This window comes from Cucurbita pepo, chromosome LG07 (assembly GCF_002806865.2).
Source record: "Cucurbita pepo subsp. pepo cultivar mu-cu-16 chromosome LG07, ASM280686v2, whole genome shotgun sequence".
In the NCBI taxonomy this organism is placed as follows: domain Eukaryota; kingdom Viridiplantae; phylum Streptophyta; class Magnoliopsida; order Cucurbitales; family Cucurbitaceae; genus Cucurbita; species Cucurbita pepo.
In genome coordinates this window covers 4,162,382-4,215,763 of record NC_036644.1, presented here as the reverse complement: position 1 = coordinate 4,215,763, position 53,382 = coordinate 4,162,382, and the positions used below count along the sequence as shown (strand labels likewise).

The window sequence follows — 53,382 nt, the reverse complement described above, 5'->3', positions numbered from 1 at the left end:
AATCATACAATATATTTCAATGAAGATGTGAACAAAATGCTGTTGAAATTATCCAAAGATATTTCAATTCATGCTACATTGAAGAATAATGAAGTTTCATTGTTATAAATTTTGAGTGGATTACAATTTAGAGTAATTTAGAGGGATCGTATTTCATTAATGTATTTTAAGACTTTTTATTTATTTTAGATTACCTTTACATCATGCCTAATTATGACATAAAGTATGAATGTTACCACTCTTAGAATGCAGTAAAATAAGCTAATTCGATATAGTTTATGTTGTATGTAGAATCATTCAAGCTTGATATGATCAATCTTGCTTAAGGAGTGGTTAGAATCTCATGTTCTTATCTTGAGATATTTGATCAACACGAACCATTTAAGCTAGACATGATCAATCTTGCTTATGGACTGATTCAAATCTCAAACAAGTGTTCTTGGTTTGAGATATTTGATCAACAAGGTAATCCGAATCTTACTCCCCTTGTAGTGATTTCCTTATCAACAATACATTCTATATTAATAATTAAAATCTCATCAAACTTAAATATTAAATATTCACAAGTCAAAATATATCATGAACATCGGTTACAAATTTAAATATTCTTAATCTTCATAATAATTTCAAAAGTATGGTAGGGTTGGGTCAGATTGTAACCTAATTTTTCGGTTGGTTTGGTTGACCTAACAAAAAAAAAAAAAAGGCAACCTGCTAACCAACACAAATTTTCGGGTTTTCAAAAATTCAATTCAACCAAAAACAATCTAACCCAACCCAACCTTTATGGTTTGAATTGGATAACTCGGGTTAGTCAGGTTCTCGAGTCATATGAGCACCCCTAACAAATAATGCTTTATATTCTTTTTATATATGCGTTAATAATTGCGGTGTTATTTTCTATTCAACCAATTAATAATGTAACAAATGTGGTTGTAACCCTTAATAAAATACTTTGGGCTAATTAATTAATTAATTAATTAAAAGTTTTAAAATGTGATTTTAATAATTAGCAAAAATTAATTAAATGTGGAAAATTGCGATGGTGACAAACCAAACACTTCAGCCTGGCTTGTGGAATGTTTACTATTATAAAATTACAGAAATATAAAATAAATTAAAATTAAAATTCATTGCCAACAAAGCAAATTCCCTTCTTTGCCCCTCTCCTCTAAACATTTAAAATGCTTACAGCTCGCCTTCTTTACCGACACACGCCGCCCTTGCTCTGCCGCTGGAGTGTTTCTCTCGCCGGAACTCGAATGCTTCCCGGCCGCCGTCGCTGTTTCTTATGTTCCTGAATTAACTGAGTTCTTTTCTTCTTGCTCTTAATGGCAATGGCGTCTCTTTCTAAACGTTCGTCTCTTAGTCCGCCTCAGCCAGCGGCCGCCGCGAATCACGATCTCAAGCAACGAGTTATTGCCTGTCTCAACAAGCTTGAGGACCGGGATACACTTGCTATGGCGGCGAATGAGTTGGAATCAATTGCTAAGGCTCTTACATGTGACTCATTCGCGCCATTTCTCTCTTGTATTCATAATACTGATTCGTCGTCGAAATCGCCGGTGAGGAAGCAGTGTGTATACCTTCTTGGTTTTCTTTCTCAGTTTCATGGAGATTCCTTGTCTCCTTTTGTGTCGAAGATGATTTCTACTGTTGTTCGTCGTCTTCGTGATTCAGACTCTACAATCCGATCTGCTTGCGTTGACGCTATGGCTTTAATGTCGTCGCAAATCACGAAGCCGCCATTCTCGGTTTTCTTGAAGCCGTTGATGGAGACGCTTACGCTTGAGCAGGATCTCAATTCGCAGACTGGTTCTGCTCTGTGTCTCGCGGCAGCGGTTGAGGCGGCACCTGATCCAGATGTGTTGCAGCTGCGGAAGAATTTGCCGAGGTTGGGGAAATTGGCGAAGAACGATGGATTTAAGGCGAAGGCTGCGTTGCTGGCGCTGATTGGGAGTATCATTTCTGTTGGTGGTGCGACGAGTCGAAGCGTATTGGACTGGCTGGTGCCGTGCATTGTTGAATTCTTGAGCAATGACGATTGGGCTGTAAGGAAGGCGGCCGCAGAAACTCTCGCGAGAGTGGCCGTCGCTGAAAGGGATTTGGCTGTCGACTACAGATCATCGTGTATTAATTCTTTGGATAGCCGGAGATTTGATAAGGTAATATGTTAAACCTTTGGGATTCATAGAAATTGAGGGAAAATCATGAGCAATTTTGTATTGACTGCGTACAATATTACAGATCAAGGTCGTTCGGGAGACGATGAACCAAACTTTGGAGTTATGGAAACAGATACCTGACGCTTCTGGAGACATCTCAACTGGTAATTTCTTTTACAATTACGTTAGTTTGATTATCAATCTAGTACATGGCGATCGAACTTCAATTTTGAATTGGTCATTGTTCATACTTATTCATCCTTCTAGGAATGTTGAGAATTGGATACTTAGGTCTGAGCTAGTCCCTCTGATTTGAAAATCCTTGGATCTTGTTTTGTAAGTTCAAAGTGAATTAGTTGTCAGTATGGTGGTTGTCTATTTCAATGTTCATGGTCCCAATTCATGTTTCAAGTTGTTGAGCTAATTTTGCTTATATAAAATATCACATTTAGTATCTTTTCGGTTCTTCCATGGGTCAGATAATGACAATGGCGGATGCTTTCCTCCCATTTCCACATGCCCCCATGAAGACAGTTTACGAACACCATTGAGGAAAACAGTCCCCACTAGCAGGTCCTCTCCAATGGGTGTATCGCGTGTGACTAATAATAAGAAGGTCAGTCCAAAGAACACAGATAAGACTTCAAGCACGCCCATATCTAAGCTGGAACGCCAGAAATCTTGGAAAGTTGAAATTGCAGTATCAAACTCCCCTTCATCAAAAGTTAATTCTGAGAACAATGCTGTTGGGTATGGTTCAGAAAACATAGATTTCCAAGGGAATGGTAGAAGTGGAAATTCCACTTTCAATGCGAAACGAGTTCTTTATAATGATGTGCGTGATGAGAAAGTTAACAAGGCCAGCAATTTGAGATCTGGGTCTCGCGTAGTTCCATTTGATGAGCATGGGGACATTCAGGAGCATGAGAATCGAGACTCGGATGTTACTGCTGACAGCTCAAGTGAAGAAGCTTACGGGAGCTACAAAGATTTTGAAGATATCTCACTCATTCGTGACCAACTTCGTCAGATTGAGAACCAACAATCTAGCCTTCTAAACCTTCTCCAGGTAGGCATGTCTTTTATGATTATACCATATATTTTGTTGCACGTTATTCCTTTATGGCCTGCTTGCTCTTCAGTGTATAGGTCCCAGTAGTTGAGGATTGTTGGGTGGGAGTCCCACGTCGGCTAATTTAGAGAATGATCATGGGTTCATACAAGGTCTCTACTGGGATTGTTGGGTGGGAGTCCCACGTCGGCTAATTTAGAGAATGATCATGGGTTCATACAAGGTGTTTTGAGAAAGCCTAAAGCAAAGTCATGAGAGCTTATGCTCAAAGTACATAATATCATACCATATTGTGGAGAGTCGTGATTCCGGTTGCTTACTTTTCATACTTAAATTTCCACATGCCCTGTTCTCTAGAGTTTAGAATAATCATCATTATCACAACACCACATGCCTCAACTTTAGTCAACTACTTCTGTATCGAATTTCATTGTGATTATAAATTTTCTTTTCCTAAGGAGACTTAAATGGCTGCCATTTAATCATTTTAATTTGGTCAACTAAATGTCTCATCTGAAGGTCAGAGTGTCTGTCACATTTGGTGAGTACAGGTCATGTTTGGCGGTGCTGGTGGTGGTGGTTGGGGGGAATTATTTTGTTCTTTGTCAGCATTTAAGCTTTATGAATCTATTTTGACTTTGAATTACCGTGAATGTAAGAAGCATGCATCAATGATGATTTCTGATTAGAAATTTCCCTTTCTGAAATGAATTCAGAGCTTTATTGGGAGTTCTCAGAGCGGTTTGAATTCATTGGAGAAACGAGTACATGGACTGGAGATGGCATTAGATGAAATATCTTACGACTTGGGTTTGTCAAGTGGAAGGGTGACTAATAGCAGCTATGCCGAAAACTCATGTTGCAAGCTGCCCGGTGCAGAATTTTTAAGTTCCAAGTTCTGGAGGCGAGCAGAAGAGCGGCATTCTGGTTCAAAGTTCTGTTCTACAGCACACGTCGCCTCGCCTAACGATCTGCATCATACACTCGAAAGAGACGCCATTGCCGAATCAATTAAGCAAAGTAGGGGAGGATTTGTTATGAATCCGTTGGCCACCATTGATGGTGAACTTAGAGAAAACTTGGGGCAGTATCCAAAAAGATTACTGAAACCTGTAATCCAAGAGAGTGATAGTGTGCCTATTTACAATGCACGTGGAAGTGATTAGGTTCAAAAACAGCCCAAATTTCATCTGCAGGTAATTATTCATTATCTGAATTCTTTTCAATTGTCAGAATATTAAATTCTTATGCTATTTTGATGAACCGTTGATGTGTGATCTTCATCACTGCCTAGTCTGAACTGAAATTACCCGTTTTTGAAGGGTTTTCCTAATCAGAGCAAGCAAAGGGGTCCTGAAAAGAGGCCAAAAGCGATGAACAACGGAGTAATTATGGCATTAAGCTCAAGATTGAAGGAAAGTGTTTGCGGGCTATTGATGCTTCACGAGGGTCCTTTTGGATTATAATGGTGAATGATGGGAGAGGAGCTGGTCTTCTTTGCCACGTGAAAACTGTCAGAAGATTTAAATCCTTCTTATCACTTCTTTCTCTCTCACTCATCTCCTTTGACAAGAAGGTGAAGAAAGAGCTCATGGTTTTGTATGTATTGCCAGTGAATAGCATAAAATGGAAGCACAGTTCTCTTTTAGATTGCTGGATTGAGTCACTAGTTCCAAGAATTAGAATGAATCTAAAATGCCAAAAGGGGAAAAAAACTAAAGCCACTTTTGGACAACCTTGGCCAGGACTGTTGTTTTCTAGTTCAACCATTTGTCGTGGAAGGGGTAAATTGTTAGGAACTACGAATTTCTACGGATATAGTATACTATAGAGTCTCCCCTGAGGCCTATGGAGCCCTCGAAAAGTCTCGGTTGTTTTCTAGTTTGACAATTTGTGGTGGAAGAGGGAATTGTTAGGAACCACGAATCTCCACGGACAAAGTACACTATAGAGCCTCCCCTAAGGTCTATGGAGCCCTCGAAAAGTCTCTTCTTAATTGAGGCTCAATTTCTTTCTTTGAAGCACTCGAACAATGTACACCCTTTGTTTGACACTTGAGGATTCTATTAACATGACTGAATTAACCGCATGGCTCTAATATCGTGTTAGGAACTACGAATCTCCATAATGATATAATATTGTCCACTTTGAGCATTAGCTATCGTGATTTTGGTTTTAATTTTTTTCCAAAGGACTTTATACCCGCAGATATAGTATTTCTTGCTTATAAATTCATGATTATTCCTTTAACTATGTAGGACTCTCTCCAAACCATCCTTAACAGAAATTAGAATCTCTAATTGGATGATGCCTTAAACCGGTGTCATGTAAAGAGTATTTTATTATTTAATGAAATTTATTAGAAAGGCAAATGGATAAACTAATTAGTATCACAATTAAATTAAATAATTTAATTGAACATTCACGTCACACATCCTTAATCGGCCACATGCCTGGCTTGGCGGTATAGAAACTAAAGTGAAAACGAAAGCTCTACAGACGCTGTGCAAGTTACTATCGGCCTAGGAGACTACCTTTATCTTCTAGGGTTGTCATCGTGGTCTTTTAGGTCCATAGGGGGGCTTGGTAGCTTTAACATGGATTCATGTCTCTAGGTTTTCTGATCTAACTCCATGAGTCTAGTTTGGTCGAAAACATTAGGGAGTGGACTAGCTGATCGTCGCTCACGATTCTAAGGTGCTTGGACTACTGGAGGCGTTCCATCCTAGTTCATAATCTAGTCAAACTCACTCTATCGCACTATTCTTGTTTCGTTACTACTACTTACACCCTACACGAAGATCACGCTTTCAATCACTTAGAGCTAATGTACATCAAATCATGCATACATGCACAATGGAGATCACACTTTCAATCACTTAGAGTTAATCTATAATCATAGATAAAAAAAAAAAAAAAATTCAACAAAAAATGGTAACATCTTAACATAGTTATAAAACTAAAGACAACTAAATACTTGAGAATTGATTATTAATAAAAAAAAATATAAGGATAAATCATGAAATTAAAAAATAATAAAAATGATTAATTTAAAAAAATTATACCTTAGCAAACACAAAAAAAAAATACTATAAAAATATTTTACTCACATTGAAATAGATTTACTCATATTTGGATGACACTAAATTATCGTTAGAAAAATAAAAATATATATAAATTGTGATATAAAATGTTACACATTATAATTTATAATTAGTTCTATAATTTTATAACAAAACTTTTAAATTTATTGAAACCAATATTTTATCCCATCAATTTTGTGTGCAACATGACTCTAGTAGTTGACTCTATGAGCCACGGTTCTCAATTCCTATATCTAGTTGACTCTATGAGCCACGGTTCTCAATTCCTATATCTGATACCATTCGTGTATTTGTGTTTGTGTGATGCAAGAATCTCAATAAAATTGCTCAAATAATCAATAGATCTATATTCGATTGAATTTAGAAGCGAAACATTTGTATCTCTATGTTTGTGTTTCAAAATGTTTTTTTAAGTCTATTGATTTTGTCTGTCTATTGGTTTTATATAGAATGCAAAAAAGTAGAAATAAAAAAGTACAAATTTTTTTGATTGCATCAGTAATCCCATTTTGTTTGAATTCGGTATGAATAAAAGATCTTTCTATGTTATACTATTCAATTCTCGACAATGAATCGATTTGATAGCTCCGATATTGTTATTCATCATATTTTAATACGATTCGATATCATCTAGATGCAATGCAGCCCATTGAATTTAGAAGCGAAACATTTATATCTCTATGGGATTAAATCCCAAGTTATTGGGAATAAAAAATGAAACGATGAGATTATGGAAGTAAATATTCTCGCATTTATTGCTACTGCACTGTTCATTCTAGTTCCTACCGCCTTTTTACTTATAATATACGTAAAAACAATTCGTTAAAGTGGACAAAAGTATGGAGATCATAGTTTTAAGATAAAGTGTTTTTGTTGTTAAAAAACTTTATGTTATATGGAGAATGTAAATTCTTACAAATGCTCAAAACTTTATGTTACAGGTGGGACGTATTATAAATTATATCAAAATTCTTACAAATGCCCAAAAGTCGATGTCTTCCCCTTCCTCGACTTTCCTTAGATTTTTTAATTGACATTTGGAGCGAAAACAAATTATTCAGGGTGGTATTAAGAACCCAACACCTTGTACAGTTAATATGCTTAGTTATCTATTAGAACTTCGGTAGTTCAAGATGACTCTACCGGTTGAGCCAGGGTTCTCAATTCCTATATTTGATACGGTGAGTATATCCGTGCTAGTGGGATGTAAGGATTCCAATAAAGTTACTCAAATAGTCAATAAATATATTTTCGATTATGTCGACAAACGTCAAAGCATTTTATTGTGACTACCAATAGAAAGAAAGAGAAAGACTGTAATAGCCAAAAATAAATAAACAAATAAACAAATAAAAATAATTATAAAAAAATAGTTAAAATAATATAATAATAAATAAATACATAAATAACTTTTTCTCTCTTCTCTCCACTAACATCTCATCCCTTCCCACAATTATCTCTCATCAACCCCTATAAAGTGACGGCAAAAAGAAATAGAAAAACAATAATCCTCAGATTTACTTGAGGAAAAAAATGAGAATGACCCTAAGTTGAGATTTACAGGGAGATATGCGTGAAGATAATCTAATAAATAAGGTATATATTAAATCTTTGTTTTCTTTTATCCTATTTTTTTTAGAAATCACACCCAATTATAGTTAGATCTTCATTAATTATTACCAGTTTAGTTTTGAGTTAGAAACTAAATGTCAATCATTTATATAAATTCTACCAAATCAGGTCAGATGAGTAATATTAGATTAAATTTATATCAATAGCCAAATGAATTGATTAAAAACAGAATGTCCAGAAAAATTTGTGAACAGTAAACACTCAGATAAGAAAAGATTTGGAAACAAATATATTAGAAATTTGGAATACATGAGAATATAATGAAATATATGAGAATAGAATTAAAAGGCAACACATAAAAAAAAAAGATTAAGGAATTAAAAACCACAAACTAAATATAGAGAGAAAGGTAAATACAGAGAGTAGTAAAACTCAGAATAACTTAAATAGCTGTATCTATTCTTTTTATACAACAGTAACCATAGAAAATAAGATTTTTAATAAAAATATAATTGTTTCAAGACTTTTAATAATTGACATATGTAAATTAGAGAAATAATTTTGTANCACCTGAGTATTTCTTTAAATACTCAAACATGTGCTACTACATTTTTTTTTCAAGTTAAGGCAAGACATTCTTGTACGGCTGACGACGGCATTGCAACTCGAGACCATGACACATGCATAGGATAGTGGTATTTATTTTCTTAGACTTAGACTAGAATAGAATGTTTTTAACTTAAACACTTCTCTATTTTATTTTGGATCTTTTGTTGTGTCGTTTTAAAGATGTTTTCAAAACACGTACGTCCATGGCTATGTTTTAAGATAAATGATATGTTTTATGGAATTTAAATGAAGTTTTCTGCATCCAATGTTTAATGTTTAGGATATGTATACAGTAGCGACCTTAGATTAAGTAGAAAATTTCACGCCGTTACAAAGACTCACAACTTAGCTGGAAATGAGAGACAAAAGTCATTTACATTTTGATCTGAACTTCAAATTCATTTTATTTTTTTAATTCAACTTCGAAGCGTATATTTTTTTTTGTGGTTAAAAGTCAAAATTTCTATTCCGGCCCAAAAATATTTGAGATAAAATAAACAAAAAAAAAATAAAAAATAAAAAATAAAAAATCTTTTGAATAATTTATAAAAATGTTTATTCCTCAAAATCTTCCAAATATAAAAATGTATATTCCTCAATTTTAGGGAAAACAGTAATGATATTATATATATATATTAAAAAAAAAATCGGATGGTCAGAATTAAATATTATTGATTTTAATTAAAAAAAAAAGAATTAAATATTAATTAAAAAAAAACAAAGAATTAAATATTATTGATTTTAACGAAGATAACTTTTTTTTCGTTAAGATGATATAATCTTTTATTTTTTAGTTTTANCTACTAATTCTAGAGGGTATCCGGCCTAAGGGGCTCCCAGAGTATGCCCACTAGATAAGGAAAGTGGCACAGTGGTGTGTGAACTAGCTGGTGAGCCCATACTCGCACGTATNTAGAAAATTAATTGAAGGTTACAAATTTAAAATTTAAAAATAAGAACTTTAAAATTAAATTTTAATTTAATTTTAAGAATAGCTGTAAAAACAAATTTTTATTTTTAGAATTTTCGTAAAAATAAAATAATTATTCAACTATATCTTAATTTTTTTAATTATTTATAATTATATAAATAAAATAACTAGTGTTCCTTTCCATAAATTTGTGACCGTCCAATTGATGGGTGGTGTTATTCATTCAAAAAAAAATCTAAAAGTTAAATAGACCAAAAAATAAATAAATAAAAGTCCGTATAATACATGAATATAATATGAAATATTAATAATTTAAAAAATATCTATAAATATTATTAATATTCCCAAAAACTTAAAATAAAAATAAATTAATAAATTATTGGTTGTAATTATTTAATTAAAAAATAAAATAAAATAAATGTTAATGTATACCATTTAAATTTTCTTACGCATTGTGTCGAGACAAAATTTTTTTAACCGGAAACCTTTTAGTTGGACTGATAACTAAACCCAACTCTCTATTTTGTTAATTTTTTTAAAAAAATTATTTATCCATAATTAATAATTATTAGATACAATTTTAAATAGAAGATATCAAGAGTTCACAAACAAACACAAATAAATCTTTAATCTATAATCATTAAAACGATGAAAAAATTGTAACATCTTAACATAGATAAAACATAAATAAACTAACGTAAAACATAAATAAATACATATACTTCTAGGTTCCTAGGCAAATTTTTTTTAATAATAATTTTAAATTAAATAAAATATAAAAAAATACATTTAAATTTTTAAAAAGTTAAAAAAATGAGTTTCAAAAATATTTTTAAATTTATAAGAGTTTTTTTTTTTAAAAATATTCTTTTAACATTTAAAATGGTTTAAAAAATTACTCTTCAATTTTTAAAAAAAAAAATCATTTATATCTTTTAATTTTTTTTAATAAATCTAAAAACACCGTTTAAATATTTTATATCGTTATTATAGGAATAGAATAGCAAATAATAATAATAATTATTATGAACTTGCCCTTTAATTTTTAGAAAAAATATTTAACAAATTTATATGTGGGAGATATACATTTACATTATAATTTTTTTTTTATTAAACATGTTGTCATATTTTTAAATTTTAATATATATTTTTATAATATAATATAAATTATTTAAATATTTTTTTAATTTTTCAAAAAAATTGGAGAGTATCTAAATTTAAATAGTATTAGATGCAAAAATCTGATTGTACTTATATGATCTTGTAGATTCATTTGATCACATAATTTTTTTTTCGTAAAATCACTTAATTTTCGACCTTATAAATTGTAGTCCGTTCACTCCACCTTCTTCGATTTAGAGATGAAACATTTTTTCTTCTTCTTCTCGAGCACACTCCACCTTCCTAAATTCGGAGATAAAAACATTTTTTTTCCTCACTACGGTATGTTCTTCTCTCTCGAAACTTATGAATGGTGCTATTTAGAGTGATTTTTATTCCCTTATTTTCATTTTATTTGTGCAATTCACGGCGTTTTCTCTTAGTCTATTCATTTTTTTCGGTCTATATTCAAATTTAATATATATATAATATATATGCACCTCGAGATCATGGTTTTAAGATTAAGGTGTTAGTTTTTGAATCATAATTTATATGATGTTATATGTATAAATTGTTGTTGTAAATTTACACACATGAATGTTTTCAATTTAGTTGGATTGCAATATCATCTTTACTCGAGGGTTTGATTTAAATGATGTAGTTTATTGGTGCAGATAAAATATCGTTGATCGTGTGTTATTCTATTTACAAAATGTCATGGGAAATTTTGAATCTAGTTTTTCCGTTGTTGGAAGACGTGGACCTTGGTTCATGCATGGCAGTATCCAGAGAGTGGAGAGACGCAGCTCGAGATGATTACTTTTGGAAATGCTTGTGCATTAAGAGGTGGCCTTCAACTTACAAAATGTCTAATTTTCCGACGGGGACATACTATAAACTATATCGAAATTCTTACCAATGTTCCAATAGTCGACGTCTTCTCTCTCCTCGACTTTCGTTTGATGATTTAGAGTTTTTTATTGACATTTGGAGCGAAGGCAAATTAGTCTTCTCAAAGGTGGTTCCGGGTAAAGTCCTCCAAGATGGTGTTAAGAACCCAACGCCTCGTACGGTTAATGTGCTTAGTTATCTATTAGAAGGCCCGGGGTTCAAGATGACTCTAGCAGTTGAGCCAGGGTTCTCAATTCCTATGTGTGATACGATCGGTGTATCCGTGATGGTGGGATACAAGGATTCTAGTAAAGTTGCTCAAATAGTCAATAAATCTATATTCGATTACGTCAATCAAACATCTTGCAGTGCATTTTATTTTGACTACCTTAATTCTCCACATCTCTACCCTCTTGCGTCCGGGATTCGAGTATGCATCTCATTTCTTTTCTTGGACAATGGAAATGGTGGTGTAGCTGAACTTTCTAGAATAGTAATGGATTTCAGTGACGTTGCAAACACAAAGGAGGAGGTATTATGTTTTTTGGACTGGCTCGATTGAAAATGAAGTATTCATCATTTTCTCTAGATAGGAAGTTAGAGTAAGACTCACGTAAATGTTGCTATGATGTAACTCAAATTTTGATCGTTTTTTTTAATTCAAGTTCAAGCCATATATTTTAACAACTGAGTTGAAAGTTAAAATTTCTATTTCTTCACAAAAATCAATTTCTACCGTTTTGAATTATAAAACTATTCTTGAAGAAATATTTGTAGTAGATAAACCGTAAATCTTTAATTAATTATTAAAAAAAAATTTATAACCTAATTTTGATTTTAATTTAAAAAAAAAATTAAGATAAGAAATATGATATAATTTTTAGTATAATATTTTTTAAATTGAAGGTTACCCATTTAAATTTTAAAAATAAGAATAACTTCAAATTTAAAATTTCAAAAACAAAATAATTATTCAATCATTTCTTAATTTTTAAAATATTTTATAAAAATTATATATATAAATTATAAATAAGAAAAAATTAATGATCAATAAAATTATGAAAAAAAGAGTTTTATCATATATATTGAGACGAAAACTTTCAAAATAATAAAAAAAATGTCTTTAAAAAGATATTTTTTTATAATAAAAATTTTGTTTCTCTCTTTATGGATCGAACAAAAAAAATCCCAAACCTCCTATTTTTTTATAATAAAAAATTTGTTTTAGAATCTGATTCAAATCCAATATAACGATGTTACATAATAAATATATTGAATCGATTCTTCGAATAAATCTGACTACAACTTCGAATATGAAATTCAAAAAATTCTTTTCAATGGATAAATCTGACCACAATTTCGAAAATGAATAAATCTGACCACACTTTAAAAAATCCAACCAAAATCTGAAATAAATCCGACCACAACTTCGAATATGAAATTCAACAAATTCTTTTCAATGAATAAATCTGACCACACCTTCAAATATGAAATTCAAAATCTGACCACACAAAAATCCAACCAAAATCTGATTCAAATTCAATATAACGATCCAATCTGACCACACCTTCAAATATGAAATTCAAAATCGACCACACAAAAATCCAACCTCGAATTCAATATAACGATCCAACCAAAATCTGATTCAAATTCAATATAACGATGGTTCCAACTTTGATTCAAATCCAATATAACGATGGTTCCAATCCAATATAACGATGGTTCCAACCCAATATAACGATAGTTCCAACCCAATATAACGATAGTTCCAACCCAATATAACGATGGTTCCAACCAAAATCTGATTCAACCAAAATCTCTAATATAACTCCAACCCAATATAACGATGGTTCCAATACGATGGTTCTAACCAAAATCTGATTCAAATTCCAACCAAAATCTGATTCAAATCCAATATAACTGGTTCTAACCAAAATCTGATTCAAATCAATCCAATCCAATATAACTTGTTCTAACCAAAATCTGATTCCAACCAAAATCTGATTCAAATCAATCCAATATAACTGGTTCTAACCAAAATCTGATTCAAATCCAATATAACTGGTTCTAACCAAAATCTGATTCAAATCAATCCAATCCAATATAACTTGTTCTAACCAAAATCTGATTCCAACCAAAATCTGATTCAAATCAATCCAATATAACTGGTTCTAACCAAAATCTGATTCAAATCCATGATTCAAATCCAATATAACTGGTTCTAACCAAAATCTGATTCAAATCCAATATAACGATGGTACATATATTGAATCGAGGGATCGAAAATGATACTCTGAATCGAAAATAATACTCTGAATCATCGAGAAATATAGGATCAACCAACATTTATCAATCAAATTTGAAAAAATGGTCAGAAGTGGTTCGATTCTCTTAAAAAATGGTCAGAAGAAATGGTTCGATTCTCTTATTTTAATTTCTCGAGAGATCCATAAATCAACACTAGAACGGTTAAAATATTCAATACCAATAATAAAACAAAAGGTTAATGAATCGTTGGAAAGAAACAATAAACATAGGAGATGTGTACCATACAGTTGAAATGGTACAGTTGAAATGGAAGATAGGCGAGGCAAGAAACCATATACAACTTTGATAAAAATAAATAACCAAAGTTTCATTAGCATTGGGATCTCAAACATAAATACTTCTACAAAGCGTTTCAAAAATCAGCTCCCTACTTGAAAACGTAAAATTACAGAGCACAGGGAAAGGTTATTACCGCTCGCTCGTGTTCGTTCTTGAAAAAATATACAACACAATACACGACCCACGCCTTTCTGTCATTCTTCTTCTTCTTCATCAATCTAATCTTCAGCGCACCATTAACAGAGCAGCATATCACAGCACAAACTCCAAACAAAAGAATGGTGAAAACTTAAACAAAGACTGCTCCTTTTTCAAAGTCAAATTCACAGTAACACCGCAGATTAAGGGAGGATTACAAGCAGCCGAGCGTTTACAAAAAATAATCGGGGGTCTTCCGTGTGGTATCGGGTTCGATTTGGCGTGGTGCAGGGTCGAACTGAAGAAAATTTTGATCCATATTCTCCCCAATCTCAAGGATTGCAGCCATATTCCCACACCGATAACAATAATTTGGAGCACTAAAAACAGTCACCACATTCTTGTCCTATAAAGAGAAATGCAAGAAAGGAACCAGCAAAGTAATGTACCAACGTCCTTAGCAGAAACAGCAAAAATAATAGGCAAAACAATCCACCGGAATTCACGCACCTGACACCAATTGTATCCCTCCATTACGAGTTGGTGGGCTCTTGAAATCAGTGTTAGCCCATTTGTGTGGTTGAATTGGGTGGCAATGTCCTGCCCAAAAGTATATCCAGCACCGCGAGGAGATATCCCCCAACCACAACGGTCATCAGGATCAGACCATAAGAGATCACACATCGGTCCCTCATGTGGAACCTAGTAACATATTCCAAGAGAACAACCACGCCAAGGTTAGTAAGAAAGAAATTTCTTGTCTTGACTAAGAACAGATATAAACTTGATCTGGTAAATTTTCTGGCAACAGAATGCATGTTGATGAAGAACCAAAATGATAATACTTCTAGTAAGCACGCTATGATAATTTCCATGTTTCTCTAAATTTTGTATTTTAACAGAACCAAAACAGTTATGTCCATGTAAAACTAAGTACAACAATTAAAGAACAGGGGCATCCTCTTAAACTAAAAATAAATTAATAATTATATGGACTCTCATCTGCATCAAATTAACCAAGAAAAAAGAAGTCAAAATCAATACCTTCATACTCCAAAAATAAGTAAACCCCTGGACTTGGTTCTAGACACCTTTTCTTACAGGAAACAAATGTTTTCACAGGGGAATTACACGATGAATAAAATCCAAAACCTAAAAAAAATAAAAAAGAAATTAAACCAAAGCTCTCCAACTTGTCATAATGAAGGAAATGATTTTTTTTTTTCATTTTTTTAAGGGGGGGATAAAAGAAACGTATATAAAATTGAGTTGGAAAATTCTTTTGAAATAAAGAAAACGAACTGTTGTGTACTAGATGACCAAAACTATGCTACCAAATGGATTACATCCCAAGTTTTTCAAAAAATGCACCTTATTTAACTATGTAAAGACCCTTCTTTTTCCTTCCAAATTTCCCACTCTAGTCCCACATAAACAATCGTTAATAATCTTCGATCTTCCGCAAATTTCAACCATAAAAATCAGCCTCAAAATAATAAATCACCAGAAAATCACTCATTTTAGGAGATATATCGCCAAACATAATTCCAGCAAGAAAGAAAGATCATTTAAAGACCATACGAATATTAACTTCAAAGATTAAAATTAACAGAGATGTAATCATAGTTCGGTCATATAAAATACTTGTAAGAAAATAACAGACAATGTAGTCCTATTCTTTATTATAGATGGCAGGTATTTCATCCTTCTAATTCTAAAATCCAGATTAAGACATTATGATAGAGGGGTTCCATGAATCAGATGCATAATACTAATTTCAAGTATTCCTTTTATTTTTTTAAAACTAAACAAGTAATCTCTTGCATTTGACTCAAATGCTATGCAAATCCAGTCTACAAATAGTAATTGAACATTCTTTTAACGTATCAATGTTTTTAAAAGCACACTAAATCATAATACCCATCTAGAGCTTGAGCATGAAGGATGAAAACAAAACAAGGGTTGGTTAGAGACAATGAAGAAAATTAGAGTTTTGGTTAGAGATTGTAGAGAAATCAACATTTTTAAAGAGTATTTATTTCTTTCTTTAGAAAACTTAAAAAATAAAAATAAAATGAGCCTCAACAATTGAAGCAAGATGCACTTGCCCGCTTTGCCTCACTTTCCCAAAAAGCATGCCTTTTAAACATTGTAATTGTATAGCCCGATGGTAGTTAGTCCTTGAATGGGGAGTGTTCAATATTCATCACATGCTTACTAACATTGCACATTAAGTACCTCTTGAATTCGGTCCAACGATCTGATGTTATCCAAGGTATCCAAAGATGGTGAAAGTCCTCCGTGCAAACAAAAAACCTGCGCTAGGATAATTATAAGACTATTAGAACCTGTCTAACAATCCAAATAAGGAAGGCATGCAAGAAGAACACAAACCTGGCTCTCAATTAGAGCTGTAAGAGGTAAATAATCAAAGAGGTCAGTAAAGTGCTTCCAGACATTTGCATTTCCATATTTTCTCAAACATTCGTCATAGAATCCGTAACTGAAAAAGAAAAAAATCAGATAAATAAAAACAGAAAAGATAACTGGAGTAACTAAACACTGTTAACATTCTTGCCACAACTAACAACTCGTAGTATATATAAAATAAGAGTATTGACAAATTTTCAGTTTTTCAAATATGTGAATTTTCATTCATTTGCATTTGAGAAACCAATAGAAAAAGGTGGTAAACATAATCCTAGAGCAGCTGAAGGGGAAGGGTGTTGCCGATGCTGAAAATGAAGAAAGAAAGAAACATTTAGCTTCATAGCCAAAAGATATTTTCGAGATAGCATACTTTATTCCGACAGGAGGTAGAAACCATAACATACCACCATTTTCTTTTTCTTTTTTATTTTTTTTATAGAGTGAGTATCCAAAGCAGTTTCTGAGTATCTCCACTATCTCATAAGACAACAACCCTCGACCCTACAACATTAGGTTCACGAAAACTTCAGGATTTTCTAGGTATGTGGCACCGTGAGGTTTGATCCTGGGCATCGAGTTTGAATACCACCAAATTTTAATATTCTGGTTCAGTCCTCAAACTCCATGTCTTTGCATGTATTAAAATAAACACACATATACATTACAATAACAACTAACCTCAAAAACAGACCGTCCATAAAAATTACTGACAAAGATTAATCAATCTTTTTCGGCAGAAAAAAAATGCTAGAACCCTAAATCTAAGATTTCTTTTGTGTCAGAGTGACGATGAGAAAGAAAAAGGAATATCGAAAATAAGGAAGAAAACAAATAGCAGACCTTAACTCCCCCTCCAATGATCACTACCTCATGCAGGTAGATGAGGAAGAAACCTATGTTGAAACTCCTCCCTCACTCCTGGAAATGGTGGAGAGATCAAAGAAAAGGAAGGCTCAACTCATCATGGAAAACCCAACCCATTCATTTAGGGGCCGCAGACGAATCCCAAGAGGTTAAGATAGGAACTACTTCGGCTCTCAAAAAGTTGATCTACCTTCTTAAAGAATATAAGGATGCCTTAGCATGGTCCTACATGATACGTCTGGACTCAGCACAAGAGAAAAAAAAATCCATGTCTATTCTTGTTGCCAAGTGAGACGAACAGAAACTTCAAAGGAAAACAGTATACCCATTTTAGAAGAAATTTGAATTGGAGACAACTAGAAGAACAGGCACCTATGCATCTAGTTGTCATCCTAGAGAGAGGCCAAGCTAGTCTCCAAAATAATTTTAAAAAATTCTTATACAATGCCATTGTTTATTTTATTTGGCTTTTTGCTTGGCTCCATTATTGCATCAATAATCTAAAATGTCCCTTTTGTTTTCTTTCGTTTTTCTCAATGAAAAATTGGTTTTTTCCTGAAAACAGTTCTCCTAAGAGACTTCATTGTTTAGGGCCATAAATCAAGGTGTAACTCCTGCAAACATTCAGTGGAAGCAAAAAAAAGGCCCTAAAAGAGTAAGGAGTTAATGTGGTCCTTAGTTTGGATGTGGACGAACACAGCAGATACTGTTCAAACAAGATATCCTCATACTCCGATCTCTCCAAACTAGTGCAACCTCTGCAAACAGATTTTGGGAGACCTAGACCAACATTTCTACTGTCCATGCTGAATCAAGCTATTAAAGGGTTTGCATTTTGCAATTAAAACAGGGAAAGCAAGCCATGAACCATTTAGAACGAGAGACTGTTATAATATAACATTACAAACAGGAAAATACAAGAAGTAATAAGAAAACAACACAGTTTCAGGAGAAAAGAAGTGCACTCCTTGGTGGAAGCATGGATTAGATACGGTCTATGGCAAATGAAATAAAATAAAAATAAAAATAAAAAAACTTAATATTATGTCTACAAATAAAAAAATAAAAACTTTTAATACTCAGTTAACAAATACAAAAACTTCAGTCAATAATGTAAGAATTAGAGGAAGGTAAATAATCTTACACTTGAGTTATTTGCCTGCTCTCATGATTTCCCCTCAAGATTGTAATTCTATCTCTATAACGAACTTTCAGAGCCACTAGAAGTGTAACGGTTTCCACAGAATAGTATCCACGGTCTGCACCAATGATATAATGATTCATGACAACATGGGAATGTGCACATGCATTATGCACGAGAGAGAATTCAACATACCCACTACTTACCACTTCATTTCAAGGAAAAATGTGAAGAATATATTTGTTGAAAGGGAAACAAACTCTAATGAAAACTAACTTACATGTCAGCTATTTTGACTTCCATAGCCACCTTTCATTTGTATGGAAAAAAGGATATTGCAAGAAAGAAAAGGACAAAAAACCCTTGACTAAAAAATTTATAAAACAAATCCCAACTAACGTATAATTGTATATTATGGAGTCGTTTGGTTGAAAATTTTGATTAAGATGTCTAACAATAGGATGTCAGGGAACAGAATGTCTGCCTGAGTATTAGATAAATGTGTTTGATAATGTATGGGAAAAGATTTCATATAAATAAATAATATTTTTGCTTGGTTCTCATAATTATTTACAACAATTTTATTATATTAGTTAACTTTTAGATAATTAATTGTTGTTAGTTAGTTTACTCTTTATTAAGTCAAATTATTAAAATAATTTTAAGAAATTAAATTTTAATTTAATTTTCATTCATTAATAAATATATTAGGAATAATATGCCTTAAATTTTACATTTTTGAGTTTATATAACAATCAACAGTAATAATTATTCTTAAACAAATGATTTTAATAATCAAATTGAACAATTAATTATACATGTTAGATTTCAAAAATTAAATACCATCTATAATGGAGATTTCAACAAGGACAACAAAGAACAGAGTTTTCATTTTGAAAAGAAAAAAAGAATACAGGGGCACCCAGAAAAAAGGACACAAAAGAAGCCCCAACTATAGGAAGGGGCTTCAATCAAGTAAGATACGACCTAACGAATAATTACAAAAAAAAAAAAAAAAAAAAAAAAAAAAAAAAANTTAACCTCAAGATAAAGGTGCACAAGATATTTAGGCACATAAAAGTGAATATGTAATAATTATGGCCCAAAAATATCTCACTTGATACTTCAAATTTCTAGAAGAATTTGTTAATCTTACTTTAAAATTTTAACTTCCTCTGTTTCCTCCTTCACTTAGTCAAGAGAGTTTAGAGAAGTTCAATCCACAGGGAAAATCTGAGAACTCCCGTCTCCCAACGAACTCTTAACCCAAAAAAGTACTTCCCCCTTTCCATCAACTTCCCGTTGTTCGTACTAGGTTCACCCTCTTCCCCCACATTACTACCTACTTATACAGTAACCTTGCAACCAAATAGGACCTACTCAGCCAGTGATGTGACCAACCAAGGCTTATAAACCAAAGATCTCAAAGGCATCTGAGTTAATGTTCATCCTTGACAATTACACCAATTAATCACATAAATTCTTTACTTACCCAAAGCAAATCTTATGACAAACTTTTCAACAGGTATACTCTTTCTTCTACAAAGATATAAGAAACAATTTCATAGAGTATATAAAATTGAAAAATAGAGAGAGAAGAGATAGCCAAACCCAAAGCCAATGGAGATTACGAAAAGCTTTGGCTAGAGGAGTATTTAAACCATAGTTGTTTGAAGGAAAATAATATTACAATCAAGTGAGGGCAATAAAAGCAAGTCTCTAAGAAGTTATGACGGTATTATCTTGGTTGTTGAAAAGTCTCCCATTCCTTTCAAACAATGGATGCCAAAAGAATGCTGAAGAAATACATGCATCATCCTTTGAAGCCATACTTTCTCTTACTAGTTACCCTCCACACACCATTAATCTCTCTTCACACATATATTCTATCAATAGTCTCTTTATAAACACACTTCCTCTCAATAACTTTTTTCTGCACATGTTTTATGAGAGAGTGGAGTTTCATTGAGGAAAATGAAAAGTCATACAAGGACAAACAAAAATGCACTTTTGAGATACTATAAGTGATTTATTATAAAGCCCTTTTGTAACGGCCCAAGCTCACTGCTAGCAAATATTGTCCTCTTTGGGTTTTCCCTTTCAGGCTTCCCGTCATGGTTTTTAAAACGCATCTGCTAGGGAGAGGTTTCCACACCCTTATAAAGAATGTTTCATTCTCCTCCCCAACCGTTGTGGGATCTCACACCCTTTTTAGTAAAGTATTTAAAATAGATGCAATGTTGATAAAAAGTTAGTTTTGTAAACGAACTTCCAAAAACATCCCAAGCCAAAAACACTGATCTCTCTGATAAAGTGCGATCAAATTCACCTGCTCTAGCAAACTAAACCTCCACAAAGACAATATTCATTAAATTAACAGCCAAGGATCCAAAACAAAAGAAGGACAACAAGTTTAGTGACGAGGACACATAAAATGGTCATTACGCTAAATAAGAATTGAAATTCTGTGTTCAACGAAAGTCCGATTTTTCATCCGGAATTCAAATCTGACTTCTCTATGAACCATAAACTTGAACAAATTAAGAACCAAACTGAAGCCCAAAATCAACCATCTATGTTGCTTAACTAAACCTCCGCAAGCATAAACTAGATTAGGAAGCAGATTAAAATTATTAGTTCTAAAACTCAATATCATAAGCCTAATATACAGATCATGGATAGAAAACTTAGCGAGAATACAAGATACCAAAAAGTAATAGCAATATCAATAATTCAATAGAAGCGTTTTCATGGGAGACTTAGCATCAAGTTGAAATCAAAAACTTCGTGAAGAGAGGTAATAACCACATTCAGTGTCAAAAAGAAGAAAAGAAAAGAAAAAAAAAAAAAAAAAAAACACCCACATAATCACCCATGAAGAGATAATTAGTGTCAGGAGCATTCCCTCCTATCCGAAACAGTTCGACAAGATCATAAAACTGGCCGTGAATATCACCACAAACGGTGACGGGGCACTTGACCGGCTGAACGTTCCATTCCTCGACCAATATCGTCCTTGCCTGATCACAAAGCGTCTTAACGTCGGCCTCGGAGAGAGGCTTACACTCCATGAGATGCTCGATCTGACGGTCCAGATCCGCGTGAGACGGCATCGTGTTTGGAACTGTTCAGATCCGCGTGCGATCGAGAAGCTACCGATCTCTCCACACAGAGGGAGAGAGAAAGAATGAGAGAGTCAGAATCCGTGGGTTAGCTCAATCGGATTGAAAAAGCATGAGAATGAATGGCAGGGAATTGTTGTAGCTAGGTTTCAAACAGGGAATCGAGGAAGAAGAACGCAGATCGTTGGTGGGATCATGTGCGTAGGTGGGTTTGAGATTGAGCTAGAATTTTCTGGGGAAAATTTTCGTAAAATCGAAATAGAAATTGTTATTTATGTGTTGGGGAAAATTGAAAGAGGGAAAGAGAAGGAGACCTTCAAAATGAAACTCCAATGCAAATGAAATGCGCCCTTCCAAATTTCCCATCTATTTTCTCTTCCCTTTTTAATTCATTATTAATCTTTTTTAATCCTTTGTTCACTAAAAATAAAAAATAAAAACATAACTTCTATAATTCCCTTAGCTTCTCGATCCAAGCTTTTACTGCTACGAACTATCAGTTCACAAGTGCTTACAAGGGCATGGAATGTTTGCATCCTAATCTTACCGCTCTGAAGAAGGCAGGGATAGGTGCAGTTGCATTCGATCGAGAGTCTGATACCCTTTTTTAAATAAGAAGTATATGGGAGAAAGACAGAGTGCCTAGAGACAAGAGCTTGATGCTTTGAGCTTATCTCCCGGTCTCCATCCATTTTATATCATATTGAGTGAATTTAAGTCGAAGTAAGCTTAAAAATAATAATAAATATAAGCAAAAAGGAGACATTTTTATGCATGACTTTGTTAAGCTTTGTTGTGTCCGGTGAAAAGTTGTTTAAATAACCCTAAATGTATCGAGGATGCGACCGAATATGGAGGCTAAAGGCAAAAGTTAACAAAGTACGAAATGTGTCCTAACATGTGGTCCAATTGGGTCTAAGTGATAGAATTTCCGGAATCATAGGTTTGACATATCTTAAGAAGATTCTCGATCGAGACCCCTCAAATCAAGGAATTGTGGTTGACTACAACTTACTTCTCATGTAGGCTTTGACCTCGGTAAAAATCTAAACTTCGAGATCTTAAAAAATGCAATTAGCTTCAATTTTAAAGAGAGCTCGGGACCTAAAATTTTCGAGCTCGGGACCTAAAATTTTCTTACACTCTACCATTTTCTCCTCAAGTTCAATAACAAGTAAACTGAGTTCCCTTAATGTTGTTCAAGCTTAATTCGAAAACCTTATTTTAAGGTGTAAGTACTTGTCCTCCTTAAAAAATATTGAACGAGTTAAAATAGAACAACACTTGAATGGGCGAACTCGAGTTTCAAACTTTGGAAGTAAAGATTGTGTGCATCATGTTTGACCGAAGACAATGACATGAACAATTCACTTGACTCGCCCACATCATCCAATTTTTGACCCTCTGACACAATTTTAGGAACCAAACACTCAAACATGTTTTTTTTCTTTTCTCGATGGCTATGGCTCGGTCCAGTCAAAACCAAACAAGATTATTCCAAGTGTCCAAATTCGCCGTTCAATTGAACAATTTTTCGTAATCCCCATGCATACAATAGCAACCAACGACCATAGTATAATCATTTTCTTTTTCACCAATTTAATATAATAATATGTATTATATTCATAAGTGACAACACATCACTGGCATCCGTTGCAAACGTAAAATGCTAAGCGTAGTTAAACTTACTAGATTTCTAATAATTCTTGGAAGCTTATTATTTTTTATTATTATTATTATTTTATTTGGTCAAGGGAATAAGGGGTCGTTGAGGAGTTTGTTTATTTATTATCATCAATTATTATTATTTTGACTATATAAAGTAGTTGAGGTATTGGGTCAATCAAAGTACAAAAGGAACAACTCCACCTTTGAATGACGCCTAATCGCATTAGAGTCATACTTTCAACTTAGCCATTACAATATAATTCTCAAATGTAGTCAAAAGTGACTAAAGTGTCGAACAAATGGTGTACTTTGTTCGAGGGCTCTAGAAAAAAGAGTCGAGTCTTGATTAAGGGGAGGCTTATAGTGTACTTTGTTCCAGGCGAGGATTGTTGGGAGGGGTCCGCATTGACTAATTTAGAGAATGATCATGGGTTTATAAGTAAAGGAATACATACCCATGGATAGATAGGAGGCCTTTTGGGGAACCCCAAAGCAAAATCATAAGAGCTTATGCATACGATTGTGGAGATACGTAAAAATTATAACAATTGGAGGAGACTATTGAACCTCGGGTAACTTTATGGTGCTCTTGACCTAGACCAACATCTAGTCATTACCTGCAAACAAAATATTAAAAACGAGTGTAAAATACTTAATAAGTAGTTCACTTGTAGGCACTTGATCCTATCCATAGCTAAACCTAATGCACCATACTGGTTACTTCATAAGAAATAAGCATGAGGGTTTTGTTCTAAGGTTCTCAGTTTTGAGTTTTGAGGCCTTGATTAGTTTGTTGCTTAAGCTGTGACTTATGTACTTATGTGGTCCTCCATTCGAAGACGAGTTTAAGGACAGAGGATCCCACCAGGCTGTCCACTTCTTTTTCCACACACGATACATAACTCTAGTCCTGAACCCAAATCACTCATCAATAGTCTTGCTAGATTACGTAGCCGAAGAAAATCATGAACATGAGAAACCTATGTCTAGGATTTGCGTCAGAATGCAACCATTAACTGCCCTATAATTTTCTTACATCCCCAAGACACGGTCCTAATATTTAATGATTAGGATTTGGATCAAAATTCAAAATTTAGATTCCGCATTTATTGACCCCAACATTTTCTTGTATATGATATGACATAGTCAGAGTCGGTGTACCACATAGGTGGGAAGGATGACTTAAGCCACAAGACAAGTTTCAGTGTCTTACATAAAGTAGTACCTAGTTATCTGGGTGTCGTACTCGGCTTAGGGTCATGATTGTGCATTTTCTAGGGTTCAACCTATTTGGCTAGGTCATGCCATTAGAGCTAATGCATAGGTCTGAAATTTGTGGTGGCTATTGTCGTAGGCAAACTCTATGAGACGTAGAAGCTTATCCCAACTATTTGTAAACTCCATCACACACGCCCCATGTCTATTGTATTGAACTTCAAGTGTATTCCTAATGCCTTCTAGAGGTTCTTCCAAAATCGAGATGTGAACCTCGCATCCCTATTTGACACTATATAGAATGGCACTTCGTGGAGTCAGACGATTTCTTCCATGTTTAACTGAAACCATTTGTCTATTGAGTACGTCATCTTGCTAGGGATGAATTGGATGGACTTAGTTAAAATCGGTGATGATCCATATTACTATAAATCCTTTCTTTATATTTTGAGAGTGAATGCTAGTGCAGCTAACTCTATATCATGTGACAGATAATTACGTTTGCGTTCCTTTAATTTTCGGGAGGCGTATGCTATTATCTTGTTGTTCTCCATCAATACATAATCCAATCTCTTTTCTAAAGTATCACTATAAATCATAAAATTGTCTAGAGTTGTCCGACTCTGTGTATTGGTGTAGTCACTCATGCTTTTCTTGCATGTCAACGTTCATGCGAAGGGCTTACCTTTTTTTGTCAACTGCATTGAGGGTGTTAAGATTTTGGGGAAGTTCTGAATACGAAGTGTTGTTGCGCCGGAAGCGGAACGAATGTACTCACAACACCAGTGAATAGAATCACACAAAGAGACACCAAGATATTTACGTGGTTCAGAGAGAAGAAGTTCTCCTACATCCACGGGTAATAATCAATCACTAATAAAGTGTTACAAGTGAATGCCTCACTATCACACTACAAAGTCTCTCACCAATATGTCACCCAACAAATACAATTGACACCCAAAACTCTCCCAAATCCCGATACCACTTGTTGTCAATCGATATCCCAATGTGTCACCCAACAAATACGATGTGACACCCAAAACTCTCCCATCTCCCAAATCCCACTTGTTGTCAATCGATATCTGGAATGGAGGGAGAACTCTCTCATTATATAGCATTACAAATCAAATCTCTAACTGAGACTAAATCTAATTCAAATAACCCAATCGAATCAAATCTAATCCAAAAACCAAATCAAATCTAATCTTACGGACAATTTACAACACGAAGTTTGTAGTATCCCACCAACCTTAAAAGTATATGACTTCATGATTGTGATCGGGAAGAGCCACTTCATGACAACTTCTTCCTTTCCTAGGTCTATTGAAATTTCTACATCTGACATGATGTATCCAAGGAACGTCACTTACTACCCAAAATTATAATTTTATGTACAACTTGTGTGTCATTAGAGTTGTCAAGACTTTCCTTAGGTGATTCTCGTGCTTTGCTTCTTTCTTCAAATATATCAATATATCTTCTATAAAGACTATCCAGAGCTTCTCGATAAAATTCTTAAATACCCATTTCATTACGTCTATGAAAGTTTCAGGGGCATTGGTCAGATCAAAGAACATTATCGTAAACTAATAATGGCCGTAATGACTCCTAAAAGCTATTTTTTGTATGTTCTTTTCCTTTATTCTAAGCTAATAGTATTTGGACCTCAAATTTATTTTTGAAACATAGATGCATTTGTAGTTGGTCAAATAGGTCATCTATCCTCACTAGGGGTACTTATTCTCGATGGCGATGACGATTTTGTTAAGCTCCAAATAAGTTCTCAACCCACTCTAACCTAACCCGCACAAAGCCAACAACGTGTGTGAGATCCAACCGATCCACGTTCGGCCCAACAATTGCGCCATAGACCAACCCTATTGATGTGCAAACAAGCCCACGATGCAACCGAGCGGCTGAACCCAGTGCGACCTAGCTAATTTTCAATAGCCATCTTCTGTAGCTGAGTTGCAATCGAATGGCGGCTTACGCTCGGCTCGACTTTACCCACTTAGCTTCTTGCCGCTTGAACGGGTCAGTTTGAAACTTCATTTTTTTTATACGTAATTAAAGCTAGAAAAAATAAGTATGACTAATGTTTTGGACAATTAAATAGAAACTTGGGTCACGTAAATTTGAACCTAGGAATGTTCCGTCAAAGCAAGTTTATAAGCATCAAATTATACAAGTCCAGTCTATCGAACCAATGAGAATTGATCTTAAAAAGGGGATGAACCCATCAAAATAGTGCCATAGAAGTTCAAAGAAAGTAGGACATTCAACAACAAAAAAAAAAAAAAAAAAAAAAAAAAANTCACAACTGTCTATTTATGAGCTGCAGCAAGCTGAAGTGTTATGATGAAGGTTGAGTTGGCTGCTTCCCTCACATATCTCACCTCTCCATTCATCAACTTCACCAACTTTCTACTCACGAGAAGGCTAAAACCTTCATCAGACGCCTCCTCATCGTTCCCAAACATCTCATTCAACAATGATTCTGGCATGCCACCACCGACATATGTTATCCTAAATCACCACAAAAACAACACATCAAATTCAGCAAAGAACATGTTCTTCATTGAATCATTGTTAGATTATTGTACCTGAACTCCACATGCACAAGATTCACTGACTTCCCTGATTGATCCTTTGTCAACTTTGTTGAAAGCATAAGGCTGCTTCCTGTTGGTGCGTAATTTACTGATATCAACAAGAAATCAGCCATTACTTGTTGAAGTCTCAAACTGTCTCCATATAAGGTCTCGGACATGATCTCTTCTGCTACCTCGTTTACTATTTGGATACCTTTGCCTTTGCTCTTCATCATTACTTGACTAATTGATACCACTAATGCTTCATGTAATGAGAACTCAACCATTTCTAAATCAATGAAGCTGTCAACCAATACCCACAAAGATGTTACTTAACTACGTAAGAACAAAGGCATCCAAATATGGAAAACATTAGTTGACGTTCAAGTTCGTAATCACTAACATGGTATCAGAGTCATGTCTTTAACTTAGCCATGTCAATAAACTTCTTAAATGTCGAAGAAAGAAGTTGTGAGCCTCAAAGATGTCGTAAAAAAGTGACTCAAGTGTCGAACAAAGGGTGTACTTTGTTCGAGGACACTAGAGAAAAGAGTCGAAGCTCAATTAAGGGGAGACTGTTTGAGGGCTCCATAGGCCTTAGAGGAGGCTCTATGGTATACTTTGTTCGAGGAGATAATTGTTGAAGATAGTTAGTGGGAAGTCCCACATTGACTAATTAAGAGGGATGATCACAAGTTTATAAGTAAGGAATATATCTCCATTAGCATGAGACCTTTTGGAGAAAGCAAAAGCAAAGCCACGAGAGCTTATGATCAAAGTGGACAATATTTAGAGTCATACCGTTAACTCAGTCATGTCAATAAAATTCTCAAATGTTAAACAAAGAAATTATGAGTCTCGAAGGTGTCATAAAAAAGTGACTCAAGTGTCGAGCAAAGGGTGTACTTTGTTCGAGGGCACCAGAGTAAGGAGTCGAGCCTCAATTAAGGGGAGACTATTCGAGGGCTCCATAGGCCTCAGGGAAGGCTCTATGGTATACTTTGTTCAAGGGAAGGATTCTTAAGGATAGTTGGTGGGGAGTCCCTCATCCGCTAATTAAGCGATGATCATTGGTTTATAGGTAAGGAATACGTCTCCATTGGCATGAGACCGTTTGGAGAAACCAAAAGCAAAGCTACGAGAGCTTATACTCAAAGTGGACAATATCATATCATTAGAGAGATTCGTGATTCCTAACCGTTGAGCCATAAAAAACCAAATTCTTAAAAAAAGTAATTAAAAAAGAGAAGAAAAAAACACATACCCTTCAATAATCTTATCAAGATCATCCGAATCATGAAGAACCTTAAAGATCTGCCTTTGACAATCACCACTATTAAGCAAAAGCTGGTTCTGTTCATCACCCAACTGAGAGCTCTCCAACATTTTACTCGTAAAAACAATCCCACAAAGAGGATTTTGGATCTGCCTCTTAATATATCCCAAAGCCTTCAACCTTTTCAAAGCCGTTCTCTCACACAACTTTTGAACATTCAAAGCTTGTTGCAGCTCTTGGCTAGCAAGCTGCAAGAAGCAAAAAACCCCAATCACTTCCCCATCTCTATCCATTATCTTATTCACACAAACAAGACATTCCACAAACATCCCATTTCTACCAAAGAACCCAAATGATATCTTATCAGAATCTTGGCCACTCATGGCATTGTTCAAAACAATCCCAAGATTCACAAAGGCTTCTTGGTTCTTTAGATGGCAGCATGACCCAAAAACTTCCCCCAAAAGCATCTTGTTGACCACTTCTTCTCTTGACCATCCACTTAGATTTTCCATTGCTAAGTTCCACTCTGTGCACCAACCAAATTCGTCTACCCCAAATATTGGAGGGATTAGTGGGTTGGGGTTTTGTACTATGGCTTTGTAATCGCCTTGTAATTTTGTGAACTTGTCCATTACTTTCTTTTCATGTGTGATGTCTTGTGCTACGAAGCATACTCCCACTACGTTCTCACATAAGTCTTTGCTTGCACATGCATTTACTATTAGGCTGATTGAGCTTGATTCCATGTGTGAGCCTTGTGTTTTTATCTCAAATTGGACGTTTTTCTCCTCTTGGCCTGATGAGAGAGAGCACAAAAGTTAATGGGTTTGTGTGTTCAAGGATTGTTGGGAGGGAGTCTCATGTTGGCTGATTCAGGGAATGATCGAGGGTTTATAAGTAAGGAATACACCTCCATTGGTAAGTCATGAGAGCTTAGGCTCAAAATGGACAATATCATACCATTGTGGAGAGTCGTGATTCCTAACATGGTATCAGAGTCATGCCCTTAATTTAGCCATGTCAATAGAATCCTCAAATGTTGAGTCAAAAGTGACTCAAGTGTTGAACAAAGAGTGTACTTTGTTCGAACACTCTGGAGAAGGAGTCGATCCTCGATTAAGGGGAGGCTGTTTGAGGGCTTCATATGCCTCAAGGGAGGCTCTATAGTGTACTTTGTTCGAGGGGAGGATTGTTGAGGATAGTTGGTTGAGAGTCCCACATCGGCTAATTAAGAGGAATATCATGGGTTTATAGGTAAGGAATACATCTCCACTGATATGAGACCTTTTGAGAAAGACCAAAGCAAAACCATGAAAGCTTATGCTCAAAGTGGATAATATCATACCATTGTGGAGATTCGTGATTCCTAACATGGTATAAGAGTCATGCCCTCAACTTAGCCATGTCAATAGAATCCTCAAATATCGAATAAAGAAGGCAGGACCCTTGAAGGTGTAGTCAAAAGTGACTCAAGTGCCGAACAAAAGGTGTACTTTGTTCGAGAACTTCAGAGAAGGAGTCGAGCCTCGATTAAGAGGAGGTTGTTCGAGGGCTTCATAGGTCTCAGGGGAGGAAGGAGTCGAGCCTCGATTAAGAGGAGGTTGTTCGAGGGCTTCATAGGTCTCAGGGGAGGCTCTATAGTGTACTTTGTTCTAGGGGAGGATTGTTGGGAGGGAGTCCCACGTTGACCTGATTTAGGGAATGATCATGGGTTTGTAAGTAAGGAATACATTTCCATTGCTACGAGGCCTTTGGGGAAAACCCAAAGCAAAGCCACGAGAGCTTAGCTCAAAATGGACAATATCATACTATTGTGGAGAGTCGTGATTCCTAACCTGGTAAATGTTTAACGAATAAAATCAAAATTTACCTTGCAATGCCAAGAACAACATCTTCTTCACAGTTTCCAATGAAGAATCTTCCACCAATGTCAACAAATGCTTGCCAATAGCCTTATCAACACAAATTCCAGTCAATTCAGCAATTTTTGAGTTCCACCCATTAACAAGCCCATCCACATCAACAGCCAAAATTGGAACACTAGCCGTTTCAATCAACCTCACCATCTCACATGTCACTGATTCAATTTCTTGCCTCCCATCAATCTTCAGGTCACTAAGTGTTGATTGTATTGAACTTCTATTAATCTCTTTATCTTTATAAGTGTTTCTTAGTATAAGTTGCAAAGAATGAATAGCATCCATTTCAAAGTCCTTCCAAGGCAAACTCCTTGTCTTAACCACTTCAAGAAAAGCCTTGAAAGATGACCTAGGATGCATTCTCCTTCCATCATCCTTCTCACCCGCCTCATGCTTCGCCCCGCCCCACCTAATCTCCGATGCAGCATGCGATCGGAACCAAAAAATCATGTCGTTGAAACCTAGCCTCACCGCCGCCATCCCACACACGCCGTCTCCTAGAGCAACCGCGCCGTGATACCCCGCATCGTACAAGCTATCCGTACTCAATCCAGTCGAATCCACATGATACTCCAAAATCCATGAAGCAATATCATGAAGCTCAAAATCATTAGGAGTCATCCCTAATCTCCATACCTTATCATTGTACAACAATGCAGCCCCATCTGACTTCACAAGATCCATTATATTAGGGCTCCTTGACACAATCCCTAATGGTGCATCACGCATCAACATATCACACAAAAGCGTTTGAGTTCTTAAGATGTTCTTCTCCAAAATTTGATTCTCCAATTCCAATTCTTTGTTGACATGAATTGCAAACACTTGAGCTAGAAACTCACATGCATATCTAAGAGGAAATGGAACAAATCTTGGAGTTGTGTTATGACAAACCACCAAACCCCATAATCTTTTTCTCTTGTTCTTATGATCAAATTGTTCTTCATGTTCTTCCTCATTCACCACAATTGCCATAACTAAAGATGCAATTGAATCCATATTCTCCATGTATTGTAAATGGCAACTATGAGGAGCTCTCAATGTTGACCCACATAATGTCAAATCAAACTCAAGATTTGGGTCTTGAATCACCTTGACATGTTTGGCTTTGCAGTCCACAATCATTCTAACCTTGTTCTTCATGAATAAGAACCTTGCAGCTTGTGGGATGTCAGTGGCTGGATAATGCAATCCAAGATATGGGTCAAGTCCAGGCTTTGTAACCTCAGAGAACACCTCCCCATGATCATCATCATGGAATTTATATGCCATGACTCGATCATATCCTGTGAGTTCAAACACTTCTTGAACCATGGTGTCACAAAGCCTGGCCATGCTTCCACTAGGGAGAGCTTGGAGGCGAGTGATGGCTTTGGCTGCGAGTTTATATGATTGGAGAGCACCGGCTGCGGTGACGGGGACTTCGTCGGGGTTGACGGGTTCGAAGTCGATGATGAGGCTACCGGTGACACGGTGGAGAATGGCGTAGAAGGGTTTTTGTGAGGATTTGGAGTGGACGAGAATGGGGTTGAGGAGAGTGACGTCGGGAAAGGCTAGAGCTTTGAGGAGGGCTGTGGCGGTGGGAGGGGTGAAGATGGAATGGAGGGTGGTGCCGAAGGCGAGGACGGGGCGGTCGGAGATGGTGGGGACGGTGTGGGAGACTGTGGTGAGGAATTCAGGGGCGTTTTGGCTGAAGGCGATGAGTTTGTGGGTGGTTGGGTGGAGGGCTATGAGGCAGCCGAAGGGTTGGATGAGGTTGGAGCGTTGGATGTGGTGGAGGTAGGCGGTGGTGGTGGGGGTGGTGGTGGTTGATGGTGGGTTGGCTGTGAGATGGATTGAAGTAGAGTAGTCGAATGAAGAAGTGGAGTGTTGGAAGTGGGAGTGGAGCTTTGCATCTATGGAGGTTTGAGTGAGAATTCTTGAAGTGTGTCTTGATTGTGAAGAGGAGGAGGAGGATCCTCCTGTGTTTGTGGACTCGCTCGGTCTACTCGACGACATCTTTGTTCTCGTTCTTGTTCTTGTTTCTGTTCTTGTTCGGAAAACAAAAGCCAAAATCAATGATTTGTTTAGTTATATAAATATTGATATTCAATTAAGCCTTAACACAAATGATTTAGACGTTGAATCTACGTAAAATATGTAATCAAATCACAAACCAATTCAATGGAGAACTCTAAAATAGATGGTTGGTTTGGGTTCAGTTTGGTTGTGGAATTTATTTGAATTACTAGGATCATGTGAGATCCCAAATCATTACAAGGGTGGGAAAACTCGAATTATTAGGATCATGTGAGATCCCACATCGAGGGTGTGAAAACTCAGATTACTAGATCATGTGAGATCCCACCTCGTTACAAGGGTATGAAAACCGCCCCCTGTTGACACATTTTAAAAACTTTGAGAGAAAACCCGAAAGGAAAAACTCAAAGAGGACAATATCTACTAACGGTGGGCTTAAGATGTTACAAATTGTGCCAGAGCCAAACACCGGGCAATGTGCCGACGAGAAGGCTGAGCCTCGAAGGGGATGGACACAAGGTGGTGTGCCAGCAAGGACATTGGGCCCAGAAGGGAGGGTGGATTGGAGGGTCCCACATCGATTGAAAAAGGGAATGAGTGCTAGAGAGGACGTTTGACCTCGAAGGAATAGATTGCGAGATCCCACGTTGGCCGGGGAGGAGAGCACACATTTTTATAAGGGTGTGGAAACTTCTCCCTAACAGACACGTTTTAAAAACCTTGAGAGCAGAAGCGTTTAAAAACGTTGAGGGTAGAAGCTTTTTAAAACCTTCAAGAGAAATGTAAAGAGACAATATCTGCCGACTAATCTAACCAAGATTTTTCCAACATTTCCTTCTTTCTTGGAAATAATAATTGTTTCTCATTGTTTAGTTCAAATAAAATTATTAGCAATATATATAGACACACATATAACAAATTTATAACACATAATATAATTCAAATTAAAAATTAAATATTGAGAACAACAAAATCTAAAGTATTAATCTTTTTTTTGTCAACATATCGACATTTACATTGAAATAACATAAAGTTTATATTTTTATTATGTTGTAAAAAAAAAAAAGAATATTAACAAAATATTTAGAACAACCTTTTCTATATATTTCTAAAAACAAAATGCTTATTGTTGCTCGTAATATGACCATTCTTGCTCGTAATATGGACTATTCTTTCCACTATACTCAATCGTAACGTCAAATCAACAAAGAAAGTACGTATTAAAATTTGATATGAAATACCCCATCTAGTTGGCATAATTTTTTTTTCGTTTAATAACAAATACAGTACCTTTAAGCCAGTTAAACTATGTTCAAATTGGATTCAAATACTCGTTTTTTTAGTTATCAGAAAAAATGGTATTTTAGGGTTTTTGACGTTAAGTTAAATTATTATTTATTTAGCACTTTATTTATTTTATTACATGACTTTAGGTTAAAGCAACATTATATTATAAACCATTATTAATGAAAGAGATTGAAAATGGAAGGAAGAAATTGCAAAAAAGAAATGAAAAAGAAAATTACGATCTTACCCTTAAGAATGGAGGGTTTGAGGTGCAAAAACCAGAGGCCTCAGGCTTGAGCTTGAGAATGGTGGAGAGGAAGGGGAAGAAGGTGTGTAATAAAGAGTTAAGAGTGGGCCAACTTACAATTATTTTAATATTTTCTTTTCGTCCTTCTTCTCTTTTCTATTTATATTTTCCTCCCCTTCTCCCTATACTCCACCACCTTCTAATTCTATTATTTTATATTCCCTCCCTATTTTTCTATTTTCACATTTTCTTTTTTTAACCATAATAAATATTTCTAAAAATTTAAAGAAAAAAAATAATTTTAATTTTTAATTTTAAAAATCAAATGGTAATCAAGTCTACATAATTTTAAATTATTAATTTGTAATTTGTATGATTATTTTTTAGAAAATGCAATAATTAAAAGTGTTTATAATAAAATAATTTAGAAAAAAAATTACAAACCACCTTTAAATTTTTAATTTAAATGTTACCATTAAACTTTTTTTTTATAATTTTTTTATACCCTTTTGTTAGTTTAGTTGTATTAAGTTTTAATAAGAATGATTAATGAAATTTAAATTTTGAGTCGGGACTAAAAACGTATCCGTGGCTACTGTAGTTTTACCCATCTGTCTGTCCCCAATAATTAATTCTCGTTGACCACCTGTATGGTAGAATCAGTCGGAGGCCTGAGAGGCAGTGGTTTATCCCTATGAAGCTTCACTGTTCTCTGGAATTGGCTTTCAGCCTTTTGCAGAACAAAATTTGATACGATGAGATATAATGCAATAGAAACAAGGACACAAGGAACGGATAAGAGTAGGTTTTTTAATAAAATATTTGAATTTTTAATCAAAATTAAAAAAAAAATAATGATAATCATAATAGTGTTAATTTTAAAAATAAAAAATGGTAGAATAAATATTTAGGGAACATGATGGAATAAATATTATATATATATATATATATATATATATATATATATAAGGGAACAAGGCACGTGAGTATGCATGCCGATGCTGTTGGTGAAGAGGGGAAAGTCCATCCATCACAGACAGATTGTGTCGCCTTTATTTATTTATTTATTTATTTATTTATTTATTTATTTATTTATTTATTGTTACTGTTATTTTGGGTAATGTAATAGATTCAGAATTGGTATTTGTAAATATATATTTTTATTTCTTTTGGGTAACTTCGATTTCCTCTTTCAGAATGTCAAGTGGGTTAGTAACTTAGGATACATTAAACTAATATATATTTATGAATATACCAACCTACCTACGTGTAACGACCCTATTTTTAGTATAAGATCGGACAATTATTACATATATGTCTAATAATATAACATCATTGTCTAAAATATGTATATAAAAAACGCTATAATACTCGTAAGGCTATCTAAAATAAAATCGTGTTTTTGGCCCCTATAATAGAATTTGTCATTCGACCAAAGATTCCTGACATTATCTGAAAAAATATTGCAAAAAAGAATGAGTATTGACAAGTATTCGGTAAGTGGCCGGTAAGTGGCTTTAGTGTTGGAGTTAGAAAATGAAAACACATACAAAATTTAACCGGATTGATGGAACCTAAATTCATGACTATCTTTGCCTTCTACTTTCATTCTCAGATAGAATTGGATATATAGTACTTCTCTATGTATGGACTTACTAAGCAAACTTGTTAACGTACTCTCTAGGTTTGACAATTGTTACGACACGATATTTTACAATGAGTCGTGACTCAAAACGAAAACATGAATGCAAGGAAAACCGTTGAAGATTTATTAGGGCGAGATCATTTATTTCAAGTAAAATTTCAAAACAAAGGTTCAAACAATTAACCGTTTTTGAAACAAAAATATGAGAATTTGAATACAAAAGAAAAGACGGGACTGACGCCATGGAACATGCATTTCTCTGTGACAATCCACATCTCTGATCATGCCCTCTCTTAACTCGACGCCTCATGCACCTGAAAAAGGAAGATAAAGCAAAGGTGAGTATAAAAGTTCGTTAGATTTTGACATAAAGAATACAAACCTAAACAATTAGAGTTTCAGTGATATATTATTGAATATTGAACTCCATTTTTATAGTCTTACAAATAACTATAGAAATAGAAACTAATCACAAATTTTGCAAAGCAGCTATAAACTAAATAAGTAAAAGTACTCTCTGACTATCTCAAATAAAACTATCTGTTTTTTATATAATCAAATTCTTTTAACATTCCAATTTTGTTTCACTTTCAAACAATCCGTTAACTTGGTGTGCAAACATCAACATCTAGATACAACATATACAATTCATGCAAAATAGGCAAACATGCTCAACGGGGTGATAAACATCCATCAGCACCCAGAACGCTTTCAACATGAATAAGCAGATACATACTAAGCGGAAGTATAAACCATGATTAACTTTTCATAGTGCATACATTTTGCCAACTAAACTCATAACATGGAAAAATCTAATCAACTAAGGTAATTAAGCTAGCATGCATGCATACCCACGCGATTCCTACAAGTAGAGTGACTTATTTGGTTGATGCGTGCCATTTGGCTAGAATTTCTATGCAAGTAGGATGTCCAAAAATATTGATTTTTTCTCAATTAGGTCCCTATTCACGTAAAAACATTGTTAGAATTGGAATCGAGACGAAAATCAAGCAACCAGAAGTAAACGGAGTAAAACAGGCCTTACACGCGTAGGCCACGCACCTTCACGCATCGGAGAAGGTCCTAGTTTCAAGTGGCACGCGCGAGTACCACACGCGGTTTGGTTCCATGTAGTCACGAGTCAGAGGTCTGGTTCATTAGTGGTTCGGGTAGGTGGCTCGGTTCGCTCGATCGAACTGCGGGTTGGTTTGGGTCGATGGGTTGCAGGTCGGGTAGGATTGATCCACGCATTTGGAAACGGTTAGGGTACGCAAGCGATGCGTGTTGTCGTTTCGCTGGGGCCGCATTGCTCCAGCCGTCGTCTGACACGTAGCTCCAGTCGACGCCTAACGCGTGCCGCTGCCTTGCCAAGTTGCGCTTCACCGGTCGTCGGTCGACACGTGGCTACCGAACGAATTCTTCTCTCCTCTTATTAGACGAAAACGAGAAAATTCGATAAGTTGTTTCTTGAATCTTTACATTTTTGTATCTTTCGATCTACAACTCAAATCAACATGATTCATTTTGCAAAGTTGTAGATCGTATTACCATCTACGCTCTAGTATTTTCTTCTTAAATTTTACTTCCTTACAGAGTGAGATATCAGCGTCGGAATTTTGCTTACCGTTCTTGGACGATTCTCAAATTTCACTTTTAGACAGAGGTTTCGGTCAACCTTCTTCACTTCCAATGGAAAGTTTCGGTCAACCTTCTTCACTTCCAATGGAAAGTTTCGGTCAATCTTCTTCACTAACTTTAATTGCGTGGCTTTAACAACAAAAAAAATATGGATGACTCCTAACCTAAAAATAGGGATCCTAACAATCTCCTCCTAAGGCCGTGTGGTATATATCTACCTTATTGTTTGAGCTTCCATCTTCGAGCGAAGTTCTTCAAATTTCACCTGCGCCAGAGATTTGGTGAAGATGTCTCTAAGCTATTCCTCTGTTCGGATGAAATCAATCTTGATGAACCCCCGATCTGCACATTCCCAGATGTAGTAAAATTTGATTTGTATGTGCTTGCTCCGATCGTGCAAAATTGAATTTTTTATCAGGGAGATCGTGGCTTTGTTGTCCACGTATAGCATTGATGGATCGCCTTCTCTTCCAATGAGTTCTTCCATCAGCCGCGCAAGCCAGACCCCCCGTGTGACCGCCATCGAAACGGCGATGTACTCTGCTTCACAAGAGGACAGAGCAACTACCTTTTGTTTAGTTGATTGCCAGCAGATCGCGCTGCCTGAGAGGAAGTAAATCATTCCACTGGTGCTCTTACGATCATCAACGTCACTGTCCATGTCACTATCACTGTAGCCGACCAGCTCAAGCTTCTCCTTTCCTCTCCTTGCGCAGTATCTCGCACCCCAGCCTCTGGTTTCGGCCACATAGCGCAGGATGCGCTTGACAGCCACGAGATGCACCTCCCTAGGTGCTTCCATAAACCTACTCACGTATCCAACGGAATAAGCGAGGTCAAAGCGTGTGTTTACTAGATAGCGCAGACTCCCGACAATGCTGCGGTAATTGGTGGTGTCGACTGCCGTCGTAGTGTCGACCTTCCTTAGCTGGAGTCGGGCCTCCATTGGCATCTTTGTAGGGTTTACTGTCTTCTAGCCCAGCTGTTTCCAGCAGCTTCTTCGCATACGCACCTTGACATATGGTGATACCGACAGTACTCTGTTGCACTTCGATGCCGAGGTAGTAGCTGTACACGCCGAGATCGCTCATCTTAAAGTTCTTTGACTCTTCCTCTTGAATCTTCCAAGAACTTCCATGTCGCCTCCAGTGATTATGAGGTCGTCGACGTACACTCTCAGGATCAGCCGTTGCTCGCCACGATCGTGCATGTACCTGCGATGGTCAGAGGCACAACGCTTGAACTTCAGCGACAGTAGGGTACTGTCGAGCTTCGCATTCCTAGCTCGTGGTGCTTGCCGAAGCTTGTATCCTTGTGTAAGTGCAATACCTTGTCGGAGTTTTCGTTGTCTAGGAAGCTAGGTAGTTGTCAAACGTAGACGGTCTTCTTCAGCTCACCGTTGAGGAAAGAGGACTTCATGTCCATGTGGTGGACCTCCCAAGAATGACTGAGCAAATCGAAGGAAATCCTTGACGGAGTAAAAAAACCGAAGGAAAATGTTGGAAGAAGAAAATAACAGAAAAACACAAGAGAGACAGAAGTATTTCATATTCTGCCCTGAAGACCCAATGATCTATTTCTCATTCAATTGGCATATTTAAATAACAATTATATCCTAAAAATGGAAAGGAGTGCCGACTCAATTAAAGCCAATCCACTCGACCTAACATTCCACTAACTTTTGTGTGGCTTTAACAAAAAAAGGAATGACTCCTAACCTAAAAATAGGGATTTATCTAATAACGAAAAGCTCTCTGATCTTGACGGAAATAAACCCTCGCCTCTCAGACCTCTCTTTTCTTCAAGGAATGGCCCCTTGCGTTTAGGTTTTGGTAGGAAGTAGATTCCAGCGGTGGTTTTCGATGAGTACTTCGGCAGAACTTCCAAATTTCTCTCATCTCTCTCTCTCTCTTACTTTCTTTTGTCGGCCACTATTAAGGTTCCACCTCGTCCCTATAATGGATGGAGGGGCAAAATGACTAATATTTCCCTCTATTGACTTTGGCCAATTTTTATTAGTGTTACAAACACTCCTCTCCTTAGAAACTTTAGTCCCCGAAAGTTGGCATTTTTTGGAAGAGTTCGGGATAGGCCCTTTTCACGTCCTCTTGTCGTTTCCAGGTTGCCTCTTTCTCACGGTGGTTACCCCATGAGACCTTCACCAAGGGGATAACTTTGTTGCGCAATCGCCTTGTGTCTCAAGCCAAAATTCTACTAGGTTTCTCCTCATAAGACAGGTCTTCCTGGAGAGGAAGCGTTTCATGTTCAATCACATGGGTAGGGTCTGGAATGTACGTTTGCAGCATGGACACATGGAACACATTGTGTACGGCGGTGAGGTTCGGTGGTAGGGCAATTCTGTAGGCCACAATGCCAAATCTCTCTAGAATCTTGAAAGGTCCTATAAACCTTGGGCTCAACTTTCCATTCTTTCCGAACCTCAACACTCCTGTCATAGGGGCTACCTTCAGGAACACGTGGTCACCTACCTCGAACTCGAGGTCCCTTCTACGCAAATCTGCAACTCTCTTCTGATGGCTCTGTGCGGTGAGAATTCTCTTCTTAATTTTCTGCACCGATGCATTGGTGACCTGAACCAACTCTGGCTCCAGTAATTGTTGTGTGCCTACTTCTAAGACATTTTAGATTATTATTAAGCATAATTCTATTGTATGTCAAACGTACTTTTCAAGACTACACTAGTAGCCTTAGATTTTTCATATAATAGGTAATGTTAAATTGTAAATAAAATAATTAAAATTATTATTAAAAAGAAATAGTTAAATATGAGACTTTAGGGCATAAATCCCAACACTTGTCGTTTTCACTAGATAAGGGCACCTAATTGCCTCGATGGGCTACATTATCCAACGTAGACTTGGCTCAATAGTACCTAAACAACACCGCTTGGTAGGCCACTACTACCATTAAGGGTGTACTATAAGAGATAGGAGGCGAAGACACCGATGATATTGTCTCCTTGTTACTAGGCCTATTAAAATTTCTTAGTCATCTTTGTTATGGAGGTCTACTAGGTTCTTAGGGACATCTAGATGGTTTAAATATCATCTCATATTTCTAGAGCGCTTGGAGTTAGCTCCTCAAGACTAATCTAATCTTTGGGTGCACTCAAGTGTAAGCCTCTTATTGCCGCTCATGATCCTAGGGTGGTCGGTCTACATGTAAATTGCTCTAGTGCTAGCACCTTAAACTTAACTTGGTCACTCATGCATGTTTTATTAGGGAGATATTTATGTCGATCACCTAAAGCAATGAAAACATAATTTAACCATCACTTTGATCATCCCCAGTGTCGAGGAGGTCTTCTAAGTTCTTAGGGCAGGTAGGTGGCTTAATGCAAACTATCGACTCTAAGGTACTTTTTTTTTTTAATCCTTGAGTCTTTCTTAGTCTACTAGAGGCGTCCTGATCTAAGTTATCATCTAGCCAACCTCACCCTAGCGCCCTAGTCCTAGGTCTATGCAGAAAAACACACCCTACAAGGAGAACATACAATCAATCATTTAGAATTAAAACATATTATATCGTAATTCATACAAGCTCAACGAGGAGATAACATCCATCAATCGCATGGAGCACAACTCATATTAATCCATCATCCATTCTAGTACAATGGAAAACATTAAAATCGAGATGCATCTTAAATTCTCATCTAGGGGCATTTCAGTAATTTTTCTTAATATACATAACATTCTTGTCCAAATTTCTTTTATAGTGTCCTAATCGTGCATATTCTAACCACCTAAGCAAGATGTACTTGCATGTTAACATGTCCAAGGAATCCCTACTTACATGGATATTGCATGCCTTCTTGGACTAGCTTTTCCATGCGTTACAGAGCTCCAAATTTTCTTAAAATTCTCAAAAAGGTCCTAATTCAAGTCATAATAAGGCATGTATCTAAATTAGAGCGAAAAAGTAGAAAGGAGGTTGAACAAGACAAAAACAACACCACATACGCCTCACACGCCACCACATGTGCCTTGGAGGAGACTAGCGCTACGCATGTGACAAATGGTGTGTTCTCATTTGCAAACAATGATCGGGTCGATGGAGGTGAATCGGATTATAGTCTCAGGCGAAGGTAGGAGTGGGTCGAGGTCTCGGGTCACCCTCTAACAATGTGATGCATTGCATGTTTCCCCGCCAGATGCGTTTTCGTACTCGATGACCGACACATGTTTTCCTCAAATGCTCGACATGTGCTTCAACCGTTGTACAACACATGTCCTTCCTCTCTCCCCAACCGTGCGTTTCTTCATTATGAAATTCTAGATTCCATAAATTTTTTTAATTTCTTCTTATTTTCGTATCTTTTTCTATGTAACTCCAAATTAACTTAGTTCATTCACCAAGATTGTATAATCTTGATGTAGCTATTCAATAAAATTATTTTCCTCTTATTCCATTTACTACATAGTAAATGAGTCTAAATTTGGCCAAGAACTTAAAAAAAAAAAAACTTATTGTTCTTGAGGTTTGTCAAAATTCGACTTCCAATCAGATTCAATTCTGGCTTCCTTTACGGAATTTGTGTGAAATTCTCCGAGGATGAACATATCAAAATTTTAGAACCTAATACCAAAAAAATCTCTCCGATATGAGAAAAAACTATAACTAAAATCTAAAAAGCATACCTCGTATTGTTTCTCGATTCTTGATGGATTTGAGTGATTCAAGTATTTAGAATAGTTCTCCAACGTCTGCAAAACATTTCTTGAGAAGACATCTCATTGATCTTTTCCCTCGAAACTCCTAACACTTCCCTGTTTCTTTCTTTCTTTTTTCTTCCTTTACTCATTGATGTAACCCGTTATAGACCCCTCAATAGGAAACGGGTCAAATTGACCATTTTACTTCGTCACGGTTGACTTTAACCATTTTTCTAATTTTCGCTATTTTCTTTTATATATTTTTATTTTGAGTTTCTAAAATTTTTCTAAGCATTTTTTCTTCTACATCATCTTCAAACTCGATCTCTAAGATTTTCAATAAAATCATAGAAATTTAAACTTGAAAGAAAAAATGAAAAATTAATCCTCGTCAGGTCTCGAGTGTTACACGTTGTGTATATAGGTTAACCAGCTACGAATAGTCACTAAGGAATAGTTTCTAAAAATGATTTTTAGCGAGTAGATATACGTTGTGTGCTTAGGTAATCAACTAACAAATCCCTCAATTTCATTTAGTTAAATGTATAATTGTAGGCATATTTGACTTCAATAGAAAAGTGCCTTATTGAGTGTTATATACTCACCATATTTCTAAAATGATTGGAGTGACGAGCAGAAGCTTTACATTATTTCATTTTTTGTGAGAGAAAACTTATTTTGGAGATTAGATTATTTTCTATATAGGGATACTCTTGTGAAAGTTTCTTTGTGGGTTTTAAATTTACTTTATCATTTTATTGAGATTTGTAATAATGTGTCGTGTCCCATGAAATTGATTGTGTCGTATAATTTTGAGTTCAAAAATGATTTGTAGCAGATCATGAACTTATTAAAAGGATCATAGTAGTTCGATCTTGAACCTGTTTAAAAATATCATTGTAGGTTGGATCATAAACCTATAAAATGATGGATAGAAGTTTACTCTCGAACCCAAGAAACGAGTGGTTGATTAATTTTGTTCTCACCCGTAAAAGGATTATTGAAGTAAAATACTCGAGAAAGAGTTTTGAAGAGTGTGATAGGGATTTTTGTAGTAAAATATTCGAGAAAGAGTTTTGAAGAGTGGGATAGGGATTTTCAAACCAACATAAAACTTCAAAATGTGTAACTAGGTTAGTTTAGGATTTAACCCCGCTAGGTTATTTAAAGTTTTCATTTGAAAGGTATTAGTCTCCAACAAAACAAAAAAAAAAAAAAAAAAAAAAAAAAAAAAAAAAANTTGGGTTTGACCAAATCATCAACTCGTTGCATAAGACGTGTGTTCTATGATGAGAGGCTAGATTTTACATTTCATGATTCAACTATCGAAATTTTCCTAGTCAGAAATCGAAATCTTTCTCCCATGCAAACGTACATCTTCACACTGTTTTGTCATTCGTCCAAATCTACTATAATCTTTCTCGACAAGTCAAACATCGTTGATAGTGGGATAAAACAATAGTTTGTGTTTGCATGTGTTGACTCAAACAATAAGGTCACTTACATATTTCTAAATCTGCCTTTTCCTAAATAGAAAAAAAGTATGCATGAATATATATATAAGAGAGGAACAAAGCGTAGCTTTCACAGTCATAAATCCAAAAACTTGGGTATTTACAAGAACAATAACAAAGAGACGAGCTTATGAACAGTGGTTATTTCAAGAACAAAACTAAGCTTATATCTATGGTGGCTTCAAATGCTAAGAAAGCTTTGAAGAGTTCAGAAAAGGTGTGCAACAATAATAATGTAGAAAATTCATTCCAAGCAATACTTTATTTTTGACAAGAATAATGCTTGTTCAGCAGATGGTCAACTTTTTAGTATTTTATATGGAGGAGTTTATGAGCAGAGATATCAGGAGTTTTTACTAGACTATGTCGTTCTTTCGAACCCCCCACCGATCTGCATGTGTAGCCATTCTGGCGATGGGCCACGGCTGCTGTATTCTCTTGTTGCTTGTGAACCAAACGCAACACCAGTTGTATCGAATGTCTGCTGACCATACTGACACACAAAACTTGGATTTGTTAAACTTGTAATTTGAGAATACGTCAAAACAACCATACGTTTTCGACCTTTCAATTCAATTTCTAATTGATAACTATTTATATAATAGTTCAAGCCCACTGCTAACGGACATTGTCCTCTTTGAGATTTTCCTTTCAAGCTTCCTCTCAAAGTTTTAAAACGCGTCTACTAAGGAGAGGTTTCACACTCTTATAAGGAATGCTTTGTTCCCCTCTCCAACTGACGTGGGATCTCACAATCCACTCCCCTTGTGGGTCCAGCGTCCTCGCTGGCACACCGCTCAGTAGTTGGCTCTGATACCAGCCCCCACTAACAAATATTGTTCTCTTTGGGCTTTCCCTCAAAGTTTTAAAACGCGTCTGCTAGGGAGAGGTTTTCACACCCTTGTAAGAAATGTTTCATTCCCCTCTCCAATCGATGTGAGATTTCACAATCCACCCCTCCTTGGGGGCCCAACGTCCTCGTTGGCACACCGCTAATGGATATTGCTCTCTTTGGGCTTTCCCTTTCGAGCTTCCACTCAAGTTTTTAAAACACGTTTGCTAGGGAGAGGTTTCCACACCCTTTAAAAAGAAAGGCTTAGTTCCTCTGTTCAACCAATGTGGATCTCACACCTAAAAAATGGTCATTTCCATCGACTCTGTTGCATTTCTTGAAGGCAGTACATGTGGAAACTCCCATATTTTATGTAGTTCTCACCAGCTATTTGACTGAAGAGTTCACTTTCATTCTCCAAAGTGAGAAAAGATTAAACCTACTAAGCTTTGAATAACGATATTTATTTGAGATTAAACAACATGAACAGATAATCTGTTCAGATACTTACATCTTTAGGAGGAAACACTTCAATGCCAGGACTAACTCTGGAATTAACTGCTTCAAGCTTCATTGACAAGAACTGCATATCAAGAGAAAATTGAAAATCATGGAGTAATGTAATTTATTATCTACAAGAAAGCAATAACCATAATTAGAAAGGCATCAGGGAATACCTCAACCTGGTGCTGAAGCGATTGAATGTAATTTATTATCTCATCAAGTACAAGTGCTTTTCCAATGACCTGAGGACTTCCAATTCTTAATAACATGCTTACAAGTGACAATCAATTATTGAAAAGATGACAGGGTTAGGTGGGCTGTCGATGATTTGGAGGGATCAAGAACGGGGGCCAGATAGTTTTATAGCACAATCCATGAATTTTTTTCAAACATTATCAAATCTGACAAGAAAATTTGCTCCAGAATTCATTTCATAAATGGCATTTCAAGTAAGCTCAAAAGAAAGAAAGGGGAGAGTGAAAGATCATCTCAAACAAAAAGGCTCTACCTTATTACACCCAGGGACCAAATCCTGAAGAATTTTCATTCTGTCACTTATCTTTTCTCTTCTAGCCTGTCCAGCAGAGTATTCTAATCAACAAGAGATATTCAAGAATCCAACAGATAGACAGAGAAGCACCAAGTCATGCTATATTAATGAAGAAAATGACCACTCATATCTTAGTAACACAACTACATAACCAATGTCTTGAATGAATACCCGTTCAGCCAAACTATGGCTATCAGTTGCTTGGCCCCTTCTTGCTCGCACATGAATGTAATCCTGTTTCGGTTGTTCTGGTGGGGGCTGGGAGTTACACTCGGCCTTGCCAGATCTGGGTTCTGCTTCTGTTTTAAATGCGTGATTATCATCTCTACAAGCTGCTGTTTTAAGGCGTTTTCCAGCAGAGACATTCTGTCGAACAGTTGGCAGGCAAGAAGTAAATACGATAACTAAATGATCCTAATTGCTTTTATGTTGATTCAATACCAAATGAAACTCAAGAAACAGAACCAGATCAAATTCCCAGTTCCATTTGACCAATTCCATTATAGATTCAAAAACAGACTTCAGATCAATGTATTGCGAGTCATTCAGAGAGAGAGGGGGGGGAGAAGAGACAAATACCGCCCCGCCGCTATTGCCATTGTTGCCATTACTGGTGGAACTAGCCTTAGCCGAATCGAGCTCTGCATCACGCCGCTTCTTGGAACCGCCATGGCCATGACCCACTACTCTCTGACTCACTGGATCACCGCGCGAAACTTCTGGATTCTCCATGGAAATCTCTCCAAACTGCCCCAAATTATGAGCAAACTGAGCCATCCTCAATCCAAGCCCACCTCCAGATTCCTCAACGCCAGTTCCGCCATTAATTGGGAACTGCCAGATCTCGGAGAGATTGTACGCCGTCGCATTCGCATTGGCATTAGCGTCATTAGGAAATGACCCTTGGTTCATCAGAGTAGGTGGATCCATCTCATTTCCCAAAAATTTCTGGGGATTCAAGTTTGAATTACCAGAACAAAACCCATATTATATTAGCCGGAATGAGAGAAAAGGCAGAAGCAGAAGCTCTCAAACTCAGCTGATTCAAAAACCCCTCCAGTTCTTGAGAGCTGTGAGTTGAAAAAAACAGGGAGGAGAAGGAGAGATGTGCAGTTTAAGTAGGTTCACAGAGAAGACCAGTGAAAGGTAGTGTTCATGATTGCGAAAGAGAGAGAAAAAAGAGTGTGTTCTGATCTGAGACTGATTGCAGGTTGGTTCGCACTACGAATCGAATAACCTAAATTTTTCTTAATTGTTCGGTTTACATGTCTGCTCTAACGATCCTAAATTTTTAATATGAAAAATATAATTCATAAAATGAACATAATTTATAACATAAACTTTTAAAATAGTAACTGTAACTATCCTAAATTTTTAATATGAAAAATATAATTCTTAAAATGAACATAATTTATAACATAAACTTTTAAAATACGCTTAAAACAATTTTTTTCTCTAGAAAACACAGTCCTGTCTTACGTGTTTAAATGCGAAATGTTGAAATTTAAAAATATAAAAATAACTACAAAATAATGTAAAACCATGGAATGGAAAAACAACTAATTCTAACCTAAAACTAGGAATTTAGATGTGCTGATGTCGTTGTTGTCCTTAAAAGTGCACATTGCTTTTACTTAAAAAAAAAATGATGTGGCACAGGAGTATTTTGAAGAATACTCAGTAAGTGGCTCTGCTATTGCAAACACATCCAATCATGATTTAGGAACCTATCTCTAACATCATCTAGAGATGGCCTCCCGTTTTGGACAAATTGGATGTGTAGGATTTCCCTACACACAACCCACATGTGCGAGTGTGAATCCACGGTGCTCGCACACCCCTTGGACTTTTTGATCAAGTTGATTTGTAGCGACGTTCGGAGGATAGCGAAACCCTATAGTGTCATGACCTCATGAACACCCTGCTCATTTATGCGCATTCGCACTCATCATCATAATGTGTGAGTCTACACTCATCATCTCTAGGGGAAGTATCTTGTGAACATATAATATGCATAAGATCCCTATAACATCCATCTTATCATCGATTTTGACACAACCCTCTATTCTCATCTCTTTGTTACATTAAATAACACATACTCGTGGATATTTATATTAATATCATTTTCATGCTATTAGGGTTGTGTGCTATATCGATCTAACAACATGATTCAATATGGCACTCGTATCATATAACATGCTCAATATGGAAAATATCATCCTATTAAGATAAATGTCATGCAATCATCATACTCATCATTATTGTCATAAAGTGCATCAAGCATATCAAGTACGTCATTGATCGAAATATATATGTGTGTATATATATATACTACACACATGATCAAGCATCATAACTCATACATCATCATATACTAGTATATTGCATTATACGATACATCTCAAATATCATTATAACTCATACAATTTTTAGCTTATCCTATAGTAAGACTACTTATATGATTAGATTAAATTATTGTCACTCATTTAAGGTTAGGTTCGATTTCAAATTAGAGAATTTCTCTAAATTATTACAGATTGTCATGTATTTCATGCCAATGTTTTAGATTGCATGTCAACATTAGAATTTAACAATTTCATTTTTTTATTGTTACTAATTTATATTAAGAAAATTATTGTTAAAAAAATTGAGAATTATTTTAGATAGACCTCTATTTTTTTTATTGTTTAATTCTCGATATTTACTCGGGTTCTGAGAAATGGGGAAGATTTTTTTTTAACGTAATCTTCTATATTAAAAAAAATAATAATAATCAATTTTGAGTGACCATAATAATATTGAGTAAATGATACTATTATAATTTTTTAAAATATTAATTTAAATATTAAAGATTACTTGTAATATTAAAATTTAATTTTTTAAAAATTATAATATACATCTATCTATATTTTTTTTTGTTATGAAATATGTTAATTTATTTTAATAATTTTTAATTAAGATTATATTGAAAAATAAACTTTTAAAATACCGATTTAAAAAAATAATAAATGAGTAAAAATTATCGAAAAACTTTGCATTAAAGGTAAGTTAGCCGATGGAAATGATATAAGGACAGGACAGGCCCGTCCCATTAACATCGGTTGCATTCCTAATTTTGGATTAAGTTATAAAATAGTTCCAACCATCTAATTTTTTTTAGTTGAGGGAGTTTTTAAAAATTGGTAATTATTATTTTTTATTTAAAAAAATTATATTTATCTATAATATATATCATTAAATAAATTTTATAAAATTCCAACATTAAACATTTTACCATTAAATATTTTTAATTTTTTTTAAAAAGAAAGTTGGATTATATTGAGTTCTAACCCTTTAAAAAAATATCAACCCATATATTAAACTAAATATTTTTTAGTTTTTCGAAAATTTAATTCAATTTAAAATAAAAAAATTAATTCAAATTTATAGTTTAAATTAAATACTCGAGGATTATATGAAAATTTAGAGGATATTTAATTTTTTAATTCTAAATTTATTTATAATTATTCTAAAAAAAATAAATAATAAGGATGAATTGAACCACATTGTAATATTGTAATTTGGGAGAGTATTCAATTTTAAATTTACTCATGATTTTTTTCAAATAAAAAATTAAATAATAGAGATAATTGAACTACTATAATTCATAATTAATAAAAAAAAAATAATTCAAATTAAATAATAGAGATGAATTGAACTACATTGTATAATTTATAATTAATAAAAAAAATTAATTCAAATTTATGGTTGAAATTAGATAGTCTACCTCTTATATGAAAATTTAGAAAGTATTTAATTTTTTTAATTCTAAATTTATTTATGATTTTTCTCAAATAAAAAAATAAATAATAGAGATGAATTGAATCCGTAGTGGTATAGTTTATAATTAATTCAAATTTATAATTGAAATGAGATACTCTACCTCTTATATGGAAATTTGGAGAGTATTTAATTTTTTTAATTTTAAATTTATTTATGATTTTTCTAAAATAAAAAAATTAAATAATAGAGATAAATTTAGTTCTATAATTTATAATTAATAAAAAAAATTAATTCAAATTTATGGTTGAAATTAGATAGTCTACCTCTTATATGAAAATTTATATGAAAATTTAGAGAGTATTTAATTTTTTTAATTCTAAATTTATTTATGATTTTTCTCAAATAAAAAAATAAATAATAGAGATGAATTGAATCTGTAGTTGTATAATTTATAATTAATTCAAATTTATAATTGAAATGAGATACTCTCCCTCTTATATGGAAATTTGGAGAGTATTTAATTTTTTTAATTTTAAATTTATTTATGATTTTTCTAAAATAAAAAAATTAAATAATAGAGATAAATTTAACTACATAGTTCTATAATTTATAATTAATAAAAAAAAATTAATTCAAATTTATGGTTGAAATTAGATAGTCTAGATCGGAAATTTAGAGAGTATTTAATTTTTTTAATTCTAATTTTATTTATGATTTTTCTCAGATAAAAAATTAAATAATAGAGATGAATTGAACTACATAGTTCTATAATTTATAATTAATAAAAAAAATTATTTCAAATTTATGGTTGAAATTAGATCATCTAGATCTTATATGGAAATATGGAAATTTAGAGAGTATCTAATTTTTTTAATTCTAAATTTATTTATGATTTTTCTATCTAGATCTTATATGGAAATTTAGAGAGTATCTAATTTTTTTAATTCTAAATTTATTTATGATTTTTCTCAAAAAAAAAATTAAATAATAGAGATAAATTGAACCTATAGTTTTATAATTTATAATTAATAAAAAGAAATTAATTCAAATTTAGAGTTGAAGTAGATTTATATGGAAATTCAGAGTATTTAATTTTTTTAATTTTAAATTTATTTATCATTTTTCTCAAATAAAAAATTAAATAATAGGGATTAATTGAACCAATTCTATAATTTATAATTAATAAAAAAAATTAATTCAAATTTATACCTGAAATTAATTATTCCAGGTAAATTTTGAGAGTATTTAATTTTTTTAATTCTAATTCTAAATTTATTTATGATTTTTCTCAAATAAAAAATTAAATAATAGAAATGAATTCAACCTATAATATAATTAATAAAAAATAAATAAAAATTTAATTAGATATTTAATCTTATATGGAAATTTAGGAAGTATTTAAGTTTTTTAATTCTAAATTTATTTATAATTTTTTTCCAATAAAAAATTAAATAATAAAATAATAAAATGAATTGAACCACGTAGTTCTATAATTTATAATTAAATAGTTAAACTGAGTTTATACTCCCATTAATTAATTCTATTATATTAAATTATAAATTTAGATCGACCTAAATTAATAAAATATTCATAAATTTTATATTTATTTAAAAAATATCATTAAATTTTAAATTTTAAAATATTCAGTATATTTTGTTTCAAAAACCATTTTAACTTCAATGTTTCAAAAATATATATAATTTTAAAACTTTCATTTATACTTTTCCATTATTAAAACAGTTAAAAAAAATATTCGTTTAAAAATAGTATAACAATAAAAGAAAATCTTTGTAAACAAAATTCGTTTATCTACTCTCATAAATCATCCAAACTATTGGTATTACTCTTGAAAAATTGTATTTTTACGATTGTATTTTAAAGATATTTTGGAAGTTTAAGAGAGTATTTTAAAATTTTTTACTAAAAGGTTTATTTTAGTTTTTAGAAAATGGCCATTAATAAATTTTAGTTGTTAGAAGATGACTATTAATAAAATTTTAAAAATTAAAATGGTTTAATTTAAAGAGTATTTTTAAAAGAAATTATTGAAAGTATTTTTTTTTTAATTTTTTAAATAAAAGTGATGGGTGTTATTGAAATTTAAAAATTTATTATGAAAATTTAGGATATTTTTAAAATGATCGTACCATAGATATTTTTATTAATTTAGTTTTATACAATAAATATCGTTGGGTCAAAATAATTTTTATTGTAATAAAAGGTTAATAACAAAGTATAATTTATTGGGTGATTTTAAAAATATAAAATAATTAAAAATAAATGTTAATAGATACACAATAAAAATATTTCATAAAAATTAGATTAACTTCAAAAAAAAATGGGAGAGATATGAATTATTATTTTTAGTGATTTTTTCTACCAAAAAAATTTGGGTATATAAGTTCTAGAGTTTAAATTAATAAAAAAAAAAAATTATAAATTTTAATATTATAGGTAAGGGTTGATATAAAATTAAACTTTTTAAAATTTACGCAATTTAAAATTAGAAAATATAGAATATAATAGTAAATTAATAATTTAAACTTTTTTTAATTATTAGTTAAAATGGTAGTGTTTTATAGTCTTTTGAATTGTATTATTGATCCATTAAATTAAGGTTATAACCTTCAATAATTTTTCTTAAATTTATATGATACTTCTCCCTTTTTTATAATAATGGTAATGGTAAAAATAAAAAAATAAAAACAAAAAAAAGAAATAAAAAAATTACGTTTAAAATAATAATAATAAAAATAATAAATAAAAACAACATTTTTCCACTAATCATCACTAACCTCTCATCTCTTCCTTCAATTATCTAAAGTCAAATTTGAAAAAAAAAAACTAAAATGTTATTAGACGGTTAATTTGTGTTGTTCTATCACTTGGATTTCACGTCTGTATTTTTTTTTTATATCATGTCTACCATCTAATAATAAAAGATTTGAGAATAAGAATAAATTAAAAATAGGACAATGTCAACCTGATTAAAAGATAAAAAAAGAGTAAGAACTGATTAAATGATTAAAAGATAAAAAAAAAAAAGTAACAACTCATTAAAAGATAAAAAAGAGTAACAAATGTTAAAAAGAATAAAATAAAACATAGAATAAAAGTAAAAACACAGACAAACATGGATATAAAAACAAAAGGAATAGAATGAAAAATAAGGAGTAGAACATAGGGAGGGAAAAAAAAATCGGAAAAATATTAAATGGTTAATACAAGTAAATATAATAACCACTTTCTCAAATATATTATGAAATTATAGTATCTAATAAATTTATTGTTAGTAGTCATTGTATTATTGTTAGACATATTTGTATCCTAAGAGAATTTTATAAATACTTAACAAAATTTATGAATTAGAATGACGGAAAGAATTCGGTGAATATCTTTAATAGGGTGACACACGTTGACATAAGTGGGAACGAATTCGAAGGACGAAAGGAAGTTAATTTGAAGTTAGATAGAACTTTGGCCAAGATTATCCAAGTAAGTGACCTTACTATGGACATTGTTATATTTGATGTTGAACGTGCCCTGTGGTTCTATACATGTCATATATATTGATATGTGTGAATTTTTTATGAATCAATATGACTAAGATATGGTTAGGTTATGTATAGAAAAGAACATGATTATGATAGATTGATAGAACGATATGGTTAGGATACGTTCTTGTAACGATATGACTAGAATACATTAAAAAAGCAATACGGTTAGGATATGTTCCGGTAAGACTAAGATAAGTTCATGAAACGATATGGTTAGGATGTATTATGAGAATGTTTGCTTAAGCCACCACACCTAAAAGGTGGTGAAAGCTCCCCATTTATAATCATTTACATAATAGAAAATTATGATAAATTATGGTAAATTACAAATGATATGGAAAGAACAACAAAAAGAAAAATAATAAATGGATACAAGATATTTGCCTATAATAAAATGAAAAATATGATAGGTATAGTAAACCGTAATGTAAGACAAAATATTATCTATAATAGATGGTCAAATATCCTTAACATGTTCCTGTGAAAGTGAGACTAAGATATATTCATGAAACGATATGATTTAGGATATGTTGGGGAATGATATGACTAAGGTATGTTCATGAAATGATACAACTCTGAGATGTATAAGGACGATAAAGCTATGACAAGTTCAGGAAACGATATGGCTAGGACATATATATAGAAATACTATGACTACGAAGTGTTTACGAAATGATATGATTCTGATACGACATATGAATGACGGATGTGTGTGTATGTGCGTTCGTGTGTGCA

General features: G+C 34.0%; 5 protein-coding genes across 5 annotated transcripts; 2 read left to right on the top strand and 3 right to left on the bottom strand.

The window, feature by feature from the left end:
• Positions 1 to 1,199: 1,199 nt before the first annotated feature.
• LOC111799052 (TORTIFOLIA1-like protein 4) lies at positions 1,200 to 4,972 on the top strand. Its single transcript, XM_023682442.1, has 5 exons — positions 1,200 to 2,165; positions 2,248 to 2,329; positions 2,645 to 3,234; positions 3,954 to 4,433; positions 4,560 to 4,972. Exons 1-4 carry the CDS (start codon positions 1,332 to 1,334, stop codon positions 4,401 to 4,403), a joined length of 1,956 nt encoding a protein of 651 aa, XP_023538210.1. The 5' UTR covers positions 1,200 to 1,331; the 3' UTR covers positions 4,404 to 4,433; positions 4,560 to 4,972.
• A 6,294-nt stretch (positions 4,973 to 11,266) lies between these two features.
• LOC111798166 (F-box protein At5g39250-like) lies at positions 11,267 to 12,007 on the top strand. The gene has a single exon (XM_023681167.1). It carries the CDS (start codon positions 11,267 to 11,269, stop codon positions 12,005 to 12,007), a length of 741 nt encoding a protein of 246 aa, XP_023536935.1.
• Positions 12,008 to 14,054: 2,047 nt separating this feature from the next.
• Positions 14,055 to 22,082, bottom strand: LOC111798606 (serine/threonine-protein phosphatase PP2A-2 catalytic subunit). The gene is made up of 6 exons (XM_023681854.1): positions 21,486 to 22,082; positions 18,629 to 18,743; positions 16,585 to 16,693; positions 16,429 to 16,506; positions 14,701 to 14,892; positions 14,055 to 14,596 (listed from the first exon to the last, which is right to left on the bottom strand). The coding sequence occupies exons 1-6, from the start codon at positions 21,736 to 21,738 to the stop codon at positions 14,423 to 14,425; spliced, it is 921 nt and encodes a 306-aa protein (XP_023537622.1). The 5' UTR covers positions 21,739 to 22,082; the 3' UTR covers positions 14,055 to 14,422.
• Positions 22,083 to 26,954: 4,872 nt separating this feature from the next.
• Positions 26,955 to 32,417, bottom strand: LOC111798605 (phytochrome A-like). The gene is made up of 4 exons (XM_023681853.1): positions 30,371 to 32,417; positions 28,486 to 29,296; positions 27,234 to 27,524; positions 26,955 to 27,156 (listed from the first exon to the last, which is right to left on the bottom strand). The coding sequence occupies exons 1-4, from the start codon at positions 32,415 to 32,417 to the stop codon at positions 26,955 to 26,957; spliced, it is 3,351 nt and encodes a 1,116-aa protein (XP_023537621.1).
• An 11,157-nt stretch (positions 32,418 to 43,574) lies between these two features.
• On the bottom strand, positions 43,575 to 46,494 carry LOC111798126 (transcription factor BHLH089-like). Its single transcript, XM_023681103.1, has 6 exons — positions 45,908 to 46,494; positions 45,500 to 45,694; positions 45,287 to 45,352; positions 44,952 to 45,020; positions 44,786 to 44,857; positions 43,575 to 43,935 (listed from the first exon to the last, which is right to left on the bottom strand). The coding sequence occupies exons 1-6, from the start codon at positions 46,256 to 46,258 to the stop codon at positions 43,804 to 43,806; spliced, it is 885 nt and encodes a 294-aa protein (XP_023536871.1). The 5' UTR covers positions 46,259 to 46,494; the 3' UTR covers positions 43,575 to 43,803.
• Positions 46,495 to 53,382: the final 6,888 nt, after the last annotated feature.

What these genes read in the sequence shown, in the direction of transcription:
- LOC111798605 (XM_023681853.1), bottom strand. Translation starts at nt 32,417, where the DNA reads ATGTCGTCGAGTAGACCGAGCGAGTCCACAAACACAGGAGGATCCTCC. An exon ending in GTTGTTCTTGGCATTGCAAG is followed by an intron (nt 29,297 to 30,370) that starts GTAAATTTTGAT and finishes CTCTCTCATCAG; the next exon opens with GCCAAGAGGAGAAAAACGTC. An exon ending in CTTGTGCATGTGGAGTTCAG is followed by an intron (nt 27,157 to 27,233) that starts GTACAATAATCT and finishes GTGGTGATTTAG; the next exon opens with GATAACATATGTCGGTGGTG.
- LOC111799052 (XM_023682442.1), top strand. Translation starts at nt 1,332, where the DNA reads ATGGCAATGGCGTCTCTTTCTAAACGTTCGTCTCTTAGTCCGCCTCAG. An exon ending in ATAGCCGGAGATTTGATAAG is followed by an intron (nt 2,166 to 2,247) that starts GTAATATGTTAA and finishes ACAATATTACAG; the next exon opens with ATCAAGGTCGTTCGGGAGAC. An exon ending in TTCTGGAGACATCTCAACTG is followed by an intron (nt 2,330 to 2,644) that starts GTAATTTCTTTT and finishes TCCATGGGTCAG; the next exon opens with ATAATGACAATGGCGGATGC.
- LOC111798126 (XM_023681103.1), bottom strand. Translation starts at nt 46,258, where the DNA reads ATGGATCCACCTACTCTGATGAACCAAGGGTCATTTCCTAATGACGCT. An exon ending in TGGTCCCTGGGTGTAATAAG is followed by an intron (nt 45,021 to 45,286) that starts GTAGAGCCTTTT and finishes GGAAGTCCTCAG; the next exon opens with GTCATTGGAAAAGCACTTGT. An exon ending in CGCTTCAGCACCAGGTTGAG is followed by an intron (nt 44,858 to 44,951) that starts GTATTCCCTGAT and finishes CTTGATATGCAG; the next exon opens with TTCTTGTCAATGAAGCTTGA.
- LOC111798606 (XM_023681854.1), bottom strand. Translation starts at nt 21,738, where the DNA reads ATGCCGTCTCACGCGGATCTGGACCGTCAGATCGAGCATCTCATGGAG. An exon ending in AGCAGGCAAATAACTCAAGT is followed by an intron (nt 16,694 to 18,628) that starts GTAAGATTATTT and finishes TTTCTTTTTCAG; the next exon opens with TTACGGATTCTATGACGAAT. An exon ending in AGGGATACAATTGGTGTCAG is followed by an intron (nt 14,597 to 14,700) that starts GTGCGTGAATTC and finishes TTCTCTTTATAG; the next exon opens with GACAAGAATGTGGTGACTGT.
- LOC111798166 (XM_023681167.1), top strand. Translation starts at nt 11,267, where the DNA reads ATGTCATGGGAAATTTTGAATCTAGTTTTTCCGTTGTTGGAAGACGTG.